Here is a 72,089-nt window from a genome sequence, read left to right as displayed (position 1 = left end):
CAAATATTTTTCTCAACTCTGTTGTGTACGTGTTTAGTGTCTCACAGTGATTCCATGTTTTGCAGAGTAAAGCACTAACACTGAATGGATAAATAAATGTATTATGGGCCCAGCACGCTTCCGCTGCGCCACTCTGCTAAATAAATGTATTATGGATTGATGTGCAAGGAGATGGATTAGAGAAGGACAATTCATGGAATGGAAGTTACAGCTGATAAACTGCAGCAATCATTTCCTAATTCACTTTGTTCAAACTTTGTTCAAATAACACAAAGTTTATTAAAAAGAATGTTCTTCTGGACATAGCTCATTATGTGCTACATCTACTTGAAAGACGAAAATTTCATTAGATACTTTTCCAAAATAGAAAAAAAAAAGCCAGGATATCTCAATACCATATTAAAATATTGTCTGTGAAGTAGTTTCTCATTCGAAATCTGCATTTGTGCCGTGTATGGTTTAAAACATACATACTTGAAGGCAATGTACAATATTAAGTTTTCTTAGTCACCAGAAAATACTGCTTGTACTTTCCCTCTCTTAAATCTTAATTATAAGTCTAATGATTATACTTTGTCTTATTCTCTTAGTGAACATGTTTGAATTACCAAAATATCCCCATTTTAGAATCTTGACACGTAACAGTTTAGTTATTATCATACTAAAAGTGCCTACTCTTTCATTTTTTAAAAATAGTACATTTATTTCTTTTTCAGTAAACATTTATTAAACACATATTCTATGTCAATTGTATTTTTGTTATATTTTATATTCCTAAATATAAATATATAAATAACATCTCATCTGACATGACAGCAATCTTATAGTTCATAGTGTCTCTGCTTACACATAAAGAAGCTATAGAACAATGGTTAAAAAACATGAATAAAAGGGATGCCTGGGTTGCTCAGTCAAGTAAGGTAGCGTCTGACTCAACTTCAGCTCAGGTCATGATCTCACAGTTGTGAGATGAAACCCCTCATTGAGTCCTGTGTCGGGCTCCATGCTGGGTGTGGAGCCTGCTTAAGATTCTCCCTCTCCCTCTGTGCCCCACCCCTCCATGCGTAAATGCGCTGTCTCTCTTAAAAACAAAAAAACAAAAAAAAAACTTGTTTCTCTAAAAAAAATGAGTAAAAGTCACAAAGCTGCTAAGGGGAGAAGCCCTGCTAAGGCAGCCTTGTTGTCCCAGGCCCTGAAATAGTCTAACCAATCTACATGAATCTGAAGTCTGCATTCTTAAAGATCAATAAATGTGTTCATTCAGACAAAAATTTAGTAGTAATTGTTGTTTACTTAACAATGACTAAAATAGAATTAATTTTGTAATCTCTTCTATTTTAAGGAAAATTATAAGAGAAGTACCATAGGTGTTCGGATATTAACTAATAAATTCTTTTCCCATTTTTTTAAAATTACACTATTTCATTTGAAACCATGTGAAATTATAAATATAAGTACTTTCATTATGATTTAGCTATCTATAAACTTTCCATGTCTTCCAATTTAAAAGTTGATTTACTTACACCAAGGGTTTATTTGTTTTGTTTTATCAACTTCTCTGTTTTAACAGATTCAGTTATTGTCTATGATCACTTGCCAACTTTTTAAAATTGTTGTTTCAAAACCTCAGGAACACTGATTGTCACAACTAATATTTGTCCTACACTTTATTTCTGCTTCTGTCCCTACTTTCCATACCACAGGAAGCAGATGTCATAAACAAAGAAAACTGGTGGCAATCAAAGTTCTACCAATGTTCTATGCTGGACATCAAATGCCTGACATCTCTAAATATGACCTTGTTGTCTGTTCAAACACTTTATTTTTACCTCACCCAGAATTATAAAAGTTATAGTAGGAGCAATTTAGCTGAACTTAGATTACTTTGTCTTTCATTGACTGGATCATATTTGGTATTAAGTATAGCTGAATAATATAAGAATAATACGTAACTATCCTCACCTCTCCGACTTTAAAATGAGCTCCCTAAAAGGCCATTTACTCTAAAATAACTAAGGTATCTTTTAAAGTGCATTATGATAGTCGATAATTTTGTTATATAGTGCTCTCCAAAATACAATGGCATTTCCAAAGAAATATAATTTGCAAATTGAAGAACATTATTAGACATAAGTCATGCACTCAAAAGCATTTAGTAATTGCCTGCTGTTTATAAAACTCTAGTAAAAGATATAATACCAGTCTTATCACTATTTATATTTACCCATTTTTTCTATTTATTGTCTGTATCCTCCACCTTATTATACACTCCTTGAAATCAGGGACACTTTGGTTTGTAATTATATCCTCAAAGCCAAGAACTGACTATGCCTACAGCATGGTTGACATTCAATTTTGTTCATTTTTAAATTTTTTTTGAAGAATAGGATTGAAAACTGCCCTGTCATCATAGCTTACCTTTCTTCACTACAATATCATAACTTAAACCTCTGCATTATAATGAGAATTTAAATCTTTGTATCAAAATCAAAACCTTTGTACACTGTGATAGAGCTGTGCACTAATACAAAATGGATTAAATGCCAGTCTTTGGGCCTTAAAAATGCCTATTATATTTACTATATAAGTAATTACTATTTCAAATAGTAACAGTGAATGGCAATGTAGAGGACTGAAAGTGTTGGGAAAAATTAAAAAGCAGTTCTTGAAATACTGAACCTAAATTAAAATGAATTAGTTAGGCTCTGAGATAATGCAACAAACTATGAAAACTATAAATTCAAATGTGGATCAATAAATATTTTGGTCTTTAAAGAAGACTGATGTTTGCTTTGAAACATTGTAACAGTAATGTGATATAATGAATTCAAATAGCCATAGGGTGTCTGAAATTTAAGGAAAAAAAATAAAAACAAAGCTTAGCTTTCATAAAGAAAACATACACACAAACACAAACAAACAAAACAACCAAAAAACAACTATTCCAGTTTTGGGGTAATGATTATATTTGTGCACCTCATTTAGTAGATAAATTTATTAACATTATACTGAAATCAGCACATTTGATTTCCAGCTTCTAGTCAAATATATATGAAGGCCGTTTGTAAATTCGTAACACCAGTAAGTGAAACTACTCTAAGTATTGGAGCATGTTCTTAATGAGTCTTTTGTTTCCAAATTTATGATTTACCCAAATCTAATAGCTACTTTCTAAATTTAAATTTCTTGTGTGAATTCTGAAAAGAGATAACACTTACGAATAAGTACATTTGATCATCATCCTCTGATTATAATTCTCAAAATTTCTCTGTACTCTGCAGATGAATGTGGACTACCTATCAATCTGCAATTCCCACTACATGATTACTTATATTCTTAATATAGATTCCAGAAATAGTACTAAACTTGCTGTATTCCGGCGCCTGTATGGCTCAGTCAGTTAAGTGTCTGCCTTCGGTTGAGATCATGATCTCAGGATCCTGGAATCTAGCCTCCCCCTCACCCCCTGAATCGGGCTCCCTGCTCAGAGGGAGCCTGCTTCTCCCTCTCCCTCTGCCTGCCACTCTGCCTCCTTGTGCTCTCTTTCTCTGTGTCAAATAAATAAATAAAAATCTTTTTTTTATTGTTATTTTCAAGTCATATCACACTATCACAGCATTTGCAATGTTCTACCCTTATTTTTGGAATTTCATCAACTACTCTGGATTTCATTTTTTTTCATATTTAAATCCTATGAGATTTATCTTTTTAAAAAAATTTATTTATTTATTTTTTAAAGATTTTATTTATTTATTTGACAGAGAGAGTCACAGCGAGAGAGGGAACACAAGCAGGGGGAGTGGCAGAGGGAGAAGCAGGCTCTCCGCCGAGCAGAGAGCCCGACGCGGGACTCGATCCCAGGACCCTGGGATCACAACCTGAGCCGAAGGCAGACGCTTAATGACTGAGCCACCCAGGCGCCCCTAAAAAAATTCTTTTATTAACGTTTAACCAAGGGGCACCTGAGTGGCTTAGTTGGTTGAGCATCCAACTCTTGATGTTGGCTCAGTTCTGATCTCGGGTCCTGAGATCAAGCCCCACATTGTACTCCACACTCAACAGGGAGTCAGCTTGATATTCTCTCCCTCTCCTCCCTCTGCCCCCATCCCCCACTCTCATTCTATCTCTTTCTCTCTCAAATAAATAAATAAATCTTTTTAAAAAAATAAAGTATAGTTGACACAAGGTTACATTGGTTTCAGGTGTACAACATAGTGACCAGACAACTCTATATGCTATGCTATGCTCACCACAAGTGTAGCTCCCTCAGGCACCATACAGCACTTTACAATACCATTGACTATATTTCCTATGCTGCACCTTTAACACCTATGATCTATGCATCCCAAAACTGAAAGCTTGTATCTACCACTCTTCTTCACTTATTTTGCCCAATCCCCCCACTCTCTTCCCCTCTGGCAACATCAGTTTGTTTTCTGTATCCTCTGAGTCCTCTGCTTTTTGTTTTTTTCTTTGTTTCGTTTTTTAGATTCTACATATAAGTTAAATCATATGGTATTTGCCTTTCTCTTTCTGACTTACTTCACTTAGCATAATACCCTGTAGGTCTATCCATGTTGTCACAAATGGCAAGTAATTATTCTTTTTTATGTCTGAGTAATATGTATGCCACTTCTTTATCCACTTATTTATTGATGAACACTTAGGTTGCTTCCATATTTTGGCTATTGTAAATAATTCTGCAAAAAACATAAATGCTTATATATAAGTTTCACTCTAGTGCTATCCAGTAGGTGAGGCTCATTTCAAATTCTAAGTTAACTGAGCTACAACCCTTCTCATGTCTCACATGGAACATTGCAGATAGCTCCATTCTGCAAGCTCTTGTAACATATATGCCCTATGAATGACTTTAATTGGACCATCCTCACATCGCAAGAGAATTGTCTACAACCATATCTTTTGAGGATTATGATTTTACTATGGAATGAGCCTAGTGGATCAGTGAACTCCATGGACCAGTGACATATAATCAGGAATATAGGTTTAGTTACTTGATTGTGAAGAGCTGAATATTAACATCATGGATGATTGAAACTAGACCTAACCAATTGCAATTAAAAGTTGTAAGGCAGCAAAGATGCCATGACTAAGTGGAGAAGTCAACCTGCAAAGATTTGAAAAAAGGGGGCGTAATTTTGGAGAGCAAAATGTAATGTATTTGTAGCTCTAAATTGTAGCACTAAACTGGTAAATTCCTCCAGACTGTATCTTCATATATTTTCATTTTTACAACTAAATATTGTTTCTGAATGAATATTAAATTTCCATTACATTTTAAATCATATCTGGACTAAAATTCAGTGATAAGGTTTTGATACAATTGATATTGACAATTTCCATTTACATATTGTATGAATTCATTTTGTAAAATTCAAAATTATATGGATCTTATTAATTTAATCTTCATTAGATAATTAGATCACACACAAAAAATCCATTTAAAGGATTTTCAAGAAAAAAACAAGCTTATAATGGATGAAATCATAGTGTCACTGTAATGAAAAATGTTAAAGTCTGAGTGCCAGTGGAAATTCCCTTTTAAGATATTCAAACTGATAGTCTTTGTTTGAATTTTTATATGCTTTGCTTTCTAAAGCAAAAAAGGAAATCTGCCAACACATTTTCCTCAGAGAGAAAGCATCAATGATCTTTTACAATATTTTTCATATTTTCATATTTTGGTTTCAGGAAGATTGTCAGGAAGCATATTACAAAAACAAAGACAAGCAACCAAAAAAACTTGCACTCAAGTAATACTTAGGCATCATAGTAGAAGAATAATTAAAGTTATAAAAATTACTAAAATTATAAAACCATGAAGGAAAAGAAATGCAGTTAAAGATATCAGCAACATGCTGAAGATGAAAAAGCATTTACTGAATCATAACTGACATAGCAGCTTAAACATTGGGGGGTGGATGTCACTAAGAATGAGTCAGTTTAAATTACAGAAGTCCAGAAAGACTCAGCAACTTTGGCACTTATTATCCTGAAGTCAAGGGTATGGGACAGACTGAAAACATGTGTATTTTTCAATAGTTAATATAAGAAAACTTTTCTTCCTCAGACTTCACAATCAAGATGTTTATTTTCCTTGCCTTTAAAAAAGATAGGAGGACCACATTTTGAGAAACAAAGGACGCTTTGTACCCAGTGGCACCAGATAAAGATGGTGGCGCAAGTGAATGTCACAGCAAAAATAGTGGAAATAGATAAAAAGCAGCATATTCATTATAACATCCAAAGCTGTTTTCTCCTGCACATATCATAGATTATTTGTCACAATTATTGTGATTTTACAAAACAGGGGGAAAATACTTGCTAAAATGGGGCTGCCCAAGAAGTGAGAAGACATGGGCTCATGAAAGCTAGTCATATGATATAAAAGACACTGTCCTGTTTACTAATCAGGGTTGGCTCTATGAGTGTACAATTAATACAGTTGCAAAGAGCCTGGAGTTCAGGAAGGCCCTGCATTTGCTCTAATGTGTTGCTGTGCTGTCTTGAAATTCTTAATTTTATTTTTGATCTTGTGATTTGTAAGTGATCTCCAAAGGGCCAATAACCCAAGTGCATGGGTAGTGGTGATATATATAATATTTGCATCCTATGTTCTTTGCCAGCCTTTTTACATATAGCTTTTGTGGTGCTCCAGGAACACCAAATTCCATAGGACTCACAATGCACAATAGTTCAGCAAAACACCAAGGGAGTACAAAGTGTGTTATGTCTATGGCTGAGTGAATGGGACACCAACAGCTCTCCAAGAGACATGTTTTCTATTAGAACCAGAATTTGTTTCAAATGCAGAAAGAAGGCAGTTGCTTTCTAGGAAACACAAACCCTTCAAGAGACTCTATCATTCTTCTCTTACTCATGTTACTTCCCACACCAACCATTTAAACTGAAAATGTTGTCTTAGAAGGAGAGGGAAAGATAGGGCAACTCATATTCTTTCTCCTCTCAGTCCTTTACTCATCAGCAAGCCAAAGTTACAGTGTGTTGGTAGAATGCACACATATCAGTAAATGAAATAAAAACTGTTGACTTCATTTCTGTGCTGTGCTTCCACTGTTTGGGTAAGAAAGAAATGCATATGCATGTACAAGCTATGAAATAAAAGTGGCATAATTTCAGTTATTGCAGATGAGTTTAATGCTCATATATTCGAATAAAAAAACTGGCATGATATAAAAATGAACAGTAAACATATGTTAATAACATAAAATTTTATTATTCTTTATTTAGAAGGGCATTAAATAGCAAATGAAAAACACCATGACAACTTAAGAGGGACTTTAGAAGAATGGAAAAGGTTTATATTACTCATACCACTTTAAAATATGGTGAAGGGGCCCAATGTTTTCATTTTTTACTGGGACCAGCAAATTATGTAGCTGACACTTGCTGGAAAGTATAAATGGATAAAGCAATGGTAGAATTCTTAGCATTTCCAATACATTCTTTGAACCAGTGATCCTTTCCTTTAGTAATTTCCCTATAATTGTTAAGATTATGCATTGGCTTGAAATACTAAGAGAGAAACAATAAAAGGGTATCTTGTGAGAAAGAGATGTTCAGTGTATCCTCCCTAAAAAAAATTACATAGTTTTATTGGTATTTTATATCATTTAGTTTTGAGGTTATGGATATAGATGCCTTCATAAAAATTCAAAAGTGCTTGCTAAAGACAAATGTGTAATTCTATTCAAGCAATATAAAGGTCAACAAAAAGAGGTGCAATTAACTAGAGAACCAGGCATGCCAATGAAGGTTGTTTGGAGATGTTATGAATACTATATTTAAAATAAATGCTCAAGATTCATAATTTTGGAGCTAATGTTCTTTTTCTATGCCACTCTTCTTTTCCCATATAACTATTCACATTCAGAGAAAGATGAGTAGTAGAATAATTTGCCTGTGTACATGCAAAATCACATATGCTTGGACACTCTTCCATCAAATATGGAAAATTACTCAGAGTTTTGCATAACTCTTTTTAAAAACTGGGTGTTTACTCATGAACAAGTCTTGTCTAGTGTTGAATTCCTTTAGGAATGAATTAAATGAATTGGAAAAAAATGACTGCAGGAAAGAATGTGAATGTATTGTAAAAATTAAAATAGGCATGTCTCCATCTTGACGAACAACAAAAGAGAGAAAGCAGTATCCTTTTTTAGGTATCCTTGTGAACCAGGCAAAAAGAAAAGCAAATTTATTTCATTAAAAAAAATCTCACTAGCAATGAGCTATCCCATTAAGGAAGAAATGTGAATGTGTCTTCTATTAGGGCTCTCCTGGAGGATCTTAGCAACAGCTTTTACTTGACTGCTGGAGCATCTTTAATTTTAAAGGGGCTTGGCTTAGAGTAAAGTTATGATCCTATAGCATAATTCAGATTGCTGATAATATTTAATAAAAAGGAGGAATATTAAAATATGTAAAATGTTCCATGGAGGTTATAAACAGATGACAATAATCTGCATACACTTCCTAAAAAAAAATTTTCCTTATTTCCAAATTTCTAAGATTTTATTCAAAGCTAAAGTAAAATATTGCCTGCCTGTTGGAACATGAAAAATGTGACTAGCCAAGATACCGAAGGAAATATTGCTAGTAAGTTTATTCAGGGTAAAGCTAGTCATATGCATATGCTTATAACAGATAAATTGTGTCTCACTTTCTTCCGCAAATATTCAGGAAATTCAAGGAAAGAAAAAATGTATATCTCTGTGTGTGTTATAAAGGTCTATTTCTATGTATTTAAAGGTAAAGTTTAAAAAAGAAGTAATTTCTGAAATATTTTTAGTCAGAATTTAAAGACAGTAAGCAAATTTGTTTTTTATCAAACTGATATATGAGAGACCTTTCTAAGCAAAGTCAACTAAACTAATATCAATGTGCTGTATCTAGTAAAGTTAATAAAGTTTGACTATCTCAATGTGCTAAACTAGATTGAGCAATTTCTAACTTAACAAAGAAATAATCTTTAAAATTTGGTTATAAATGCCTGATGAAGTTTATCTCTTGACTATTGACAATACACTTAGCAAACTTAATAGCAGATCCATCTCTTAAAAATGCATAAATTCAGATACTGCTTTCACAAACTTTTCATATAATTACTGTATATTCTGGACATTTTAGTACCATTTACAATTTTTTCATTTATAACTGTTTATAAGTGTTTCATTATTATACTTTCACGTTTTAGCTCTTTTATATTTAAAACTATAGGCTTTATAAAACAGTGGGTGTGTGGGATATAAATGGCAAAATTTATATATTTAAGGTTACAGCACTCTTGTTTTCCTAATTCACGGTCTGAGTGGAGGTCTGGCTTCTTGTCAACATGAAGGCATCCAGAATAGGGGAAGAAAAAGTGCTAACTTGGGAGATCCAAGGCAGTTTTCTAACTTTGACCTGGTTACTTCTTTGCACTGTTATTTACTTTTAAAATAATTGAAATTTTACTATTAGATATTTCAATATTAACTGCAAAAAAATGGTTCAGCACCACCTTGACAATCCCATATTATCATGGGTAACTGAGAATTAGTTCTGACTAAGTCTGAATTGGAGATTCAGAAATTTAAGACTTGTAGATAAATAAAATCAATGTTCAAACACAAATTTATGTGAAGACATTCTAGTAATAAAAAAATGATGAGGGTCTAATACTTTAGTATATCTAGAAGATAACCTGAGTAATAAAGATTATTTAGAAAGTAACCAAAGAATAAATACCTCATGGACATTCTTAGGATTGCAAACAGTTTTTCATTAACATTAAATTTAAATAAACAAAGAGAAAACTATTTTCATCTACATAGATATAGCCAATCAAAATTCCATACTCTTTGAGAGTTATAAGGGAGAGATATACAAATACCTAAACTGACTAGTGTGAAAATAGAAGTCACTACAGTTTTAGATATCTATTTAAGGCAATAAAGTAAATTCTGAAAATAATCCTAACAGTGTGTACCTTTACTGGGAAATAACCAAATGGGCTAAGAAAATGAGAAAACATTAATGAAAATATAATTTAAGTGCTGGGACCTGGAAACCTGATTTTCATACCACTTCCTTCATACTTTATGCAAAATAAGAGAACCTAGTTTGCTTTTCAAAAGCATATATAAGGTGAGATATGAAAATGAGGTTTTCCAGGTGTCTTGCGAAAAACAAAAAGAAGATTAGCAAATGCAATATCACTAGCTAGGGAGAAATGAAGACATTTACTAGACCATGAGTTTGTAACCCATTTTGTAATACGCCAGTATATTATATATATTATATATATATTGCATCACTGCAATATATTTTATATATTAGAAAATAGTACTAGTTATATATATATATATATAATGCATGTTATCTATATAAAATACGTTACACATATATATAGTGAGAGAGAGACTGATAAAGTATAAAAACTTGATAAATTGTGGTAAAGCATACATAAAAGTTTGGCATTACACTGTTATACTGTTCTACTTATTATTTTTTTGTAGAGAGAGAGAGCATGCGGGGGAGGGAGAGAGGGAGAGAGAAAGAGAGAGAGAATCTCAAGCAGTCTCCACCCCCAGCACAGAGCCTGACATGGGACTCCAATTCATGACCCTGATATCATGACCTGAGCAGAAGTCAAGAGTCCGAGGCTCAACTGACTGAGCCACCCTGGCGCCCCCCCCCTTTTTTTTTTTTTTTTATGTTTTAAACATTTTTTTGTGAGGGAAAAGGGGAAGGTGTTATATAGCAAGCAAAATAGTTGGGCTAACAAAAAAGCAAACACTTCACTTTGAACCTGGACTGGAAATTTCTTTGGAACTCAAAGTTCTTTGGTCTCCTGAGCGTCCAGTGACTTGTTATCAGACATAAGCCTTTCAAAATGGTTTGTTCTGAATGGAGTTTGCTATAGGATTCCAAAAGCTTTGTTCAATTTAGTTTATTAAAATTATTTTTAATCACCCATTAAAACCTATGATAATGATATTACTGCTGTTGTTGATAAAGTTCAGCAACATCACTGCAACATTAGGATAGGCAGTGTGGGTTAAGGAAGGTTTCAGAAAATACTTGGAGCAGATTAAATATCCACTTAGGTTGAATGTCCCTGAAATACTAAGTTCCTTCATGAAAATTCTCCTGACACAGTTATAGGACTGCAGTATTACTGACTTGTCCAAATAAAGTGTGCCAGTCAGTAATAAAATCAATGTCCATGATCTCAGGTAGCCACTCTATTTTTGAATTGAAACTAAATGTAAATTGGAAATGTTCTTCATCCCAGAATGTATGAAATAGTTCCAGCTGTACCCTCAGAGAGGTGTGTTGAAGAAGCTACTACTGATCAACATTGAGACTATTTAATATATATATATATATATCTTTAAAGATTTTATTTATTTATTTGAGAGAGAATGAGAGAGAGAGCACATGAGAGCGGGGAGGGTCAGAGGGAGAAGCAGACTCCCCGACAAGCAGGGAGCCCGATGAGGGACTCGATCCCGGGACTCCAGAATCATGACCTGAGCTGAAGGCAGTCGCTTAACCAACTGAGCCACCCAGGCGCCCGAGACTATTTATATATTAAAAACTAATGACAATAGTGAATTATAACACACTGACTTAAAAAAAAAAAAGATAGGAGTACATAGTGACTTTTAAGGGTGAGAGAAAGGGAGGAGACATAAACAAAAAAAAAAGCTTTAGAGAAAATTGCTGGTGAATAAATGTAGAAAATGTTGAATTAGAAAAGCACCATTTTGCAATCCCAGCTAATAAAATTGAATCTAGCCAGAATCATCAGTAGATGCTAAAACCATTGGAGAAAATGTAAGGGGAATAGTTACTTTCATGGTTTTAAGGGTATGATTTGAATGGTTACTTGCTAATATACAGGGGGAAAAGGCACCTTCAGAATGAAGAGAGATTTGTTACTCAACCTCTCATCTAAGTGATCGAATTTATTGTCACCAATAATGGTAAAACCTGGCATCGTGTGCCTCACAAAATACTCTCGCCTCACAAAACTCTTCAACCTGCATCTCGTCACGAAGAAACAATCTGACAAATTCTGAATACGGAATATACTTTAAACTACCTTGTCTGGCCTTTTTAATAAATTAACACTATTTATAAATAGAAGGTTTAGGGACTAATCTAGATCAAAAGGCATCAAATATAAATAAAAGCCAATTATTAAAAAAGTAGAGTGAAGAGGAAGAGAAGGAGGATAAGGAGGAGGAGCAGTGGCTGCTATAAAAGGCATTTTTAAAACCAATAGTCAGATGAGCTGATTTGAATATATAATCTAAACTATATTCTAGCATTGTTAATTTTTTATAGAATTGCAGATTATTTTCTTACATATGGTAATGCTACTATGGCTATGTAAGAAAATAGTCTTACGGTTAAAAAACTCATACCGAGGTATTTATAGTTTAAGTGTCATAAATTCTACAACTTACTTTCAAATTATATATCTATGTACATAAATTGCATATATATGTATATAATTAGACATCTAAATATAGTGTCTGAATCACCAAAAGGTTGTGCGTGTGTGTGTTTATGTGTGTCTGTGTTTGTGTAGAGACTATGAAAAAACTATTAAAATTTAGTGTATTTTGGTGAAGTATATACATATATAAGGATGTTGTCATACTACTGTTCAGTAATTTGTAAGTTTGAAATATATTCAAAATAAAGTTGAAATTTTAATAGAATATGATTAATTATTATAAAATAAAATATAAAAATAAATTATAATTAAATATAGTTATTTTAGTATATGTATTTGAAATTGAAAATAACAATTGCTTTTTAATCCTTTCAACATTGTTACATGTCAGCTACTTTGGTACCAAAATATTATTCCCTATTTCCCCTATATTTTGTGACATACTCATAAGTTAAGTCCAATAATTGAGCACTTATATGCCTTTTTAAGTACATTTGCTGTGCACAATTTCTGTAGACTTCCTAAAAAGAGAGATTTATAAGAGTTGAAACAGTATATGTTAATCAGAATTTGTACATTTTTATGGGACTCAGTTAAACAAGTAGTTATTTAATATTGTAAGTCATTGGTTTGGATTTCTTTTTTTTTTTTTTAAAGATTTTATTTATTTATTCATGAGAGACACAGAGAGAGAGAGAGACAGAGGGAGAAGCAGGCTCCCTGCCGAGCAGAGAGCCCGATGCGGGACTCGATCCCAGGACCCTGGGATCATGACCTGAGCCGAAGGCAGACGCTTAACCATCTGAGCCACCCAGGCGCCCTGGATTTCTTTTTTAATGATCATGTTTCTTTCTCTATCATTGGGAAGTAAAGAAAAAAGTTATTAAGAAACTGGAGAATGTAATAGCAAATGAAAATCAAAGAATATAGAAAAGAATCTACAAATATGATTACTTGATTATGTAAGGTAACATACATATTTTATGTATTATCATAATTGAATAGTGATCTAGTCAAACCTCCAAAGGATGTATAAACCTAGGGTATGAGTAGGCATCCAAGTTAATGGAAGTAGTTATCAGTCAAGAATGACAGATATATGTAGATATTTTATGGTTTATATACCGTATCTGTGCCAAGGAGACAAACATGTGTCTTTTGGGGATTACAAGTTTCTTATTTATTTTGACAACTCTCCTAGAAAAATTCCCCTGAAGCAATGTCTATTCTTTTTAAAATTTCTGAAACTATTTCCTTTGCGACAACCTCCCAGTATAAAATTATCAAGCCCGTGCATGAAAAAGCTAGTAGGCTTTCCCAGTGTTGATTTCCAACTTTAGTTCACTCTATATTTTCACTCATTAATCTTTTCTATTCCCCACACTGTTCATAGTCTACAGTTGTAATTCTTTGTTGTTGTAAATAGTAATATAATTTATTTCCTCAGCCACCACTCGATTAATGTTTCTAAAACTCCTTATCATGTCACATTTCTGATTTCAATCTGCACCAGCACCTTTATTACCTACTGTATAAAAAAAAAAGCAATGTTTTTTTCTTAATTCAATAGCCAACATATAGTACATCATTAGTTTTTGATGTAGTGTTCAGTAATTCATTAGTTGCGTATAAGACCCAGCTCATTACAACACATGCCCTCCTTTATACCCATCACCCAGTTACCCCATCCCCTCACCAACCTCCCTTTCCACAAGCCTCAGTTTGTTTCCCGGAGTCAAGAGTTTCTCATGGTTTGTCTCCCTCTCTGATTTCTTCCCATTCGGTTTTCCCTCCTGTCCCCTGTGATCCTCTGGGCTATTTCTTATATTCCGCATATGAGTGAAAAGTGTGCCTCTATTTCCAAATATATGTAGAAATATGCAATAGTGTTGCTATGAGTGGTGGGTTTCTTAACCTGGTATTCCAGGGTCCACACAACTGATTTCTATGTAGATACACCTCATTTTGTTATTTTAAATTTTTTATTCCATTATTTTTATTCCTCTCTGATGTCCACTCTCAACACTGTTGCATATTTCTACATATATTTGGAAATAGAGGCACATTTCTGACACATTGTCTTCTTGGTTCCAGACCACTGAAATAAAATAAATATCCCAGTAAAGCGAGTCAAATGAATTTTTTGGTTTCCAGTGCATATAAAAGTTATGCTTACATTATACTGTATCTTATTAAGTGTGCAATATCATTATGTCTAAAAAAAGTACACACCTTAACTAAAAAATACTTTATTACTAAAAAATACTAACTTGAGTCATAATCACTGAGTCATAATCGCTGATCATAGATAACCATAAAAAATGTAGTAATAATAAAAAGGTTTGAAATACTTGAAATTTATGAAAATGTAGCACAGAAAACAAAGTGAGCAAATGATGTTGGAAAAATAGTACCAATAGACTCATTTTCTAAAAAATGTAGTCTCTGTGAAGTGCAATAAAATGAAGAGCAATAAGATGAGGTATGTCTGTAACTATCCTCTTGATCTCACTTCTTACTAGAAAGACCAGCCCATTTTCCCAATTTCGTGAAAATTTCTCTAAATATCCAAAGCCCAAATTGCATATATTTTCACAACACTAATCATTTAGAACATGATTTAATTTATTAATACTGGTCTTATTCATATGCTTATTATCAGGATGCTCATAACATGATCAGGCAAATATTGTTTAGTCTAATCACACAAAATGCCCCCCTGTTTTAAACTAAATTCTCCATTGTTTATGAATTTAGGTATACTCACTCTCCTAAATCTCTCACTCCACTTCATAAATGTCTAACTTATTGTTTAAATGATAATGTATTGAACATATTCCTTCTAGATTATACATTTCCAGGAACAGTGACTGTTTCTTTCATTGAACATATTCTTTGTTGTTTGCATGACACTTGGCACAAAATACATGCTAAAGAACAACAACAACAAAAATCTGGATGATTGTTCTGTTTCCATCTCCAATAATACAATATTTTTAAATTAGAGGGAAAAATCAGTTATATGACAGTGGTATATATAATATTATAACATTTCAGATGAGTTGATTTTTTATATAATAGCATGGACAGTAAAATCATCATTACTTCAGAAAGGAGTATTTCTTTAATTATGGTGAAATTTAACCTTTCTATTCATATTCAGAAGGGCCACAAACAAAAGCGATTTCCATATGAACACTTTACAAATAAACTTGTTATTATTTATGTCCAGAATGAACAATATCCTGCCCACTAGGAATATATAAACAACTATAATCATTTTATGTCAAATAGATGAATTTTCATTGATTGGTGATACAATCAAATAATTATCTACTTCTATAAATATAAAGATGGATGGTTAACTCCATTTCAGGTATGGTCTAATTATGCTTTTATGTAAATATGTTGGTCTTATTACACAAATGTGTGGAAAGTTGTGGTTATAATCTGATCATTATTTAACTCTCCATTTTTGTATCATTACAGTCCTCTTACTGGGGTGAATTTGGAGTCATATTCTGGATTATGCTAAATCTAAGATCTTTCCTAGTTCTAAGTAAACATTATTTCCTAGAAAGAGCAGGGGATCTTTGTTTTAGTGTAACTACATTCAGTTTGTCTGTAAGAATTAATGACCTGTCTCAAAGATGTAATTTAGGTTTTTAAAATTATTTGACCTAATTCATATCCACATATTTAATCATAGACACTTTACAAACTCTTGTAGGTAATTGCATCAATATTAATTAGAGCATGTCTACTAAAATTTCTTCTTGTTACAGATAGTACTGAGTATCAAATATTTCACATAAATGGATTAGTCTGTGATTTGACTTTTACAATTTTGGACTGTACAGTTTCATCCTGTTGTAATACTTAGTTTAGAGACATCAGTGTTATATTTAGAACAAAAATAGTGATCATGAATATACCCACACAAATGATCCTAACTGTGAAAACTGAATACTATAACTAGCTTGCAATAATTACTTTAATATTTAAAATTTATTAATATTTGTTATTAATATTTTAATACCAATATTTAATATTTTAATATTTGCAAAGTATACTTTTATCACTACAGCCTTTATTATATTAATAATTTATTTTTGCCTTTTTAAATTTACATTTTCCTTGCTTTTTTTCTTTAAAGAAAGATAATTCTAGAGTTGATTGGAAATATTGGATGTGAGAATCTTTATCCTAGTTCATTTATCTTGCATCTACTACAACTATTCAGGTTATATCTATATCTATATCTATATATCTTCATTCTACCTAATGAAGTTTTTTTTTCCTGACACCAGATTTATTTTAACAAAGAGAATTTAATATAGAAAAGTGGTTAAACAGATGTAGTAGGACTAAGAGCACTGTAAAAGCAAAATGGAGATACTGAAGTATCACAGAAATAATAACTGCAGAGAGTGACTCTCATCCCTAGGACTGGGGAAACAAAGGGAGGCAGATGTGGTTAACAGACTCTAAAGCTTAGAGGTAGGGCCTCACAGGAGTTGGCCCTAGGAGGAGACACTGCCCAGCTTGGAGGTGGTACCTGAGGAGTTCAGAGGAGGAGCCTGCAGAGCTGAAACTCAAAGAACTAATGAGGGGGAACAGCCAGGCTATAGCTAGTGCCTTCAAGGATGCCAATGAGGCTGGTTCTGTGGGCATAGAAGGAACTGGAAATTGGAACCAACCACTTCTAGAACCAACTGCAGCTGCCTAGGGAAGTGCTCATTATCCAGGTGATACAGATGGGGAGATTTCCTTTCTGCCTAGATTCCAGGCAGCCCCTGGCACATTCTATTGGTAGAACCATACAAGGGAAAATATATGTAGGTTGCATGGCCCCAGTTTTAGAATCATATATCATTAATTAGGAGGGCAACTTTGGAACTTAGAGACAATAATTTTATATCAATTATTTCTCAGTGTTGAAAAGCATTGAATAGGTAGTTAATTAGGCATGATATTTTCTAGTCACTATGTTTTCTATCATGTCAACTCTCCAGTCTATAGACTCTTCATCATTTTTACTGCTATTTTTAAAAATCACTGGTCACATGGACAGTATTTTCAGTCAACTTTAGAATTATTTTTTCTATAAAAAAACTTTTAAAAAAACAAAGAAAAATAAAATTTTAAAAAAGTAAAAATATATGAATAACAATGAAAGGGCTACTGTGAAAAATGTAAAATTTTTCAAATATTATATTAAAAGTAATTATCGCACACTAGTTTTAATATTCTATTTTCACAGTTAGGATCATTTGTGTGGCTGTATTCATAATCACTATATTTACTCTAAATATAACACTTTTGTCACTAAGTATTACAATAAAGTTCATTGTGTCTGGTCGAAGAGATACATGTCTTCTGCCAGTATCCATGAAATTATGACAAACTAGTTTAATTAACCTGTAAATTGGCTTAAATCTCAAACCATTCCTAGTTCTTGAGAAAAGTGATAAACATTTTCACACACACATGTACACACACACACAAACACACATACACATCTCCTTTTAGCTAAAGGATCAGAATACAATACAGGGTCTAATTCTTAAATACAAACCATACATTTTTCTTTCTTGCATAAATATATTTTTTCCTTTTTTATTCAAATATCACTTAATAATCTTATCTTGTTTAAATTCAATTTTATTATTTTTTTTAAATCAGCCTTTTCAAATTGTGTTCTGGAACCTGTTCTTCATGCTTGTGAAAGTCAACTGAATGTATCTCTTGCCAATTCTCCATTTACTGAGGCAGCTTGAAATCAGCCATGATGATGGTAGTAAAATGGAGTGTTAACTAACACTATGGTGATAATAATTTTTCAATATATACGTGTACAAAATCAACAATATTATATCTCAATTTTTTCTCAAATAAGCTGCAAAAACAAATTCTGGCAATTGCCCAGGCCCAAAGATAACTACCTTCAAACCAGTAGGAGGAAAACCAAGAATTATTGTAACTATGGTCATATAAAAAAAAAAAAGGAGAAAGAAAAGAGAATATTTTGCTTGTCTTCACATTTGATGTAGGTGAGAAATCTTGCTGTATTTTGTTTGTAACTTTCTTATATGTAACAAAAGCTTCTTGCATTGCTTTTCTGCTTCTTTATATGTCCTTTAATACTATAAAATTTAAAAATTATTTAAATGTCATTAGTTAACAGATTATTTTTACTTTAAAAAGATCCTTTCCCTACATCTCATTTTAGTAAAGAAACTTTGAAAATTACATAAAGACATCAAAAACTAATGATGAAATATATGGTGATTAACATAACATTAAAAAAAAGAAATGAAACAGGCAAAAAAATAAAAAATAGAAATTACATAAAGAGGATGAAATGTGTAACAGAATAAGTTTTAATATTTGCCAATTAGTTTTTTCATAGATACATTTTAAGTAAAGATGTTTAACATATCTAATGCAAAGCAGAGTATGTTATTTTATATTTTAAGAAGCAGATGTATATTTTCCAAAATAATAGAAATACCAATAGAGAGCTATCCATTTAAGAAAGAATTCATTATTGTGCTTAAGACAGATAAAGGAATTTTCTTTCATGAAGTCAATGCCTTTGGAAGGAGGCCAAGAGTATGACAGAACTAGAAATGAATATTTGAACCTCTGACACCATAGTGTCTCCATTCATTATATAGAATTTCCTGCCCCAAAATGTGTAAATTAGGACAAACTGATCCACAAAGATAGCTTGTATATAGATGTTTTCTTGTTGAAATTTAAAGTAATTGACAAAATGAGAGAGATTATTTGTTCAATAGAACAGGTACTTTATTTTTTTAAAGATTTATTTATTTATTTTAGAAAGAGTGTGTGAGCAGGAACAGGGGCAGAGGGAGAGGGAAAGGGAGCAGATTACACACTGAATGGGAAGCCTGACGTGGGGCTCAGTCTCAGGACCCCATTTTCATGACCTGAGCCGAAACCAAGAGTTGGATGCTTAACTGACTGAGACATCCAGGTGCCCTGAACACAAAGTACTTTAAAATTAGGCCCAATGGATGACTATAGTTCTAAATCTGACCCCCAAAATGGGATGGACCAATATTTAAATAGCCCTTGACTTGTTAAAGGAAAGATGTCTTTGTCAAGATTAAATATAAATGAAAGGCCCCACTTTAAAGCAGTGGACATTGCTTTTAAAAAAGATGATACTAATAGTGATTCTCAAACATCCTCTTTATTATAATACTATAATAGAGTATTATGTCAATTAATATCAAATGATCTTATTAGGTCCTTTAGAAGAGATTATCCATTGCATCATTTTAAGCTTCTCTTACTAAATACATTTCCTTATTTGGAAGTATGTTAACTTATCTTTACAGAAAAAAGAACACATTTCAGCTAGTATCCATGCTTCATCACATGTATATTTTCTCACTGTGAAGTCTTTACAGAGTACGGTTTCAGTAAAGCCACCATGGATCATTACACTAAAATATCTTCACAAAAGTAGCTAATATCTAATTGAAACTGACTCCTTGTATTAGTTAAAAGCCTGAGGGTGAAAATACATGATTGCTGTGAAAGACTTCTTTATCCTGTAATCTAGAAAATGCAAGATTAGTAAACCACAGAGGGTTAATTTACACAAAGGAAAGATCACTGATTCACATCTACTCCATATACATTTGCTTTGGGTCTAATACAGTCTTCTCAATAAATTATAAAGTTGATAATTTGATAAGAACCTGCTATTTGCACCAGGAGGATATGATCCAATTCATTCCAAAGAGTGAAGCTACACTTGGGGAAAGTCTGCTCAGCAGACAGGTATAGTACTCATTCCGTGGTTCCTGTACTGAATTAGTTTGCTGTATCCAAAGCAATACGAAAAATGATCATGGGCTCCAGCTTTTCTTAATACCTCTCTATCTGTGCTAATACACTTCAACTTACATCTGTATTCTGATATATGCTATCATTGGTGCATTTCTCTTTCTCCTTTTGGAGTTGTAACCATAGGAATTGTTTGAATGTAAGTAACATGTCATAGATACATTTGCCTAGTACATTCACTTATTTCTGACATTTTTTTTATTTCTGACATTTTAAAAATACATATAAAATTCATTATTTTAAATTTTATTATAAATATACTATGTTGTAACAGTTAACATTTATTTAGTTGCAAATAACCAAAAATTACTTCAAATAGGCTAAAGTATTTTATAGAAAATTATGACTTTCTTTCTAGACATAGAAGCAGGGCATGCATCAGGGATTGGAAATCAATCGGAATACAAAGAATTCTGTCTCATTTTCTGTGTCTCTGTCACTCATTTTTTCTTTCCTTATTCCCTCCCTTTCCTTTTTTCTCCTTTTCTTCTCCTTATCAAAACTGATCCTCTAAACATAAGATTCTAATGTATTAAGAATTAGAATCAAGAGCAAACTTTTACTGAAATTAGCATGGAATTTGACACAAATTTTAAGCCAGAAATCTATAGGAATATATAATATTGGTTGATATAAACCTTAATATAAAACACAAGGTAGCTTATTAATCACAATAAAATTTTCCTTAGAAATACTTATTTTCACATATGCAGAAGTCACATTTTTTGGCTATTTTATGTAATGCAAAAAATTAATATCTAAAAGTTTTCCTTTTTTCTGATTGATTCTCTTTCATCTAAAAGTCAGAAATTGCCTAGTGTAAATCAGTTGACTGAATTAATGACAGAATGTGTGCTTCTTTTTTTTTAATAAGACATTAGCTTGATTTCAATATTATTAGGGACCTTTCAGCTCTAAATACAACACCAAAAAAATAATGATATATATTTCTTTATCATGGGGGAGATTAAGAAAGTTCTCATGGGGCCACCCTACAAAGTAAAAATCAAAATAAAAAGTATTTGTATATTAAAATTAGTACACTTTCTAGAATATACAACATATTAGAAAATCTGTTTTATATTAGCCATGTAACATATAATAGAAAACAAATTATCCAATTGTGAGCAATTAGCACTTTCATTTGGATACAGCTTGGAAAAAGCATAATCTTCTTTTCTTATAATGAGAGCTAAATCTTAGACATTATCATGAGTGCCACCAATCTGGCAAGTTTTCATGAGAAAGTCAATGATTTGAAGTGTCAATTCTCTAAAAATATAGCTGAAACAAAATAACACATTAGCCACTCATGGATTAATGTAAATCATGATGCGGAACTCAATCCCAGGACTCTGGGATCATGACCTGAGCAGAAAGGCAGATGCTTAACGACTGAGCCACCCAGGTGCCCCAGCTTCGTCTTAATTTAAATGCATCTTTTAAGGGATCTGTAAATCTTATATTTTATAGTGTAATTTGTATTTCTCATTTCTGTAATCCCCTTAAAATTGTATTAGCAATAAGTATTGCAGAGAATATGGTTTGTATGTATGAATGAAATATGACTTACTATACTACTGGAAAGCTAAAATCAACATTTTTGGAATCATTAAAATCTACTGAATTTTAAATATGATTTAAATTTCCTCAATCAAATGAATTCAAGCTGCATTTAGAAGGCAACAGGGAGACAAAAGACATACTTGTTCTGATCTGGTATGTTCACTGGGAAGCATGATTGTAAGGGTCACCTTTTGCTGGAGCTGATTAAAGCAGGTGAGGTATACTTCTGCTGCCAACAATGAGAGTGTCTTCCTCATGACATCTTTCTTTTGGTAGCAGTTACTGACTATAATAGCAGCTCTCTTGATAACCTGGTTCTGCAGCGCCGTGTTTGTTTCATATTTTGAGTCAACTCTGAAAGGTCAAAGTAACACTTATTTTCAACCTTCTAGATTATTCTGAAAGTCACTTAATTTATAGAATGCAAATGTTTTGTACTTTGATTAATTAAAACAAATCAACAAAAATGAGCACCCAGAATAATTACAGGTAGTAAGTATCAATAAAATAGGAATCTAATATTGATTTTCTGATTTGCTTGAGTATGAAGGTATTAATAATCTACTCAGGATTAAGAAATGGGGTACTAGGATCCCATGGAATGCGGTGATCCACTTTTAGGTGTGCTGCTGGAACCTATTACTGAATAATAAATAAGGCTGCCAAGAACCTTCTAGCTTTCCATCATCAAGACATAATATTATCTCTGCTTCAGGGCGAGAAGCATTGCAAACAAGAAGCATTATGAGTTCCTAGTATCACCTTTCCTCAGATCAAGATAATATACAATATACGGGGAACCAGTCAAACATCAATAAGAAAAAAGCAATTCAGACGCTTAGGCTTTTGGAGCAAATCCACGTACACTTTAAGAAATAATTCTCATGGAAATAGATCTTCATTTGCTACTGAGATCTAACAGAGGTTTAATATTTGAAGTTGGGACATCAAAAGACAATTATTACTAAAATACTGTCATAAATTGGGTGTTGTCTGATCTACCTAGTCTAATTTCTGTCAGACTGCAGCACACATCTAGTGGAAGTTGGAAAAATTAGATCCTTCAAGCAGGTTCTAAAGGCACAAAGAATTGCTTGAGCTGGTGACTCATTTCCTAGTGCTCCTTCTTTTCACAGAACTGTCACTTTTGCCTCTACTCACATTAATGGCCTGTGGGTTATTCTCAATATCCAGATCATTGAATAACAAAATATTGAACTTCATTCAAAGGTAATTCTGCATGACATGTTGACACCAGGCAGTAATGGACTCCTGTAGATTGTAGCTCAGTGCAGGGTGGTCAAGGCCCTGAGAACAATGTTCTATGCCTGATATGACATCTGTATAATAATAATGGATAGTAAATTTCATTGGACCATATCAATCACGGTATATATGACAATATGTTTTCATTGTAATAAATGTTTATACTGGGGGTGGATTTACTACTATTGTCCACCATACTTTTGACATTAGCACCACCGTGAAATACCAGAATATCTTCTTAATTACCATTGCATACCATACAATTTTCCTTCTTTTTTTTAGAGGGGGAGTGGCAGAGGGAGTAGGAGAGAAAATCTTAAGCAGGCTCCACATCCAGCACAGAGTCTGATGCGGGGCTTGATCTCACAATCTTGAGATCATGACCTGAGCCAAATTCAAGGGTCAGACACTTAACCAACTGAGCCACCCAGGTGCCACCATACAATTCTGTTTCTGAACAAAAAACTCATTTTACAGAAAAAGACATCAGACAATGGGATGATTTCATGGGAAGGTTAACTGATTTTGTCATGTTTCTCATGGAGAAGTAACAACAGGTCTCAGAGTGAATGGAATGGACTCTAGAAGACTCAGGCAGCCAGCTGGGAGATAAACCTTGCAACTTTAAGCTGCTGTACCATAAGATTTGCTATATACTTTGATGTAGTAAACATTTCTTTGTGCTGTTTCTCCCATTGTTAGAACATATGGGTCCAGAAACTACAGAGTAATAGGTAGAATTGGAGTGTTACCAGTTACTAGTGTAACTACAAACTTCTAAAATTTTTACTTCCATCCTCTATACCTTGAGCCTCGGTTGTTTAGAATCTTAATTTCTAAAGGAAAAAGATTCTACTGGGGGCTCAACAACATTTCCAATAAATTGGACATTTCAAACTGCCACCTAGCCATTTTGGACTTCCTATGACCCAGGAAAAACAAGAAAGAGAAAAAGGAATTATTGTGTGAACTAGATCACAATTTTAAAAGGGAAAAGAGCTGGTGCAAAACAACGTGGGCAAGAAGGTATATGTGTACATTGACAACTGCAAACACTTTTAGGACTGCGGTCTCAGTGATAATTCTGAAACAACACAATATAGGAAGAACATGAAGGCTCAGATATTTCAGGAAAAAGGTTGGTGTTGTACCATGGTAAAGAACCTTGTCCAGAGGAGAAGCTGTCTTTGAGAAAAGGAAATATGAAATGTATAATGAGGGACGAAAATATAGTTTTCTAAATCTTTATATACTTAATAAGATAGCTTAAAATGTGCAAGGCCATAATCAATAGAAATAAAAGGATAAATAAACAAATTATAAAGCATAGTAAATGACTTTAACACACCTCTCTCTCAAAAGGCAAAAGAACAAGTATACAAATAAATTTCTAGTTAATATAAATAACAAAATAAACAAGTTTGACATAATTAACATATATAAAATGCAGCATTCAATAACTGCAGAATACATTTTCAAGAATGCTTGCAACATTTATAAAGTTCTAGTTCATACATAAAGTCACAAACAACTTAAAAATGATCAAAATTATTAAGAGTATATTCTCTGATCATAGTAACATTATGTTAAATAATAAAATAAAACTAGAAAAATGCTAACAATTTGATAATGAAGTAACACACATCTAAATAACCCAAGGTCAAATATAAGGTCATACTAGAAACAAGAGCATATTTTGACCGAGAGATAATAAAGACATGACATATCAAGTATTGTGAAATGCAGTTAAGCAATGTTTAGAAGAAAATGTAAACCAGCTAAAATTCAATGATTTAAGCTGCATTTTTATGAGCAAAAAAAAAATACAAATCAAACCTAAGGATATTAAAAATGTATATAATAAAGATAACAGAATAATTCAATGATATGGAGAACAAAGGTGAACTAAAGAAAGCAAAAATAAATGTTGGTGTTTTAAAAGATTAATAAAGTTCATGAACTACTAGCTAGAACTTATGTAGAAAAGAGAGAGAGAGAAAACACAAGTTACTAACATTAGAAATAGAGAAGAATGAATCAACAGAGACCACAGAGGTATCAAAAATGTTAATATTACTCTAAAATGTAATTAAATCAATAAATTTGATATGTTGGGTAAAATAAACCAAAGCCTAAAAATAGCACCACTTAACACAGGTGATCAAAAAAATAAGAAAAGAAACTAATTTATAATCTTAGATGTCAGGATAGCAGTTATTCTTGCAGAAAATAGTACCTAGCTGGGACTCCCCAGGTAACGGCTCGAAATGTGGATATGTTATGTTTCTTGGTATTTTGGGTCCTTAAACCCAGTTCCAACATGTGTGGGGTGGGGGAGGAGCAGGCCACATAACACCAAACAATTCTTGGATCACCAGGGTGTTTAGGAATTCAACTCAATTCTGGCACCATCTACAGAAGGACACCATCATATTCCACAGGTTAAGAGCTCAGTCCTACAAGACTGTGCACCACCAAACTTCAGATGCCAGTCTCAAGCTCAGGCTATTACCTGTGCTTCTGTTCCTACAACCTCCTCCCAGAGTAGACTAATTTGCTAGAGTGGCTCACAGAACTGAAAGAAATGTTTTACTTACTGGATTTTCAGTTTGGTATGAAAGGACCGGTCAGGAACAGCCAGATGGAAGAGATGCATAAGGCAAAGTGTGGGGAAAGAGTGGTGGGGCTTCTGTGCCCTCTTCAGGGCACCATTCTCCCAGCACCTCCTCATGTTCACTAACCAGGAAGCTCTCCACACCCAGTTTTTTTTGGGTTTTTATGGAGGCTTCATTATATAGGCATGACTGATTAAATAATTGAGCACTGATGATTGATTCAACCTTCAACCCCTTTCCCTCCCCAGAAGACAGGGGTGAGACTAAAAATTCCTAACTTCTTGGGGCGTCTGGGTGGCTCAGTCAGTTAAGCGTCTGCCTTCAGCTCAGGTCATGATCCCAGGGTTCTGGAATCAAGCCCCACATCTGGCTTCCTGCTCGGCGGGGAGCCTGCTTCTCCCTTTTCCCCAGCTGCTCCCCCTGCTTGTACTCTGTCTCTCTCTCTCTTTCTCTCTGTCAAATAAATAAATAAAACCTTTAACAAAAATTAAAATTAAAAAAAAAGTTCCAGCCTTCTAATCACAGGGTAGGCTTCTCCAGTGTGGTTGGTTCTTCAGGTGAGGGCATTCCAAAAGTCACCTTATTACCATAACAAAAACACCAATACCACTCTCCTCACAGGAAATTCCAAGTTTTAGGAACTTTGTGCCAGAAAAGGGGACAGAGACCAAATAATGCCATTAGTTTCAGAAGTTTCTTAGCAAATTTAGAAGTTTCTTCATATTCACTGTTTCTTTCCTTGGTCGTGTCAAATCTACTGACGAACCTATTGAAAGCATTCTTCATTTTTGTCACTGTGTTTTTTATTCTGAATGGTTATTTTCTAGTCTTTCTTAAACTTCCCATCTCTCTTTGTTACTTATCTACTCTTGCATATTGTCTACTATTTCCATCAGAGCACTTTAGCATATCAATCAGTCGTTTAAACCTCTCTGATAGTTCTAACATCTGTGTCATATCTGAGTGTGTTTCTCATGATTGCTTTGTCTCCTCAAACTGTTCTTTTCACACACACACATATATATACTATATATAGTACTAGGAACTACGCGTGAGGATTTATGTTAATCTGGATAGGAGTTCAACTGTGCTTAATATTTTTGTCTCTACTTTGACTTTGTGCTTCTCTTAATTACTCTTCTTCAGGGGAAGTCTGCCTTGCAACTCAGGTATAATTCTTGTTATCCTGGAGTCCTGTTGGTGTGGTGGTAAAATCAGGGGCAAGGGGAGTATTCTATAATCCTCTGATTAAATTTATAACTGATAATATATTACAATAAATAAGCCACAGCATATCATTGTTTTGTTGGGAAAAATGCATAAAAGTTAACTATTAAAATATGGCAGCTTGCAAATCTTATGCTTCTCTAGTCAAGGTAAGCACTATTAAATTTTTGAAAAAGAAGAGCTCAGTGTACCTTGGAATAATTAAAGAAGACTTATCAGTGTTACCGAATCTGAAGGATGAATGGAAATAAAACAATCAGAGGCATTCTGTATGATCTAGAAAGGAAATGTATAAGGAATGTTGGTTGAACTGTCTTTAGTGAGTTCAGCTTGGTTTAAAAGACTCATAAAAAAGAAAATGTAAATCCTCTTTAAAAATATGACATTTGGCCAGTTACTGAGAGGTTCAAACACATGTTAGAGAAATTTTACTCTTTCAGGAAGCACTAATCTTTGAAGATATTTGAGCAAGTGAGTGCCAACATGAAAGCTGTATGTAAGGCTAAATAAACACATGTTCGCCTCCAAAGATAATTTTCTTTGAGATTTCCAGAAAAGAATACTGGCCCCAAGAAGATTTCAGAGTCCTTAATACAATAACAATCTGAAAACTTTGTTAACACATGGAATCTCCCTTGAGAATTTTTAGATTGCTATTTCTCATGAAAGCCTATTCTCCCTTTCCATAAGCTTTATCTTTTAATATTTTGTTTAAAAATACTTGACCAGCTGTTCCACATTTTCTTTCACAGACCTCTACTTCGATACCCAAATGCCTACAAGATCTTGCGCGGACTCCTGATTTTATTCTCATCATTAATTTTATCACTCAGGCCTCTTAAAACTTTCCCATTCTCCCACACAAGAACTGCCATGGTGTTATTCCTCCCTCCATTGTATTGTTCTTGCTTTCTACAGCTAACTCAGATTTCCTTCTCTACATTCATTAGGGGCTACCCCCATGAGATCTTTCTGTAATTATTGGGCATCTTAGTGGACATTTATATTTCAATTTCAAGACTGTATCCTATTGTTTATTTAGCTTATTTCTAGAACCTCACTGTGATTATGACATCTTTACAATGGTAATTTCACAAATTTTTTTTAATAAGCTTTATATTCTCTCTGGTAGATGGAAAATACAGTTGGCTGGAGGGTTTCAATCTGAAAAAATATGTGTGACTTCTAATTGGAGAAATATGTTATGTCAATTATCTATTATAATAATAATAATAATTATTATTATTATTATTACTGTATCATCAACCTAAGAGCACATAATGGAGTAAAAAGTCTTTGGTGATACACTGTTTAGTACTTTATTTTTGGCTATTAAGAGAACAGAAAAAATATACAACATAAAATTGGTATTTGAATAGATAAATTTGTTTGTGAAATGGTAGGCTTTAATTAAAGCTGCGTAATAAGTAATGTTACAGCCATAGTACAAAAAATTTGTCTTCCAAGATTAAATTATTAACATGTTTTATAAATCTTACATGGTTTATACAATGCTAATTAAAGTGTAATGAAGTAATGTATCAAAACATGACCAATGTTTCCAACTCAAAAACAACTTACAGAAGATCCATTTCATAAAATGGTATAAGTAAATTACTTGTCTGTGGTACTCACATAGTGTATGCACATTAGAATTTAATGAGAAACATTTACATGGGATTTAAATGTTGCATTTATTAAAATCATATTTAAACTCTGAATCAATTTGGACTGTAGCTCATATCTATTTTTCCCTATAAATATCTTTAATAGAAAAATTGTGTTTTGATCTTCTAGGGAATCAGTTTACATTCACTTACATAAAACACTGCATTCTTTGGAAAGATACAGTTATTACTGATCTACTATGCTTGAAGGGAAGGAATCTGTATTAAGCTAGCAGACATGAGATTCAAGAACATTAAGCCAAAACGTCAAAAGTGAAAAAAAAAAAAAAAAGACAAATGATCAATGGCTGAGGAATAGAAAATAAAGCATCTAATCCTTTCAAGTGTTACTAGCAGAGTTTGTTTCCTTTTTCTTTGTTTTTGTCCACCAAAATATTAGTTAGTTACCTAGTGCTTATTAAAAAAACACCATCCTAGATTCAGTAAATGTTGCCATTATTATTTCCTTCCAAGATATTCATAAGCTTTCCTAAAAAGCTTGTTTAATTGTATCCATCTTTTATAAAAGAAAAAAAAAAAAAAGCAGATGTTGGCTTTTTGTTGGATGAGTTTTAATATAGTTCACTCTTCTTAGACTCCTTTAAAGTATTTAATCTGGGAGAGATCAAAATTCCAAACAACATGTAAATTTAATTAAATTAAAAAAATACATCTCATTTAGGTTTTCTGTATAATTTGGAATGGAATCTTTCTGTCCTGTATGTGTACTAATTAGCTAAAGAAAAGAGGAATTAGAAACATCATTTCCTGAAGTGTGTCTCACAGATCAATCATCTTTAGAAAATTTTATGCTTCATGATCTTCTGTGAGTCACATTCGCTTTAGAAAAAGAAAAGGCTTTAGAAAATGTTAACTTTTTAACTCTGAATTTTTCAAACTTTTTTCAACATGAAATCAATTTCCATGAAATAATTTGAACATCTTAAGCATCATTGCTCCCACGAAATACTACTTTGTGGCCATGTCAAAAAATGTAGAAATATCAGTGATAACATACTCTAACCTCTTTATCATATGTGAGAGAAAAAATAATTGCCAAAAAGTAAAGGGCCTTGCTTGAGCTTAGAAGCAGAATCAGGAAAAAAGCGTTTGCTTCTCGTTCGCACTCCAGTGCGGGGGTAGGAAAATAGGTATTATATACTGGCTTAAAATAATACTGAATATCAGGCGCTTGGGTGGTTCAGACAGTTAAGCATCTGCCTTTGGCTCAGGTCATGATCCTGAGGTCCTGGGATAGAGCCCCACATGCTTCCCCCTCTCCCTCTGCCTGCCACTCCCCCTGTTTGTAAGCTCTCTCTAATAAAAAATAAAACAATCTTTAAAAAAATAATACTGAAAATCATATCTATTTGCATTCATTTGATCAATTGCTATTTTGTAGATGTATGTTATTAATGAGTACTTACTCAGACATGATCTTTATGCATTCTGTAGTTGTCGAAAATGCTTTTAAACAACAAAAAGTTAAAAAAAAATATATGTAATTTAATAAAATATTGAATAATGAAGATAACTTGATATAGGCTTTTAAAAATATTTGTTTAGCTTAGAATAAACATGATGGCATCCTCATATTAAGTATTTAATAGATGTTGACTAGGTCACTACATGGATTTTGACCTCATTCTACATTAATACTTTATCATTTTGACTCAGTAATATATACCTCGATAACCCACAAATTCTTAAAATACGGCTGATAGCTTCAAAGTCTGATTTTGTTTGGATTCTTGCTCTTACCTGGAGAGATAACTTTCTGACATTTAATTTTATGTTTTTTAATATAGGGATAATGATATCTCCCTTATAGTTTGTAATGAAGCTTAAATGAAGTAATATATGTGAAACACTTGGTTTATGCCTCAGAAATGGTGTCTATTATCATAATAATGAAATTTCAGGACTAAAATACTTTTACTACCATCTAATTCAATCCTTTCATTTTACAGATGTAGAAACTATCTTAAAAAGCTGGGGATGATTAAGATTACAAAGCGAATGCATAATTTGCTTTCCTGATTTGGGTTCCTTGTGATTTCTTAACTGTTGTACCATTTGTTTGCTCATAGTTCTTAATCCTCCTTTTAAATACCCTTTGAATTTTTAGAAACTCATAGAGATCAAGAAGACTTCATAAATAAGAGAAAAATCTCTAATTATAGAGTTGAGGGTACAAGATATATATATTTGGTTATCTCAGAACTCTCTAACACACCTTAAAATTAAAAACTGCCTAGACCATTCATAAATGCAGCTGTGCAAATACATAATACTTTCTATTAACTGGAATAATCTAATTAAGAGTTCTCCATTATCTTTACACCATAACACACCCCTAGTTACAACATCTTTCAAGGTAATGATTTGTGTGTGGGGGGTGGGGGGATAGTGGAATTTGGGGAGAGTGGAGGAAAGAGTACTTGAGCTATATCAGGTTCAGAGAATAAAAGCATGGGAGCTTTTGTCCACCTTCTTTCTTAGATATGGTTGTAGTTATTTTTTTGCTTGTTTGTTTTGTTTTTATATATAATTAGGGCAAAGGAAATCTTATATGGTTAATATGCAAGATGCTAAAAAGAAAAAAAAAACAACTTCTTTAATTTACTTAAAATTTCCTTAGGTGACACTTGTTAGTCTTTAAATAATTTTTATTTATTTTTATTTTTTAAAGATTTTATTTATTTATTTGAGAAAGAAAGAGACAGAGAAAGAGAAAAAGCATGAGCGGGGGGAGGAGGAAGAGAGAGAAGGAGAGGAAGAAGCAGACTCCCCACCCAGCAGGGAGGCCAATGTGGAGCTCCATCCCAGGACCCTGAGATCATGACCTGAGCCAAAGGCAGACGCTTAACCAACTGAGCCACCCCAGGTGTCCCTGTCTTTAAATAATTTTTAGAAATTAATTTTAATTTACCAGTAGACTTTTTACTTTACCACTTTGTATTATTTGTTTTCGTGGTTGCTCAAGAAACTACAGTATACATTCTTAACTTTTCACAATCTACTCATAATTATTTTTGTACTTCTTCACCTAAAATTCAGAAAACCTACAATTGTGTAATTTTGTTACCTCTCTACCTTTATGCTACAATTGCTATTATGAATTTTATTATTATAAATCTACAAGATGTTAGACTTTTTCTTTTAAATGGCCATATGTATTTAAGCTCTTCAATCTTTCCCTAAAATCTTAATTTTCATATGCTCTCATTCAGCATGATAACATATTTTATAGGTGTACTGGCAACAGACTTTCTTAATTTTTTTATTTAGTTTTCAGTTTTTTGATTAGCTGCAAAAGTCTTTATTTCTCTTATATTTTTAGGGATGTTTTTATTGAGGTATTTTTTCCTTTGTAGCAGTTTACTTGAAATGTTCTTAAACAAGGTTTATTTTGTAATTTTCCTGCTTGAATTTCACTGAATTTTTAAATCTTAAAATTATGTCTTATGTCTCATCTGAGGAATTTCAACTATTATTTTTTAAGTGTATCCTTTTTTATTTTGACCCCCTTTTTTTATTTGTAAATTTAGTAAAGTTGAAAAAATTGATTAAAATTACAAAATCTATATTGTGTCCCTTTACTAAGTGTACAATGAATATGAAATGATTGTTATGAAAGTGGCCTTCATTGGCAACTATATTGAAACAGTATTTTAATTGGTTGAATATCGTTTCAAAACCATATATATAGATGACATGCATGGCGACATTTTAAAAACAATGATTTTTTTTCTCCTTTTTGTCTAAATTTATATTTTTCTTCATCTAATGCCAATGGTATGAATAACTTTCAATAACCAATTATTGCATAGACAATTCAACTACATGTGGAAATGGTTCACCTATAAGAATTTTCTAGGGACTCCTGGGTGGGGTGGCTCAGTCGGTTAAGTGTCTGCCTTCAGCTCAGGTCATGATCCCAGGGTCCTGGGATCAATCCCCTCATCGAGCTCCTTGCTCAGCACGGAGCTGCTTCTCCCTCCGCCTGCCACTTCCATTGCTTGTGCTCCCTCTCTGTCTCTCTCTCTGACAAATAAATAAATAAAATCTAAAAAAAAAAAGAAAGAATTCTCTAAAATTTAATTTTAGTCTTTTCTTCCTTCAAATGTGTTCCTTATAATGTAGTTTTAATCAAAGTATACAAATGACTTTGTATCCTATTATAAAGAAATTGTTTTTGGGCTAATGGTTATAGTAAAACTTCAGCAAAATATCAGAACAAAATGGAATTTAAGAAAATTAAAAAATCCACCCAAATTGATTTCTCTGCCTCTTTTTACTATCCCAAATACTTCCAGTGACAATTGGTCATCCAAACTTGTAATTCTGAAAGTCACTCTTAAATTTTCCATTTTCTTTGCTCTCCATAGTAAGTCCTATGATTCCTCTTCACAAATGTAGTTCATATTCAAATGGGAACTATATTAACTAATTATTGTGATAGATTATCTTAGATACTATAATATATATATATATATATATATATATATATATATATATATATATATATATATGTTTATACATATACACACACCCATATAAAAATATAGCACCAAACAATGCTTGGCATAAAGATACAATGATAAACAAAGGTGAAAATGATCAATTATAAATGGAATTATGATCAAGGATGGCAGAACAAAGAGATTAATAGATGCACCTTAGATATAGAAGTTCATTCCAGGGGTCCCTGGGTGGCTCAGTCAATTGAGTGTCCAACTTTTGATTTTGGCTCAGGTAAATGATCTCAGGATCATGGGATGGAACCTCAAGTCGCTGAGCACAGGGTCTGCTAGTCCCTCTCCTTCTGCTTCTCCCCCCACTCATGCTCTCTCTCTCTCAAGTAAATAAATAAAATCTTAAAAAAAAAAAAGTTCATTCCAGTTTGAGGGGACACCAGCATGTACAAAAACCTGGAGTCATGGAATGGGATATTTCATTCAGTTAAGTCTATATAATTTGTTATGACAAGCAGAAGGGTTAATAATAGGCTCTGTGTTTAAAATTATGGGAAGGAGAAAGTCATATTGTCCTATAAAATTATGTGAGATGAAAAGTTATGAAAATGTTAAAATAATTTGGTGATATGCTTCTATAAGATTTTTTAAGTGGGGCGCCTGGGTGGCTCAGTTGGTTAAGCGACTGCCTTCGGCTCGGGTCATGATCCTGGAGTCCCTGGATCGAGTCCCTGGATCGATCCCACATCGGGCTCCCTGCTCGGCGGGGAGTCTGCTTCTCCCTCTGACCCTCCCCCCTCTCATGTGCTTGCTCTCTCTCATTCTCTCTCTCTCAGATAAATAAGTGAAATCTTAAAAAAAAAAAAGATTTTTTAAGTGTTTTGATTCAGAGAGTATAGGGCAGGTTAGAAGGGGTTTCTAATAATCTCAACAAGACAATATAGAAGAGATATTGCTTTAGTCCTAGAGTGAAAAGATGGATTTAAGCAGTAACAGTGCTGATTCAAAGAAAGCAACAAGTGTGAGAACTATAAGGAGAATACTGGAAGAATATATCAAAAATTAAATGCTACATAAAAGATAGACACAGTCCATGTTTAATGTTAGACATATTTTCATGGTATTAGGAATAAAAAATTTAAAATATAGGATAACAAGATGGTAGTGAGGAAAACGTGTATTTTTATGAGATTGAATTGAGGGCCTTTGCTCGTCAGTATAGTGTAGGTGTAAAGTACAGGGTTTGTAATAAAACAGCTATCAGATTAATTAACAAAAGCAGCAAGCCTTTCACTGTGTCACTTTTGGCAAATTACTAAATTTCTCTGAGCTAAATTTCCAACCAATGTAAAATGGGACAATGATGTTATCTACTGATTCATTGATTGTAAGGATTAAATGATACATTATAAGAAAAGTGGTGTTTAGAATAGCACCAGGTCTATGGGAAACATTGATTAATGTTGAATAATATTATCTGCCAAAGACAAATTCCAATAGCTACCTCATTGTGTGGTAGGGTAAATACACAGTAGTATGTTTTGAAGCTGTTATACTCCCCAACATGTAACATTTTATACAAATAGTATCTGTAATCACTATACATGGGAAAATATCTAGATGGAGATGTAGTTGTCTATATAAGTCTGTAAAAAGATTCATATTAGAAATATATTTTTGACATTCTATAGGTAGTTGTTTTAGAGAAACATATGCCTAGATTAAATCTCTCAGTGAGTAAGAAAACACGTTGATCAAAGGCAGAATCCTGAGTAAATACCAAAGTTTTAAGGGAAACAGAGCAAAGGTATCCGGTGGAAAAAAAAAATGGGTATTAGAAAGTTAGCATAGTGTACACCTCGATAAAAAGAAAATATTAAATACAGTACAATGTTTTTAAAAGGAACATAAGAAAGAATATCAGAGAAAAGTACCTGGCTTTCAGATGATTAGTTTTTTTTCTCTTCCTCTTTACTTTAAATCATATAATCCTAACAATGGTATAGTAAATTTGAAATATAGAACATTTTTTTTCAGAGTTACTATCAGTAAGAAATGTCAAGTTGGAAAAGTAACACTTTTATAACCTTTGATTTTGTAACACCTTAAAAATAGTTCAGTGTCTGTTTACTTTTAGAAAAAGAAGAGGAGGTGTAACTAAAATTTTACTTCATTTAATCCTTGGTTCCAAATAGTCATTTGATTGCCAAGAAAGGAGTTCATTTTTCTTCCTTGGGACTTTGTGCTTCTCCTTTTTTTCTGGGAACATTTTAACAGTAGAAACTTTTTTGCAAATAAGAACTTTTGGTCATATTTTTCCTGAGTCTAATAAAGCAAACATTAAGGGAGAAAACTTTGAAATGAGTAAGATTAGAAAATAATTTCCAAAAATTTCTAGAAGTTATCTTTGGACTATGGAAAACCCTTTGTGGGAAGTATGACAGTTTACATAAGCCACAATGTTGTTGCTGTTTTTTTTTTATTTGATATGAAAGGATTGCCTTATACAGTTGTAGTTGAAAAACAAAAGGCAAATCATTCTTTGAATACCCAAATAAGACAGATAATAGGAGTAGACAAGAATGAGTCACAGAATTTCACTCCATTTTATAGAAATGGGGGCCATTAGACAAAGACTATAGAAATTAAATTTAAATTTTGGGGAAATACTTGGGGTGTAGGTTAGAGTAAAATATGTGTGCCCAAGATTGAGGCCCATGCCATATCTCAGGGTACACAACAATAATAAAATCATTTACTTACTATTCCAGTGCATGTACACAAATACTTTACTGATAATCATAAAGATTATCTTCTAATGCACTATATTTACTATATTTGACTTCATTGTTCAATATATCTTTCATTTATGAGAGTTTATATATAATGTTATGTCTCTTTAAGCTTAACAAAGTGATAATAATTGTTAATAAATGGATAATTTGGAGAATTGTTTTATTTTTTCTTTGCTTTAAAGTTTGAAGCTATGCACATTTATAACAAGGAAGATCCCGCTGATGGCTTTTTTGAAGGATGCCGCATTGCAATAGAAATTAGGTCCCAATATCATACACTATTGAAAAAATTTTGGCTGACTATACACCTGGATTGATTGCCATGAGAAATGTTAGAAATTAAGTCATCACACTCAGGGTGGTTTGTGTTTTCAAAATTCTTCACAGTTTCCTGAATGGAGCTTTATATTCTCAAAATATGACCATCACTAGAATTAATTTTATGGAACAACAGATGTTATGTAAAGCCTAACCATCATACCATTTAAAAAGCAAACATGAAAGTGATGTCAATGTACAAAGCACAGATGGTGACTGAGTGCCAAAATTTGAACTGATCTTTTTCAGTTGATCATGCATAATTTAATGTGTCAGTCAATTGAGGCCCTGAATAGAAAAAAAAAAAAAAAAAGGAAAGAAAAAAAAAACAACTTGTGGGAGGTGATTGGAAATGAATTTCTTTGAGCCAATAGTAACAATAAGTAGACTACAACATAGCAGTTCAAAAATACTATGGAATGACTTTTCTGTCTATAGATTTAGATTTTGAAATTCTGGATATTTTTCCATCCAAAGTGCCACAGAATTCAAAGAATATTAGGTGATTTTTATTCCTTTTGATGGAAGCTGTTTTTTGAGATTAAAGTATTTTTGTAATTGTCAAATACATAGATAAAAAATTTTAAAAGTTAAAAAAAATAACTGAGGTTATTTAAAAGGATATAAAACCTTCATTGATGAAAATATTGATGGATGTGTATGAAGTGAAAATTTAGGAAATTTGTAGACATAGATAAGCATTCCTTTATGAATAACCATTATTTTTTTTGTTTCAAGTAATGCAATTCAAACAATTTTCAAATTAAATAAGTGAGATATGACATTATAGTAAACACAGTAGTCCTTTAAAATTCTAATTTGCAAAGGTGCTTTAGATTTTTAAAAATTAAATTCACCTACTCTACTTACTGCTTTGCCAAACTGGCAGTTATCTGCTGATGCAGCTTTACTCCTCTATCTAGGTTAATCCTACCATAAAGATAGTGTAATAAACTAGTGATATGTAGGTTCACATTTGTATAATTGTTTTTGAAAATTTTGAAACAAGAAAGAACAAGAGACTGCAATTGGAGCAACTGTACTTAGTAAGCCAATAAAGCAGTTATTCCATAAATACTTAAAAATATTAAATTAAAATTTAAAAACTATAGAAAATGCTTTATTAGCTCTATTAGATGAAGCAATTAGCTAAAAGCAGCACAAAGTTGCAGTGTAAGAAGTGTGCATTATAGAAGGAAAGGTCCACAAAGAAGAGACTATTGAAAGCAGAGAACATTTAAATTCTCCCCGACCCCATCCTGAGCAAATCTGGAGTTGTGTGTAGCCGGTGGCCTAGAATGGGATAGCTCTTGTCATTGATCATTAGTAACTGTGGGAAATAATGAAATTTGGGGATTTGTAGCAGAACATGCTTTGAACAATATGAAATTCAGATGCAAATATATATCACATGATATATTAAGGTTTCACTGTTACTTCAACAAAAACATAAAATAAAAATATGGTGTTTCATATTTACTGTAAATAATTACATTAAAAGATTCAAAGCTGATAAACCAGAGATTCAAACCTGGAGACAGAGTATGAGGCTTCCACAATATTATATATTTTCTTCACTTTTCTGTAACTTCAGAACTGCCTTTGAAAAATAGAAAAAATGCCAGCTAAGTGGTGGGAAAGCCTGAGGGAAGCAAAGAAGAAGCAGCCACCCTTCCTCTTCTTTCCTTCTTTCATTTTTTCCCCTGTTTTGTCATGAAGCCACAAGAAGGAAAGACAAAGTAGAAGTCTCAGGGTGGGTGGTGCTTTGGAAATTTTGATGGCAAACATATAAAGTACATGTTCTTATGAGTTTTCAGAAATATTAATCCTTTATTTTAGCCATCTAAGAGTAGCATCTAAGGGTAGTTTATTTATTAAAATAAACTGACAATATCCAGAGTCTTTCAGTGTGCATTTGAAACCATAAACAATAAATATCAACATTTAAAAAATTATTAATGTCTTTGGAATGGTATAGTACATATATTCTTATGCAGAATCAAATATACACTATGATAAAAAGTAACTTAATGGTGATATATGTTTAGTTATATATTGATATATACATATATATCAATAAATACACCCTCTTAAAGATTAAAACTAGGATATTAAAAGTAGTGAAAAAAACTTACAATTAAGAAAATTGCTTAAATTTGCTTTACTCATTGATGTACATATATTTCTGATATCATTTTTTTTTTCTTTTTCACTCAGACAGCTATTACAATATCAGGAAGATTCAGTTGTGAAGTTAAAGTAAAAATATTTCTAATTAGTTTAATTTTTAGGTGCATATTTGGTTATGACATTGTAGCACCTACAGTATATCTGCGACCCCTGGCTATCGGATGTTAAAAAATTATTATAAGAAAGCTCTGCATTCTCAACAGTTTTTTCTGCTCCCTAATATTAAGGATAATCAAAATTTGAATATAATAATTTCTGTTGAATAAAAAGTACCGTATGTTACTAATTGGGAATATTTTCTCTATGACCTTGATTCTCTTTGTTCAGTGTACAATCTACATATCCTTTTTATATTACAGGGTATTTATCTCATACCTGCCATGATTATATATATTTTCTCAAACTAAGAATGCCTCATTAAAGGGAGCTTGCTATTATAGCATCAGAGCCATAGAAAAATCTGGCTTTTCTCTGATGTGCAGCTACCTAATATTTTTACCACAGTTTCCATGGCTACCTTGTTTGTCCACTCTGTGAGCCACACCTATAAGGAAAAGCAAGTCCTAACCATAGGTCACATTGCATGTATGACATATTATCACAGGCTCCCTAAAGGCTCCAAAAATCTACTGTACAAACTGCCAACTTTGCATGTCTCTGTGCATCATTTTAAAAAAGAAAATTAATATTATTAGTAGTAGGCTACAAGCACATTACACACCTACTATTGTGCAGAGCATCTGCATGTTTAATCTACCTTTTAAGAAGTTACTAAAATTATTGCCATTTTTCAGATGGGGAAATTGAGGCTAAGAAGTTAAATACTTGATCAGATGACACACCACTAGCAAGGAGTTGACATGGAATTTGAACCAGGTTTCTAAATTCAGAAGTTTTTATCAATCTTAATATATTGTCCCATTATATCATATCTTATTAAACTATATTGTTAGTCAGAAAATGTTACTGAGTTTCAATTAAATGAGAAAAACCTAATAGAAAACAGAGTTTCTACTTTAGTAAGGAAAAAAAAAAAACTAATAGAAATGATAAAGCATGAGGACAGCTGAGAATTTTTTTAGCTGAGGAGAATTTTGAGATAATCAGATCCAATTTCTTTAAGAAAAGATACTTATAAAGAGAGATTATGAGTCTCTCATAATCACACAATAGCAAATATATTAGAACTGATACATAAATTAGAACTGATATTAAACTGACGTGTATCAGCTGTGGAACAAACAGGAACTATATTCTCTGTTCTTAGATTTATAATCACTCAGTATTTTACTTTATTGGAGCAGTGGTAACTCTTGTGCAAATGCTCTAAGCATTGCCTTGCATTTGGCTTCTAACACACATCATGAGGAAATTTAATAAAAGTGAAAGGGTAAAAAACTATAAGAATCAAGAGTGAAAAAAATGTATGCAGAGGAAGGAGAACTAAAGGCCATATTCTTTTCCTACATAATTTTATGGCAAACTTGGCCTTGGCCTTGGTTTGTTGACAAAAGCAGCATATATAATAGAATATGGTCACACTGCCTGATGGTTTAGTAGATTTGTTTGTATTTACTTCTAAATGTGACTGGTTTTCCTGCTGGAAACTGAAAGTAGAGTGGATGCTCCTTTCCTAATGAAGCCCTTTCTGTATCCTTAATAAGTAGAGCAGTACATTATAAAATGGATTGTGCATATTTCACAAAATAGGAATTGGACACAACAAATAATCAAATGAAAAATAAAGCCTTGAAAATGTGAGAAAATAGTTTAGGACAGATCCTAATAAGTGTTACCAGCAGAAATGCATTATTTTTAAGATCTTGTAGAGGAAGGAATCCACAGACTCTGACTGAGCACCAATCAAAAAAGAATATAGCAGAGGACAAGATTAGCAAGTGCATGGATTTACATTAAACTTACACGTTCTCTGTTTTCCCTCAGGAGACTTGAAGAATGGTATCAGAAGAGGCAGTGTAAATACCCACTACATTCCTCATGCTTTCTCTTCCCCTTCAGTAACCAACATTGAGGCCTCAGGGTGGCATGGTAGAACAGTATGGAATCACTGATGTGCCACGTGGATTAAATAGCTCTTAAATGTTGCAGAGTTCATGGTTAGATACACATAAGCAGGAAACAGACTTCTGTGGTTTAAGTGAGTAAGAGTAGGATTGTTTGTTACCACATCATAGCTTACCACATCCGAATACAGTGAACTTGCCCAAACCCTTTAATCGACTAACAAAAGTAAATAAAAATCGATAAGAAGTCATCCTAGACATGGACAAACAGTCTCTCTCAGAGGGGCTTGCTTCTATGGTTGAAAGTCGTGGGCACCTGGGTGGCTCAGATGGTTAAGCGTCTGCCTTTGGCTCAGGTCATGATCCCGGGGTCCTGGGATCGAGTCCCGCATCAGGCTCCCTGCTCGGCGGGGAGTCTGCTTCTCCCTCTGCCTCTCTCTCTGTCTCTCACGAATAAATAAAAAAAAAGAAAGTCGTGTATTTGAAACTCAAACACTGAATAGGATTATAGCAGCCCTACCTTGTATTAGACTTGTAGGCCAAAGCAGAAACTTACTGGAAACACTCTTCTCAAACAGAGAAACAAAAAACAGAATTGTGAGTCCAACTCTTAATACCCAGAAGGAGCTGATTTTAAGCTGATCCTGTATCTTCCAATGAAAATTATAATCATTGCCTAGTTTAAGGAGGAGACCCAGAGGATCTAGTTAATTGCTTAAGGCAGGATTTTACGAAAACAGCCCAAAGAAAAAATATTCTGCAAGATGCCTCCAATAAGACATCCATGGGCAAATACATCTGGGAAATCCTGCATATTATCACAGAAATTCAGAAAGCGTGTTAGCACATTAAAGTCTCTTAGAAGTCCCAAGTTAAAGAAATCTATGTAACTTTCCCGAATATGATTTCTTTTTTTTTTAAATGTATTTGTTCATTAAATTCTTTGTTCCTGTAACCCTAGTTAATATCATGAGTTTCTGGCATTTCCAGAACACCTTTTAAGAATAAAACTAGGGCGCCTGGGTGGCTCCGTTGGTTAAGCGACTGCCTTTGGCTCAGGTCATGATCCCGGAGTGCCGAGATCGAGTCCCACGTCGGGCTCCCTGCTCAGCGGGGAGTCTGCTTCTCCCTCTGACCCTCCTCCCTCTCATGCTCTCTGTCTCTCATTCTCTCTGTCTCAAATAAATAAAATCTTAAAAAAAAAAATTTAAAAAAAGAATAAAACTAATATAGAGAACTCACAGAATAATGCCGTTGTAACCATGTCTGGAGAAAAACATTGTGAAAAAGGAAATATGTTACATCAAAAAGAACAGAAACCAGGACAGCAGAGTCATTCCATAGCAGTTACACGTTGTATGAGTCCCACCACACCGAAGAAGAAATAAAGCAATTAGCCCAACCATGATCGCAGTGGTCAATGTTTGGTTCCATCATGACCTGAATACCAACATTCTACCTTCAGTTACACCAAATAATATGAAATCTCTGGACCATGGGTCACTTTTAGAGTTTAAATTATTTATTTTGTCTGTAATGAATATCTCATGTTGATTTCTTTGTCCTTTATTAAAACTTCCATTTGGGGACACCTGGGTGGCTCAGTCGGTTAAGTGTCTGCCTTCAGCTCAGGTCACGATCTCAGGGTCCTACATGGGGCTCCTTGTTCAGCCGGAGCCTGCTTCTCCCTCTGCTTGCCGCCTCCCCACCACTTGTGCTATCTCTCTCTCTCCCTAACAAATAAATAAATAAAATCTTTAAAAATAAGTAAATAAATCAAACATCCATTTGAAATATCGAGGTCAACTTACTTTCAACTAGGAAATTGGAATGAACCATTTTGATGACGTATACTTTTTCGGGGTCTTGAGACAATAGCAAGGTACATTTCCTGAATGATAATTTTGATGCTTAGTGATATAGGTAGTCCTTAAGAAAAGATTAAATTATGCCAAGAAAGGGAGAAAAACAATGCAGTAGAGAATTAACAGCAAGTACCACTAGTTTAGATACTGATTTTGTTTCCAAAATGTTGCTTTAAGAGGACAACATGAATCTAACCTTCAAGTGCTGCTAGATCTTTTCATTTTTTTTTCTTTTTTGTTTTTTGAGCTAATTATAGACAATGAGATGCTTTCTCGAAAAGGAGTGGCATACAGCTCTAACCGTATATTTGGGAAGGCTCACAGGAAAATGATGACATGGTCTTTCTGCCAATAATAATAATAGCAATGGCTTCTTTTCTATTTTAATCACATGAATAAATAGTAATAAAGAGTCTGGAATAAAATGCCAAAATATAAATAATGATTGTCCTTGTGTGAAGAAAATTTTGAGTAATTTATTTTCTATATATTTGCACTTTTTATTATTCCTTTTTTTCAAGGTAAGTATTTATTATTTTACCAGTCATACAAAGTAGAAAACATGTTTTTATAAAATTAAAGAAAAAAAAAGACTTTACAATAGGACTACAAAAATACAGAGTGTTTTGACAACATTAGATACCAATAATGTCAGACCAGATGGATTTAGACAGTTAATGTCATCATGTTATTTATTGTTTGGGAATAAACACATGTTATTTATCATTTGGGAATAAACAGTGAGAGATCCAGCTATGCCTGTGGAATCAGACCTTGACAATCTGCCTTCATTTACCTTCCCAAACATAAGTCTGTTTTTTCTCAAGTTACCACATAATCAATTTCAAACTTAGTCACCACTAATGACTGGGCCACCTGCTATTTCCTTGACTGGTTTATAATGTTTTCAGTCTTTATAAACTTTTTTTCCCTTAACAGCCTGTGCTCTTGCCAAATTCCTTAAGGCATTTCCTCAAGAATTAATTGTGCAGTGATATGCAATAATAAATGCACAATTTTAGGAATGCTTTAGGTTAACTGTCTGCCTTGAAGATATTCTAGGTCGTGTATTACCCACTATCAGGTAGCCCCAATACTAGTCAAGATAGGGAGCTGAACATTCTCAGTCAAAATTGATTATGGAAGAGTATTAGTTGAGCAAAATACCAATCAAATGATGTACACAGAGATGATCTAGAGAAGTTAATGAAAACAAATGAGTGCATCTTTGGCACACTAACAGATAGCATATTGTCCTGCGGCTCTCAGCTCATACTTTCTATTTAAAATCAAATTCTCAAACAATTCCTCAGTTGTGATACACTGTGAACCCAGTGCAATGGAGTCACACTCATTATAATTCGGCTTTATGGGGCTTGTCTGCGAGATTGGGTGAGTGACAAGCAGCCAAACCACATACTGACTGATGATTTGAAGCAGGGTGATCACAAACAAGTCAGGCAGAGAAAACATCACAAAACCCCCTTATTTGGCAAGTTGAAGCACTGTGAAATTGCTGATGGCTGAGCAATGACAGCAGGGAAAGAGGAAAAAAAAACCACGAAAGTATAGTAGCATGTAAGTTACTGAATATGGAAAGCTCCGTTTGTGCAAAAATGTCATGTAGTCCTTGGGGTGGAGGCAAAACCCTGCACAATGACAGGTCCTGCAAGCATGGTCATAGCTGGTGACTAACTGAGTTTACAGATATTCTCCATGGGCTGCATTGCAACTAAGAAGTTTATTTTCAACCGAACTCATAGAAAAACATTGACATGGAATCTTTTGAAAGATAGCCCTCCAAAAATGTTATTATCTTTTGCTGAGTCACATAGCTTGGTAATGAAATACAGAGTAATCACTTAAATTGTAAATTATAGTTTGCTTAGTATAATCACTAAATTGTAATTATGCACAGTGAGATTTAGAGCTTTTAATTGTTGAAATATGCAAATGAAATCCATTCATTTTCCATCCAGGTGTGCTGCTATGAGACATTTCAGAACAGCTATCAAATTTACAGAGAGTAAAATGAAAGAAGGGAGAAAAAAAAGTTACTCGTCTCTTTTTCTTTCACTGAGATCCACACATAGATTCAGAGACATCTCTGTCCCTGGAAACATTTTTTTTTTAAAGATTTTATTTATTTATTTGACAGAGAGAGAGAGATAGCGAGAGCAGGAACACAAGCAGGGGGAGAGGCAGAGGGAGAAGCAGACTCCCTGCTGAGCATGGAGCCTAATGCGGGACTCGATCCCAGGACCCTGGGATCATGACCTGAGCCGAAGGCAGACGCTTAACGACTGAGCCACCCATGTGCCCCCTGAAAACATTTTTTAATAACTTCCCAGAACTGACCTTTGCTGAGATCTGTCTCCGAGAGGTTTCTCTCCCAGGGCTGCTGTAATGGCCAAGGAGACATCCTTGAGCCATCGACACATTTAGAAAGCAGAATGGACAGGGCTTACTAAGTAATGGGAACTGGGGCAGAGGGAAAAACAAAATTTTAGAAAAACTCCAAGATTTGGTGCTTAAGCAAATGTTTAGATGGTGAATCCAAATATAGGTGCAGGATGACTGTATTATATCAATTATTGTGAAAAACCAGATTATACAAATTTAAGCACTTTATATAAGATGTCTCAAAGACTTCTATGTTAATGTGTGTTGTGTATCTCTAAGGAATGGATATGAAATGCAACATCTTGATATGGCTAAAATTTATTTGATTGCAGAACTTTTCCATGATTTATTTAAGAACTAAAATTTAAGTGAAATAGGCTTTAGTCAATTGTTTTCTGTTTTATAATTTGGAATTCTCACTTATCTGAATGTATGTGTCTCTGGTTTTCTAGACCACAGTTTATTTTAGGGGATGAGTGGGATGTTGCTCATCTTTATATTGCTGGAGCAAAGCAGTTATTCCTTATGGTGGGAACTCAATCAATGATTATAGAATTAATAAGCAAATGATGATGATTGTGTTACAGTAATTCTAAAACTATTGGTTAATCTCTCACAACAGATGTGATGCTAATTTTTAGCAATTTTTGTTGAGTTGGGTATAATTTGATAAATCATGGAAATACCAGCAACATAGAGGTAGGTGGTAGAAAGCTCTAAACCATATTATTCCCATAAATCCTTGATTCTTGTGTTATCTTCTGTATATACCACTTAAAAAATAATTTGTCTATATTTACCATCTCTAAGTATGATTGATCATGTATTATCAAACCATACGTTCTCTTGATAGGGTTGCTAAATATAGAATGTTCAGTATAGTAGACACCCTTATGTTGACCTCAAATGAGACACACTTTTGTGTAATCTCCTCACCTTGAATGTGGGCAGAACCTGTGACCTGTTTCTACCCAGTAGAATATGGTAAAGGTTATGGGATATTCTGTTAGATTATACAACAAAGGTGAAGAGATTTTTCCAATGTAATTGAGATCCCTAATCAGTTGACATTGAATTAATCAAAAGAGAGATTATGGCAGGTAGGCCTGATCAAATCATCCAAGCCATGTTTGTTTGTTTGTTTTAATTTATTTATTTCAGGGGGAGGGAGCAGGGGGACAGAGGGAGAGGGAATCTTAAGCAGACTCCCTGCTGAGTGCGGAGCCTGACACAGGGGGCTGGATCTCAGGACGCTAAGATCATGACCTGAGCTGAAATTAAGAGTTGGATGCTCAACTGACTGAGCCACCCACGCGCCCCTCATCCGAGCCTTTTAAAAAAGGAATGAGTTCTTCTCTGAAGGCAATGAATCAAAGCAATAGAGACTTTATCTCCGTTTCTGATTTTGAAGAAGCAAGCTACCACAAATCATACAATCAAAAGAAATTTATGTATTTAGTAACCTCCAGGAATTCAGAAGTGGATCCTTCCCTAATTGAGCTTCTAGATGAGCATACAGCCCAGCTGACCCCTTGATTTCAAGCTATGTGACTCTGAGCAAAGAACTCAGCCATAGGTCAGAAGTACCCTGACATGTAACCAACATAAATTGTAGGATAATAAGTGGGTAATTTTTTAAGATGCTAAATGTGTAATAATTTATTATGCAGCATAGAAAATGTATACACTCATTTAAATTTAAGTTTCAGAAAAAATAAATATGATTTCTAATATAAGTATACCCCACATAATATTTGAGGGATACTTATATTTTTTTAAATGTTTTATTTATTTATTTATTCATGAGAGTCAGAGAGAGAGAGAGAGAGGCAGAGGCAGAGGGAGAAGCAGGCTCCCCGCCTACCAGGGAGCCCGATGTGGGGCTCGATCCCAGGACCCCGGGATCATGACCTGAGCCGAAGGCAGACGCTTAACCATCTGAGCCACCCAGGCGCCCTGGGGGTACTTATATTAAAACAATTACTTGGGGCGCCTGGGTGGCTCAGTCGTTAAGTGTCTGCCTTCGGCTCAGGTCATGATCCCGGGGTCCTGGGATGGAGCCCCGCATTGGGCTCCCTGCTCTGCGGGAGGCCTCCTTCTCCCTCTCCCACGCCCCCTGCTTGTGTTCCCTCTCTCTCTGTGTCTCTCTCTGTCAAATAAATAAAATCTTTAAAAAAAAAACAAAAACAATTACTTGTTTGTCATCTAAAATTTGAATTTACTCAATCTATGTATGTATGTACATACATAGTATACTCAACCTATATTTATTATTTATTTATATTTATTGCTAAATCTGGCAATCCTACTCCTGGGAAATCCTCACTACCTTTACCTGTTCCCTAACCCCCTAGGTGAGTCACTAGCACTTTATGTAAAACATAATCTTGAAACCACATGCTTTTCAATAACTTTGTTTTACTTAAAGGATGCTTTATTGAATTTTCTTTTTAATGAAAACCAGAACAATCAAAAAATTTCAAAGTTTGTTTATGGTTACTTTCCAGATTTCTCTTTATATCACAAGAATTCAGGTGAAGTAGTTATGAAGAAATCAATACCAGATTTTTGTATTCCAATCTTAACTTCTTTAAGCACGCCATCTGCCATTAAATTCTTTAGAAGTTGTGAGAATTTCCTTATAATGAGGCTATTGTGTTAGAATTTAGATGGCTTTGAATACAAAAGCATTTTAAAAGGAAAGAGCCCGGATTTTGATGTAAATGATTCTGGTTTTCATCTCTATTTGAACACTTATTAATTCTTTGCCCTTGGATAAGATATCTAACATTTCAAGGTCTCAAATTTTTCATCTGTGTAATAGGCAATGTGATATGTACTGGCAGAGTTGAATGAAGGGACACTCAGTGATAATTATAATTTAATGACAAGCATTTTAGATATCTATTTAATTGTCATATCAACTGCTTTTTACTAATGAAGGAATTGAGACTCCAGGATATTAATTTGTCGAAAATCATGCAATAAAATGTGCCTCAATCAGGGTTCAAATGCAGACTTGCTCTTCCATCTCATGTTCTACAGCTTCTTCTAAATAAAACTCACTTTGTATATATTCACTTGAGTTGTTTATGTCACTTATCTGTCAGTAGAACTCTCACTGTTAGAAAAAGAAATGGACCATAAGACATGTGTATGCTCTTGTACTTTCTGTCAAATACTTTCATCTGTACCATTTCTTTTTATTTTTCCCAAAATGCTATGAGTCAAGTAGGGAAGATGTCATTATCTTTATTTTCAGAAGAAGAAATGGAAACTTGGAAAGGTTAACTAACTTTTGAGTTCAATTGGTACTTGAACCTATAGCTTCATATAAGTTCTTTTTATTCTGCTTTACTTCATCTCAGTTACATATGCTGATAGCATCTCCATTGAGATTATAACGTCCCTTTCCTTGTGTGAGGTAACTGGATAGGAAGAAAGTACAAGACAAAGATTGCACATTCACAAATTCTGGCCCATAAAGTTTCACTGATGAATAGGAATTCACGGTTAGGTTGGAAAGGGCTAGTTTGGCTCTTCTGCATTCTTACCCCAAATAACACAGCAACTATCCTTTTTTCCTCTTCTTGTCTGCATTCAAGTGTTGAGAAGGGAAGAAATTTAGCTAATCTGTACTTCACCAGGGAATGAGCTCTGATCTTGGTTTGTTTTGTTCATTCCTTCTTTGCAGCATGGCTGGGAGATCTTAGATATCTGGCTGTCACAGAGGAAGTGAAAAGGGAGCCAGGGAAGGACTTTTCATTCTGAGCATCAAGTCATCTTTTCCACGGGAGGGTTCGATAAATGCCAACTGAGCAGCGCTTGGTTTTCTTCAGGTACGTGAGAATAGATCATTACACATATTCCCACTCATATGCATTCCCATCTAAATCCCACTCTTAATGTTTTCAAAGATTATGATAAAATTACTTTATCCTTATAGACAGATTTTGCTTATTTTCAAGATCAGACTATAGTCCACATTGGTTTGGAGGATTAGATCACATGTTCTTTAATAAGGGTTTATTGAAAAGCTCTAATCTCTTTGGGTAGCTCACTCTTTGATGTGTAAATTGTTCCTCAGTTACTAAGACTGCAAAGAGGTTTGTTTTACCAAATATAACCTTTCCATTCATATACAGTAATGAATGCACATGGACTCTCATTTAAATGTCATTGTCACCTGGATGTTCACATGAGATAGGCAAAAGTAGTTCCCAATAAGTGAAACCACTTCAGTCAGTAGATAACTCATGCCTTGTTATTTTGGAAACTAAGGTTTTTGTTCTTTTTTTTTTTTTTAGATTTTTGTTTGTTTGTTTGTTTTTACATTTTGGAATTTTTCTGTTTGTATTTTATCCCTTAATCACATGCATTTGGAAAAAAACGTGGTATGGATTAGAAATACATTACAAATTAATTTTAAGTGAAAAGCAATAAAACTTCAGCCCAAATCATCATTGTGATTAATTTAAACTTAGAAATTGCTTCATTTATATTCTGGTTAATTCTGTACACTAATTTAGCAGATGTGTCTTAATTTTGGACTCAAAGATAATTTTAAAAAGATTTTTAAAAATTGAACAGAACTGAATATAAATTTATAAATATATTTTTCATTTTAAAGCATTGCTTTCCAACATTCAACTTTTTAAAATGTCACTAATAATCATTAGTTTCTTGAAGTGTAGGTTTCTTGAGAGATGACCTAATTTGGACAATGTGAAATTCTTTAGCTTTTAGTTCACATGAGTTTCAATGACTTTTTTTATTTTTATAATTCATCTGAATTGAGGTTTAAGTTATATCTCCTTTAGTTCTTAAGATTTCATTCAAACTTTAAATATAACTAAATTACCTCCTGGCAAAGGGTTATGATAATACATTCCCACAGGGGAATAAAAGATATGTTTAAATATTATTTATACTTTTACATGAAGCTAGGATACTATAGAATGAGAGTTTATTATTACCATCATTGCCTGAGTAAAATATTCCTGAGGATCAAGTTATCCTGTTTTACTTATAGAATGTACATTTTCATGATGACCTTGTATTTTACCAATGCGGGAGTCAGAGTCATCTTCTGATCAATGGCTATGAATTTTTGTTTTTGTTTTTCTTTTTTTCTAATATTGTGAAGTGTTAATATTGGTAGTTGAACTCTTTTATTTCTGGCCTAATTAAAAATATGGTTTAAAAAAGTCTACCAAAATTTTAAATCAGGCATAATTCAGATCATTTACCTGGGAAATGAACAAGAGACTCTAAATCTTCTGAGAAAAGCTATCTATTCAATTTCTTTTAGTTTTAGTTTTTTTTTTTCCTAAAGAGTTACATAGTGTTTATTATGAGATAGCCACTTCAGAGATATTAACAGGTCAATTCTATGTTAACAATTCTAGGAATAAGTACTATTAGTAACGGATTTTGCAACTAAGGAAATTGCATCACAAAGGGATCGGATCACTTGCCCTCAAGAGATGTATATACAACTTTAAGATAAAGTTCAATGGGGCTTTAATGGGGAAGAGAGATTAAAGAATTTATTTCTCTAAAATTCTCTATACCAGCTTTTCTGAAATTTCATTTTACATTTATCACCAAGAATCTTGAATATGCACATACATGCATTCAAGTACACACACACTCAGAGACACACATTCATTTGAAAAACACTATTTCAGTATGTCCCTATTATTTGACCAAGGCCCTATTTCCTCACTCAGCAGCAAGTAACTCCTAATGAGACTCTGATACTCATGTTAGTGGAGCCTGGCTGAGGCGCTGCTGCTCAGCACCGTAGTCTGAGCTTCCCTGTACCAAACGATAGTCTTGGCACCGAAGTTGACATCCAGTTTGTAAACTGGGGCATAGATTTCAGGCTACATCTGGACATACGGATAGCAAGCTTACACTTAGGGGGATTAAAAATGGTTCTCTCCCTCCCTCTAAAACAACCTGTTAGCACTCTTCTGAGCAGCGAATTAAACTGATTATCACTCAAAATATTATCTCAACAATTTGCAATAGCTGTACCATCAGATTTTCATTGTTGGCCCAAGTAAACAGAATCCAAAGATGTCGTTTTGAAATTTAATTTGTTTTTCAATCAGCAAAGATACAGAAATTTCCAAAGAAGTCATTTAAGTGTTTAAAAAAAATGTTTATTGTGGAACACAGCTGCAGGACACAAATCCCACACCATCAGGGATGGGTGGGCCTCCATTGTACGTGGGCAGTCAGTTCGTATGGCACATAAATGAGTGTTCTGAATTCTATCTACAATTGGGCTACTTTCCTTCTTCATATTTGAAATGTGCCAAAAATTCTCTTAATTAAGTCACATATATTCTACTATGTATAAAATATTCCTTACCTTTCAAAAGTAAATGAGGTTTTAATATTTCTTTCCTATAATGGAGATGAGTTTGTTTCAGAATTTATTATGTGATATTCACATATAAGAGATGACTTTGCAAGACTGGCAACACTTGTAGTTTTACTTGTAGTAAAAACTATCACAACCATCAAAACAACAATAGTGCAGAATTTCATTCTTGTAACTCATAAGCGGGAATGTGTGTAGCACCCTGCATTTTATTAGTAATGACACTCCTTAATAGTCATTTTACCTAATGAGATCATCTGCCAGTTTCTTACTAAGCATTCACTACTGCTCTAAGTGTTAAAAAAAATAATACTTAAAATGTCATTTCCTTTCTGCTGTGCACAGCTTATTCTAATAAAGCTAGGGAATTTCGGAGGTTTGACCTATTTCAGAAAACTATTCTTTATCCTCAACTCTTTGACTGTATCCCCCTAGATTTACACCAGACTAATTCTGGATAGAGTTCAGTGATCTTTGACATCAACAGAATAATCTTTGGTGTGATGAAATATAGTCCTATTGACTAAATTACAGCCAATTATATTTAGACCTTTGACCTAAATAGTGACCTTGAGATCAAGCAAGGCAATCAGGGCAGTAGAATTTCCTCTTGTTCATGGCATTCATTTCTCTATGAATTGAAAATTTTACAGTGGGCAAATTGGTGACATATTGACTTATTCCCCAAATTGAGAAATAAAAATACATTAAAATAGTTTACAAAAAAATTATCATTTAGAAAATACAGAACTTAAAAAGTACAAGATTTAATTGTACAATATATATCTTGTATGAAACCAATAAAATAGCCACATAACCTTGTTATTAGGAGATAAGAGATTATTAAAATGTTAGAAGATTAGAATATGTGTTAGGAGATAAGATTAGGATAAAATTTAATTTGTTGTTTTCATATTGGTTAAGTTTCATATTCTTTCTCTCCTGACTAATTTATGACCTATAACTGGACAAAAAATTTAAATGTGTATCATAGAGGTCACACTTTTTTTAAAGTATCATTATTTTAGAATAAATTTTATGTAATTTGCAAAAGGTTTAGAGCAAAACTTTTTTCCTCAATGCTATTCTTTTTTTTTTACCAACTCAAGACAAGAGAACAAAATTAGAATATATATCAAGTAACAGATAGCCAAATTAAAAAAAAAAAATTTCTTTATGCACTATATGAGAAAAACCAAGATAAGACAAAACAGAACAATCATTTGAAATAGAGGGATCATTTTGGATGTAAAGATTTTAGCACAATCATAATGTACATTTTTAAATGTTCAGATTTTGGTGCAAAATCTTTTCTATACCAGAATAGAAATTTTGTCCAACTCTTTATGGAACTTGCTGTTCCATTCATGGTAATTACTACTGAAAAGTATTTCATTCATTCAAGCAACTGTATCTGTAAGCGGCGAGCAATAAATGTTGCCAAGGATTTTAGGCTAAGATCCAATATATATTTAGCTGAAATTTTGAGAAACTCCTGGAAACTAGGTCATTCTCATGTTATGTATATTAACAATTATTTCCCATAGAGAATCCTAGAATAAGATCATTCCCAAGAGTTACACTTAAAAATGTTTCCCACATGCAAGGTTTAGATTACTTATCAAACAAAAAATGAAAATAAATACAAATACCATCATTCTGAAAGTCACTTTGATAAATCTGTAGATGTGTTGATGATAATACTAATTTTATTAAGTTTAGTTGAAAGTTAATTTGCCAATAGCAGCTTATATAAAATTTTGGAGTATTAGCAGTCAGATTTTAGAATCAGATATGGGTAATTATTTTACTGTAAGAACTTATGCAAATAATCACAATTGTATAATATCTCATACACTACCTGTACAGGGCTTCAGAAGTGGTCTTTGCTTATTTAGCTTCACTGTCGATTTATCTAAATCATTTTTTACTATTTTACAACATAAAATTGGTTGGTATAATTCTAGTGTTATATTATTTTATATTTTAGCTATTTTTTGTTTATATTTATGTAGTTATTTTATATTCTTACAATTTTATTTTTATAGCCTCTGTACTTTTATGCAATTTAAATCACCTTCTTAAAATGTTCTTTCTTTTTTGTGTGTGTTTATGATTCTGCTTCCCAAGGTACAGCTATAGTTTAACCCCTTCAATTTCTGTATCACATAGATCTATATCAATATCTATAATTATCTAGAGACTACTGTTCAATTTATTTATTTTACTAGTTAAATAAAGCACCATGTTTTTATCTTTCATATATAGAGCTTTTGAATCCAAAGTATTAACATCACAAGTCCAAGTTCAATTACAGAATTAATTAATTAATTAGTTAACTAATAAGGGCACCTGGTGGTTCAGTTGGTAAAGTGGCCTACTCGGATTTTTGCTCAGGTCATGATTTCAGGGCCCAGGGATCGAGCCTTCAGGCTTCTTCTCCTTCTCTTTCTCTCTCTAAAATAAATAAATAAATCCTTAAAAAATAAAAATAAATAAATAAATAAATAAATAAATAAATAAGATCCCAGATTTGTGAGAAAGGGAATTTGTGAAAACATTAATGTTTATAAATACGTAAATATGTGCTGGCCACTATGTAATATTATTATTTATTGTTAATTTTTTAAAAAGAAGTACACATATTTCTTACTAAGTGAAATTAACAGTGCACAAATATACAAAACCTATGGGCTTATAGGATTGACATTCAAAAGGGGAAAGCAGAAAATCACTTAAATTCATTAAACTTGAGTTTCTCCTTCTTTATGACAGCAATGTAAATCAATTCACTGGGTTGTACTATCAGGACTAAGTAAAATATATAAGTGCAATTTTTACTAATGTTTAGGTTTTTTCAACAAACATTTATTGCACAAATACAATGCTTCTGGCACTCTTGTAGGTGTTAAAGATAGAAAAGAGAGACACAGTGATAGGTGTTATGATAAAAGGAAAAATTAATAGGGATCAAACAGCAGAAGCAACTACTTTGATCTGTGGAAAGAAGTTGGAAGGCAATGCCATGGGATTTTTTCCACAAGACTTGATTTCTAAACTGGCAGCTGAATTATGACTAGCTGGAGTTAACCAGATACATGAGGTGAAGTAAACAAGGAAGAATGTTCTAGGTAGTTACCTCATTTACAATGAAAAATAGCATCAAGACTTTTAGATTAATTTCCCTGTTGATTATCAGAACTACATTTCTTCACATGAGAAATCTGAAGCTTACAGAATTTAAAATCTGTATTGGCCTAGGTTTACCTCACTAATGAGAGAACCTGCATTGAACCTGTCTGTCTGACTCTAGAGTGGAAAATATTCTTTCCAATATGCTACCATGAGAGAACATATAATAGATACTGAATAAATATTTGATGCTCTACTTGAAAAACCTGGAATAATTAAGTAACTCTAGAAAATTGGAACTTCTTATAAATATTTAATTTAAAAAGTTGCATATGTCAATCAAATTAATATCTCTATATATGAAGTGATAGACATGACTTATTTAAAGCCTTATGTATTTTACAAATATTCACCCAGAAATAGCACATCTCTTAACTCTGTCTGAATAACACAATTCCAGAAACATGAGGTCCATGCAAGCATATAGCTGGCTATCTAACTAAGCAATTTCATATATATTTCTCTAAAAACAGATCATTTTTGTTGCTATTGTTTCTGCCCTAGAGGAACCCTGGGGTTTCTTGGCTCTGAAAAGTTAAGATAATAGAAAAATTTCTATATGAGCACAGAACATGAAAGCCTCCAATATTCACAGAAGTATATCAATACAAATAATATACCAATGTAATTTTCAAAGAAGAATTTTTGCTTTCCCTTAAGCTGTCATTCTATAGTAATAAAAAAGTAATAAATATGTTGATAAAATATCAAGTAATAAAACCTTATTCTGAATATAATAATGCTGAACTTTTTTATTGGAAGTTCAGCTTTAGTCTTCCAAATTATTTTTTTAAATGTTTGTCATTAAAATGTATGATTATAATCCATAGTGTATTAAGCTTCAAGATTACATGGGACATTTTTCATATAATTAAATTAATGGTTAAATCAAATATTGCTGGAGGCCTGAAATAAACTCTTCACTGAACCACCTACCAAAAAAAAAAAAAAAAAAAAGGGAGAGAGAGAAGAAAACAAGAAAATAATCACTCCTTTTTTTCCAAGAGCATTTGTTTTTGCTCTCTTTGCCATAAAGGAAAATAGTTTTCTTATCAGTATGATAAATTTTAACAAGTCTCCTCTATTTCCTCTGTAGCATCAAAATCACGACTTTCCACTGTTCTACAATTATAATCCCTTGCAGAGAATGTCTGCTTTAGTTCACAAAATATGGCTATGCAGAATAAAAGCAAAAAAGACTTTACAGTCTTTAGAGTCTTTATGACTCCAATTCTTATTAATATCAAAAACCATATATACATTTTTCATGAACTTATTTGTATGCATGTAGATTAGAGTCCTTGAACATATTATTCTAGATGGAAAGATTGATTTCATTAAATAGTCATTGACTTATAACTTGGGGGAGGAATAAGTAATTTTCAGCAATCATGTTTATAAAATGATACTAATTTCTGGATAACCCAAACACCGTTGTAATGGGTAGAATTCTCAGGTGGACCTAAAGATTCTTGCTCTTTGGTGTACTATTTACCTTGTGTAATCCCCACCCCTTGAATATGAGCAGAACATGTGGGCGTGATAGAATACCACTCTAATGTTAACATTACATAGCAAACATGAAGGAATTTTACAGATATAGTTCATGTCCCTAATCAACTGACTTTGAAGTAATAAAATGGGGGGTTAGCTTAAGTAAGCCCAGTCTAACCAGGTGAGCAGTTAAAAGAATTCAGAGAGGTTTCAAATTAGGGAATTCTCCTTTTAGTCTTGAATATGCAAATACTTTGTAAACTGCCCATGGAGATGGCTGCATGACAGGGGCAGGAAAGTGGCCCCTAGGATTAAAAATGATCTCCTGCTGGCAACCAGCTAGGAAACAGGCTCCTACAATACAATGAACTGAATTCTATCAAGAAGTGTTGTGATTGGAAGATGAGCTGGGGCCTCAGGTAAGATTGCAACCCAACTTAACACCTCAATTTTAGACTAGCCATACCCTGACTAGTGGAAGCAGTTAACCTGGGCCTGGAATCTTTACCTAGGGAAAATGTGAGCTAATAAATCTTTGTTGTTTTAAGCAGCCACACCACATTTGTGGTAATTTGTTAAGCAGCAGTAAGAAACTGAAACATTCATTAGAGAATATCAGCTGCATTATAATGTGTTTCCCATCAAACAAATGAATGCTAAACTTAAAAACAATTGCTTAAAAATTTAATTATCAATATTAGCTTTTTATAGGAACAGACCTGAACTTTTATAAGAAAAAAATTTGCTTGATTTTAACCATATAATAATATAATTAAATATATCCTTGTTCTGATCAAACACACTTATTTATTCTAAGAAGGCTTCTGTGTCAGTCAGGGTGTAGTATAAAAAACCCAGAAACCTTTCTAGGCTTTTCAAGCCGAAAGGTATTTATTTATTTATCTATTCATTCATTCATTCATTCATTCATTCATTCACTTATTTATTTATTTTTAAAGATTTATTTATTTATTTGAGAGAGCAAGAGAGACAGCCATGGAGGGGAGGGGCAGAGATAATCTTAGGCAGACTCTAAACTCAGCACGGAGCCTTACCTGGGGCTAGATCTCTCAACCCTGAGATCAGGACCTGAGCAGAAACCAAGTGTCAGAGGCTCAACCCGCTGCACCACCCAGGCACCCCATCAAGCAGAAAGGTATTTATTGAAAGGGGTTTGATGCTTACAAAATCACCAAGAGGACTGAGGGAAGAAAGTGAGGAGGCCTCTCTATGCTTCAAAATTAGGCTGCCAGATTCTGTTGGCAACAAGATCTGTTTATGTGTATTTCTGTAAACAAAAGAGGGAGGTGTAGAAGAAGAAAATAGCCAGATCAGTTTTTCTGATGCTCTCAAGCCTAAGTTTGTATTTCTATTATATGCAGCTATTCATCTCTCTGTTTTCCCTAACATAATATTTATAATACAATATTGTAATGACTCATTACAGTCTAAAAATATTTTATGTATTTTTCTCTCAGCATTTCCATGTATATATTTCTTATTAATAAAATTGGTAAATATGCATACAATTTGTTTCAGTAATAAGCAATTAAAAAATCTTCAGATTCTTCATATATATAAATATATACATCTTCATATACATGTACATATATATACACATATGTGTATATATATATGTATATGTACATATATACAAAATTTGATTATCCTTTCTAGATTTTCTATTAAGGAATTGACAAGTACAGGAATATTTCTACAGGAATGTCAAATGTATTAAAACCCAAGTATTGAGTATTATTAGTATGGCTCATGATTTAAATGTGCTTGTATGTGTATGGGCTCATAGAATTCAGGTTGTACGTTTTATTGTTTGATTTTGGTAACCGTATGTACCACTATTTAAACACAGTGCCACTTCAAAACATGTTCCCCTACTATACTGTATTGTTTCTTATCTGTGTATAAACAACAGAAAAGAAAATAGGCATTACACTTCATAAACTACCAAATTAATGACCTAAGAAATTGTCACAAACTTAACGGAATTTATTTTGGGAGTGTAGTCTATGTGCATCTTATTTCAGTTACTGCAACTTCTTCAGGAATATTATTTGTGGCCATGTCTCCATCAACCCACATTTTTAGAAGGAAATATTTGTCTTGTAATCTGTTCTAATCAACTGGATGCCGTCTAAATATGCTGTAGAACACTTTGCAGAGACTTTGCAGAGAGCGAAACCCCCAATATTTGTTTTCTAATATATCTTTCAGGGTTCTAAGATCGAATTGTAATATTTTGGGTATATGGATCTAAAATAGTTTTTTTTTTTTTTTTGAGAATTTATATGCCTAGTGCTATCTAAAGCATTCTTTTATTAACTTACCCTTGCTCACAGAAAAAGGCCAATATTTAGTCAGTATGCTTCAGTGTCCTTGCACCTGATGATAAAGTCTTGAAATAGTTTATTCTGATACCTCTTCCTTTCCACCCTGGCCATACCAACCTCTTAGAAACTCACTCTATCTCTCCACATTCTAGCAACTAAAGAGTTCATAGCTGCCCCACTGGGAAGCCACCAAAATCCTGCTAAAAATGGCACAGATACTACTTGCCATATTGGCTATTAAGTGGCTCATTTTGTAGTTGTGTAACCTGAGGTACAGCGTGATTAAGCAACTTGCCCAATGATAGCTGGAATTTACACCCAAACAATCTGACTCAGAAGTAAACTCTGTAAACAATACTGTGTAGTCCTAGGTATTGTCATAGTTAAAAAGGAAGATGTTACATTTACACTCATATTTTGATAAAATTCTAGGGAACCATAATGGAATGATCAGACCAATTTTACACTTAGGCAGGCATATCTATATATGTATACATACGATATATGTACTAAGTTTAGATTATATCTTGAAATTAGTTCTCTTTTTACCTTGTATGTTTTTATTGACTTATTGAAGTGACAAAAAGTGCAGAGTTAAATACTGTAAATAAAAAAGACATCAAGAAATTATTTAATTTCCACATGTACAACTAAGTCAGTTTCAGCAGCAAGAGTGCTTCAGGAGAAAACTCAGGTGGGCTCAAGGCAACAGCCTACTGCCTCAGCAAGATGGTCACTTGTGTGTTCCAGGCCTGAAATTCTTTGTGTCGCTGCAGGTTAGTGATCACTGAGCTCATTTAAGTAGGATTGTTGCAGAGGTGACCTTTTCAGTCTCCTACAATTTATGTCATTTACTGGCAATTGGGAAAGCAGCTACAATTTCATCAGTTACCCGAGAGGCTAGTCCTTCTGCGGGACCTCCTGCCCAGACAACAGACATCTCAGTAGATCTTATGCCAAGAAAAAGCACGCAAGTAGATATGTAAAACCAGAATGTCCCGCAAAAATTGTTACCTGTATAATCAAAAGTAGAAAGGACTCTTTAAATCTGTTGGCATAAGGCATTATTACATAAGGCAATATATTTACATGAGGCCCAGCCAAAAGCAGAGAACTAGGAAAAAAAAAAAAAAATTGGAATAGGGATCCCCTTTTTTTTTCCTTTATTTCAAAACCTGTGTAAATAATGCTAGCAAGCTTTTGTTCCTGTGCCAGAAAAACAAGGGCATGAATGATTCAGTTGGTCAGTATCACCTTGTACAAAATAGGGTGGCTTCCTCCTAACACAATCAAAACCTGTTCTAAATGCATTGGTTTTGTGATTGAACTCTTCCTTCTGAGAGTAAAATTGAAAAACTTATCCATTTTAATAAAATGGTGCTTTAAATGAAGTTCTCTTTAACAATGAAGTAAGTGTTTGTCGTTTCATTTAGTGATTTTGTATTAGGCTCAAACATGTTGTTAAACGGAGACATTTTAACATGTATCTATCATGAAATATATAAGGCTACTGTGAATATAAGACCTCTCATGTCCCTAAGGAGACAAACTTGAAGTAGGTGGTCAAATCACTACTTGCATTTAATTTACTAATTTAATAATACAGGCTTAAAATTACATATTACATGGAACAATATGTTTTATTTTTAGAAACAGAGCTGTTTTCTATTGTTAACATTTTATGAAAAAAAGACATTCAAGTTATCGTGATACATATTGTTTCAGAATCTTCATCATGAATGAGGCCACTTTTTGAATTATTTAACGATTTTCCAAAGTACATCATCGCATGTTTATCTAAGTTGTCTGAAGTAAAACTCCTGTTTATAATCCATGTTAGGTGCTGTCACTGGAAATTTTATCCCGTGTTACAAGCATCCATTGGCATAACTAGAACTGTCTCTTGTGCATATGTGAATACCACTTGCCGCAGTGCTTTATAAAGCGATCCTTTGGAGTTTTACCGTGACATCTAACACAACCATGAAGCCATAACCTCCGGAATCACTAACACTGTGTCAACTATCTTTGCTTCCTGTTTTCTCTGTTTATTCAGTGACCTCTATTAGTGTCCAAAACTAGCATTGACTGAGATTCATTCCTGTCCTCCAGAGACAGTACTATTTGGCTCAAAATAAAGGAAGGGAATGGGCACCACATTGTATGACAGCAATAGGCTCACCTAATTAGGGTTTCTAACTTAATCCTGGCTAAACTGTAAATTGTTGGAAAGTCTATTTTATAAATCTAGCCCATACTGATACTCGTGAGATGTATCATTTACATAAAGAATAAGAATCAGTATGTGTGTGTGCACACATATGCATGGATGTACATGATTACACATTACTAATTACATTATTTAATAATATTAATTTCACGCTTTTCACACAGCCATTAAATTAGGATGAAGGCCTAAACACAGAAAAATCTTTAAGATCAGCAATCTGAAATCAGTTATTGGCCTCCAAACTTTGCTCTGCTTTCTAAATGTGTTGTCTTAGACGAGCTGCTTACATACCCTACATCTTACTTCACTCCTCTCTAAATTAGGGCTAATAAAGGTACTGACAAGAGAGGACTGATATAAGGGACTTAAGAATTTAGAAGAATTCTTATTAGTGGTATGACAGAAAGACATTTAACACCAATTGTCAAAGCACGTGACCATAATATTTTTATTCTTAAAATTCTGTCTGTAAAAAAAATAGAATTTAGGGAGCCTGGATGGCTCAGTTGGTTAAGCGACTGCCTTCGGCTCAGGTCATGATCCTGGAGTCCCGGGATCGAGTCCCGCATCGGGCTCCCTGCTCGGCAGGGAGTCTGCTTCTCCCTCTGACCCTCCCCCCTCTCATGTGCTCTCTCTCTCTCTCATTCTCTCTGTCTCAAATAAATAAATAAATCTTAAAAAAAAAATAGAATTTGAATTTTACACAGTGAAAAATGAACAGAATAAACCAGTAGGATAATTTACATAAGAATTTAAAAATCCGGAAGAGAATATATGTATGTATACATATATATAATATTTCCTATTTATATACTTACAAATATTTCCCATTTATATACAAACATTTGTTTATAAATTTACACATCATGTATATATAAATATGTACATATGATCTTCCATTGTCCTTTCCCTTCCTTTACGATGATAAATAAGAAATCTTTACATTTTTAGATACTTCCTGTGCAAAGAATTACTTTTTCTATAAATGAAAGAAAAGGGCAACACCATAATATGTACAGATAATAGGATGAGCTGACTTTTGCTATTATTGATCTTGAAAGCTGACTGTAATTTCCCATACAGTCGAACTGAAAATGTCAGGTAAAAATTACTTGGTCTATCGATGTCCTTAATGCCATGGCACGTCTGAATAGCATGGTCCACATTGGAGATCTTACAGCGTAATTTGTTTATTTTAGACATGCTTATACAGATTTCTATCACCCATATCTTACATCTAATAGTATGCTTTTCCACATAGGAAGCTGCTATGATGCTCAAGGAATTCTCTGCCTTTTCCTTCAGTAGAAAATTATTAGTAATGCATGAATAATAAAGGACTTCACTTTTTCAAGATTAGCAAACACTAGCAACATTTCTTACCCACCCTCTGCTTTCGCCCGCAGAGACATTTTTTAACACCATGAATAACTCTACAAGTCTGTGTTATCTTTTAACAGTGAATAGCACTGGAGAGGAGTCCGGCCCCAGGCCAAAGCCCTGTGTGGTCTCTCAGGCAGGACCAGTGGCAATTACAAAGGCTCTACCTTGGCAGGTCACACACCAAGTCTGGTTCGGGCCAGGACACTGCACTCTGTGAAGGGAGCTCAAGGACCCAGACCCTGCTGACTGGCTAAGCATACCTGCATTCTAGGCCTAGACCGCTCTACCCATAGGCCTCTCTTAAGCACCTCTGCCAAGACCCTTCTGTACAGGAGTGCCTTAAAGACACTGTTTTCCACTCTGACTCAGTTAGTACTTTTCCACTCCTAACACTTTCCCCCTCCCTTCTTTGGCCCCCGAGTCAATGAAATGGCAGGAGCCTTTTGTTAAGGGCTCCCCCAGCACTGAGGAAATCCCTACATCTGCACTGTTCCACCAGACCTTGCTCAGTGCTGTTCCACCTGGGGGGTGGGGGTGGGGGGTGGGAAAGAACACTGAGTTCTCCTGAACGCGATTTCTCCTGCTTATGCTGCTTACACTGTCACAATAAGTGATTAAAGGCTTGACTGCTACTTTCATTTTGACTTGTCTTAATTGACCACTTGACATCTGGCAGCTCCGCGCTCTCCAGCTCAGTTCAGCTGTTGACAATTGGTAGGGAGAGAGGATGATAAAGTTATACTATTGAAAGGTGACAAGTCAGAGAATGAGAGACATAGTGAATGAAATTCATTAAAACAAATAAGGCAAAAGTAATAAAATAGAAAGTATTTCTGACACCCAATAATATTTTCTTAATTTAACTCTATAGATATAAGAAAGAATTGTAAGCCAGGAACTTTGGAGATATTTCTGATATTTGGTTACCATGGAACTGTGCAAAGAGATGGGTTTGGTTCCGATATGCATGTGATTTAATTAAACAGGGGGCGGTGCAAAGCAAAGACTGCTTCTATCGTCTGTGCCATTCCAGGAAAATATTCATGGGAAATATAACAACGAAAAAATCAAAGACTCAGGCAGTACTATGATTAGTGTTTCTTTTTCTGTAACTGACTTTATGTCATAGCGTTTAAACATAGTGCACTCTATACGTGACAGTATCATAATTTGCAGCACTTGATAAGATAACATCTCCAGTGAGTAGAGACATAATTTTGGCACAATCCTACAGAATAGGTGAAGTAGACGATAGAAAGCAGAAGATGGGCATTATTCGCATTTTAATTCCTTGGTTACATTCACGGAAGCTGATGGCATTAGACATAGTAAATAGGGAGTAAGAGATTTGACCCCCTCAAGGTTCTTTTAAATCCTGAAGGCATTCCACACTTTTGATGGGCTTGGATTCACAGCAATTTGACAACATGTTCCCTCTCTGATTAAAACTGCTGTAGTTAGCTTGAGAGAATCAGAGAAAGCTGTCAAATTAATAAGCAAGAAAATGCTGCTTAAAGCAAGATTTTAGAGGCTGTTTCTCACCTCGTTTGCCAACTTTACCTCAGAGACTTATTTAAACAGTTCTTACATTGAAATACTGTACATTCCTGTGTTCATTTTAATTATGAACAGCCCTTACGCTACAGTGAATTCCCAATATTCATCATGATATCTACCACAGATTCCAGTTGTTTCTGCTAACTCAAATAGAAGGACAAACCTTCTTCCGCTATGATAGACTAAGATATTTTAAAACCAAAACATTCTTCCCCACCCCATCCCTTCCCCCAAGAAATAATAGCTATTTCCTCACTATTGCAGGACTTGTGATTTTTTGGAAATAAATGTATCTTGTATCCACTTTGAAGTATTAAACTAAATAAACCCACCCAATATTGTAAATGAGAAAACCAGAAAGCCTAATATCTTTACCCAAATGGAATTATTACAGTATTGATAGAAGAAACATATTAAATTATGGTAAGGTTCAATGGTCATATAAAATGTTCAAAGTCCAGTAACAAATAAATGCTTGAAGTAAATGATTTGGAGAGTATGAATTCGTATTTGTTGAGAAGTTCCTGAATGCCAGCCACCACCTTCAATGATAGATAATATGTTACCTCAAAACCAACTAATATAATTTAATGAATGCAGAAGCATGAACTAAAGTCCTAAGATGTTTAACAACTTTATGCAGTCCACACATTTCGCATTTCTTCCGTTGGAACTCAACTTGCTTCCATAGGCCACACTCTATTACCCACATGCACAGCCTTCTCAAGTGTGCTGAGCATGGGTATGATTACACTTGATACTTCCAAACAAGTCAAGATAGGTTTTTATATTTGTGAAAATTACCAAATCCAGTTAGAGTAATACAAAACTACAAGGCATTATGTTAAAAAAGAGAAGAAGGAAGGAAGGAAGACAGGGAGGGAGAAAAGAAATAGCAAGATGTGAGTGGCTCTTGGTAAATTACTTAAACTTGCTGCCCTTCAATTTATTTATCTGAAAATGAGATTGTGAATGAAACCTACTTTGTACATTGTTATAAAACTTTAGAAAAAGGATTCTTACAATTCATGTAGAACAGATATTCATAGAGTATAAACTTAAAATATACTATTATCATTATTAGGTAAAGAAACATAAATCTTACCTGCTAAGAAGCCTGGTAACAACCATAGTAACAATAGAAAGAACACTAGCAGTAAAACTAAGCACTCTAGGTTATATGAATTAATGTAATTAATCATCTCAAGTATCTTGGCATATTATTATCCACATTTAACAGTGAAGGAAATTACAGTACAGCAGCATTAAATAACTTGTTTAACAGCTCCCCACTACTAAGTGACAGAGAACAGAAGACTCTAGGCTGGCTCTTCAGGGTCATTTGACACCATGCATGGACTATGCACATCCTGACCATGGTCAGACAGCTGTCCTATGAGTAATCATGTGCTGCCCGCTCACTGTGCACTTCCCATAGTCAGGATGACATGATGATTCTAGTGTGGCAATAAAAAATGTAACCAGAATACAGATGTTAAATCCAGGTGAAGTGGCTTGTTAAAAAACTACCTTCATATCGATATAAAGTAGTTGGAATTTCACCATGATAGGTTTGGGAGTTCTCAGGGATATGTTAGGTGCTCCTGTAGCCTGGCAGGATCTTCCCCGGACTAAAGGGAAGGCCTAAAGCCATCAGTACCCAGCACGACTGCATCCAGCCTAAGAGACCTGGAGCATGCTGACTGACCTCCCTCAGCCTGGTACATCCTGCCCTGACATTGCTTCCTTTAAGTTTATTGCAAAAATTTTCCCACCTGAGAGTGCTCAGTTTTCACCAGCATCCAACCCTGTGTTCTACTTTTTTGGGCACAAAAATACATGCTTTAGTAAAAATGACCTGGTTTAAGTCTTAAAATGCTAATGAGGGAATAGACTCGTCTCTACAGGGTTGGCCAGCAATCTGTTGTAACTGTTACAGCTCAGTATGGGGTCCTGTGACAGATCCCCCTGCAGTATGACAGGAAGTAAGATCCAGGGGAGACACTGCACCAGTCAAGAAGCACAAGACATAGGAAGGGACAAGGCTTCTTGGAAGACAGATGCTACCTTTTCTCTCAATTCACTGGACAGGTGGGGGTAGAGATAACTTAATTGAAAGCAGAAGGGGAGAAGCTGCTTCAGGCAGCTTACACATTCTGAAAGCACTTGGAATCATAGCAGAGGAAAGCTTTGATTGATTTAATTACTACTCAAGTGTAGAGAGGTTGGAGCCCACGGGCATACTCCAAGCATGCACAAGTTTCTTCTGTTAGTTAAATTTATGCTACTGAGAAAGAATAAGGCTGGATGGATGAATGAGAATATGGTGAGGAGTGTCCCCTGAAGAAGAAATCCCTATTTTTCTAGTCCTAACTATCTACAAAAAAAAAAAAAAAAAAAAAAAAACCTGAATGCTCTGGTGGTCCAGCTTTATTTTCTCCCTTTTCACCATGAGAAGATGGGACAAGGCATTTCCTCAGGCAGGAGATGCCTGGTGACTGTGTCTGCCCAGTTAATCTTAATTAATGGGGTACTTATTTTGTCAAACACTGTTCTAAAATGCATGTTGCATTTATTAACTTCCAACACTTACTACAACCCTGTGTTTAAGATGGGTACTATTTTGATCCATTATTTTTGAGGATTCCATACATCTGGAAAACAGTAGAGCCAAGACTGGCACCCAGATAGCCTGATTTTAGAGCCCATGTTCTTAAGTACTAAGAAGAGATAAGTAATAATGACCACAGGTAGTACATCTTCAGAAACCTCTATTTCATCATATATATCCCTTGAATGGAGCATAGCAACTAAGGACAATATGTTGTTGTTTGTTTTTTTAAGATTTTATTTATTTATTTGAGAGAGAGAATGAGAGAGAGCATATGAGACGGGGGAGGGTCAGAGGGAGAAGCAGACTCCCTGCCGAGCAGGGAGCCCGATGCGGGACTAGATCCAGGGACTCCAGGATCATGACCTGAGCCGAAGGCAGTCGCTTAACCAACTGAGCCACCCAGGCGCCCAAGGACAATATGTTAATACCTAAGGAACAGTGGGTCAAAACTGATTTGACAAAATAAAGTTGAATTCCACCAGATTGTATCTCTAGCAGGGTAAAGGCTCATCCTGACAGCAGTGAGATGGGGAAATCAATACTGAGAAAATTCATGGACTTTCCACAATAGTAAAATTTATTAATAAAGTTTACCAAAAGTTGTTGAAATCACCCCTTCCAGCATGAAGCAAGAGGATTGACATTTCTTCAGTCCATAGCAGAGCCTATATTCTTCATATTGGGAACTCTCTGGTGAACCTATATAAAGTTATTTTAAATGCAGCAAAGGAACAATAAGCCCAGATCCTAAAGTGAATTAAGGAAGCCTGAGCTATATAATGCTCAAGAACTTATAATGTTATTGTCTTAGTCCCATCCAAATTGAATAGAGCCTGTGCACACTCTAATTAGCCTCTTTTTGGTCTAATCCACGTTCCCTTATACTCACCAATGATATAGAATAATTGAGGAAGAAATCCCAAACTGTTTACATGGTATTGTGTCCTGGAGGCCACTGAAATGCCCATGATGGGACGTGCTATCATCTAGAATCCAGAAATTCACATACCAGGATTGACACTGTAGGATAGGTCACCTAACAGAATCATTCTAGCAAGGCACATCAATCATCAAACCTCAAGTGAAAGTGGTTTATCCAGAAATAGGTCTAGCTGCCCTACTGGGTTGGTACACTACCTGAAAAGATAGAGAATTTGCCATGGTGAGAGAGTCTATAAAAATCTGGGCCTCCTTTTCAAAGGCTCTTGCTCCTGGACACCCAAGTTGAATGTATCTTCCATATATGTTTACCCTGGGTTTACTGACTCAGATGGTTGATATCACTTGTTCAGAAATTGGAGGACAGATGCTGTAACACCACTGATAGCTGATCTGGTCCATTTGCTCAATGTAAGCAGCGCTGGATACAGCCTGGATGATGTTCAACAACAATTTACCATAACCATGTACCTTGGACAGTTCTATACAAAGGCTTATGAAATTGTAATGGGCTTGGTAGAATGATCCATCAAAAACCGATTCATTTTGGATCTATATTGTGAAGCCAGGGGCTTTGAGTAGAAATAGAACAAACCTTTCAACATAGTAAATACAAGTACCCACCAAAGAGGCAGTTCCTCACCTGTCTTTTAGAATTCCACAATAGACTTTCTTATGCACCTGGGCTCAAGCTAAAGATGGCTGGGTGCTCTCTTTTGGGCTGGAAAACACTTGGTGCTACTAACCAAAAATGAAGCAAGCACTCAGACAACCTGCTCAGCCAGCAAGGAAACTCCATAACAATAGCTTTGAAACTGTTCCCCATAGGACACAGGAAGCACAAATTTGGTGAGTGGAGTAGCTAGATCTTTATTATCTTTACCATTGTTCAAGGTAAACAATATGTCTTAACCTGACTGCACCAAAGTACTTCTCTGGGTATGGAGAGACTATGGCTATAGCAACCATAACTCTTACCATCCTCATTAATTACATTGAACAACCATGAGTATAATGATTTATAAATAAATAATAAGTAAGATGATTCATAACAAAAATGATTACCAGTAACCAAGAAAATAAGTTTACAGCCATAGCTATTAGGGACCAGGCAGAAATTAGTAGTAAGCCTTGGGCTTACCATTTACCTAACCAGAACTAAAATATGAAATAACGCCCTTGCCAGTCTTAACTGCGTATCTAGCTAAAAGAGTCATCATAGCCAACCAATCTAAAACAATCTGGAAAGGCAAAAATGTATATTTAATGTTTCTGTAATGGTGGCTATGAGGATGCAGGAGTAAGCATGGTGTTAGTTATGCAAGTTCCCTGGAGTACAAGCAGTATGTCCTCATTCCAGGAGCCACCCCAATGGGGGGAAAGTATTGGAAGTTGTCTCAGTTTATAGATGGCCACAGTCTATGCGAATACTACAATACAATTTAAATGCCAGTAATTTCTCCTACTAAAGTGATATTACTGACTGGATGACCCATAAAATATCCCCTTTTATTAGAGAAGGGATGCCAGAAATAAGAGAATGGAAATTGAAATATATGGTCTCTAATATTTTCATCACCACAAAAATTATTGGTAACATCATTACAAGAAATCAAATGGCTTTTCAACAGAAAGTTAGTTGACAGAATTTATGAAATTGTAATAATAAATCACTTGCTCCTCAACTTCTTGTTTGAAGTTTAAAGGATTTATGCACTCTGTGAAATATATTATGTTCTGTGTACATAAATCAGTCAGGGATTTTGGAAAAAATACCAAGTACAAGGCTTTTTTAGTCTCTGTGCCTTATAAAAGGGCAACTGGAATTGAAATTGGCTCAAAATTAGTTCCAGTGGTGTCTGAGGATGAGAGCGGTACACTGTTCACTTACTGAATATGGGATATTGTACCTTGCAATATTTATTAAGTTAGCAATAACATGCTTCGTAACTAGGTAGACGGAACTACTACCTGCACCATCTTGTTCTTGGTTATTAAGTTTGGTCAGGGAACAAGAGACCACCACTAAAGTCCACAACCAGTGGTTGGAATGTGGCAAGCTTTGGACAGCCTTGCTATGTTTGTCCTAGTTCTTGTAACCTCATACCCACATACAGATTATAATTTTATAGTTGAATTGTATCTATGCATGCATGATACTTAGTTATCACCATAAAACATGAGAACGATGCAGCAAATTGACCCTGATAAGACAAAAGAAAGTATTTTACCCCAGCCTGGATTGAGGAGGTGAGGCTTGCTAAAGATAGATGCACTTGTGATATAAAAGGGGTGGAAGAGATTCTGTAATACCCACTCAGCATGTGCCTGCAGAATACCAATGCCACCCATCTGAGGATCTCCTGAGATAATATAGGGATACTCAGGGTAATCCTCTTGCTAATAACCCTGGCCACGTATACTCTGCATCCCTTTGCTAATAATGTAGCTTTCCAGCTATTGAAGTAAAATTATACTTTTACAAGATTTATGTGTCAGGGTACTCTTTTTCTCCAAGCCTGCAGAGAGATTTGTGTATCTACTTTAAGAAGTTAAAAAGCTGTCACATTTATATTGTAGACTCCAATAGTATTGTAATGCACATATTTCTTTCTTTAAAGACTACTTTGGCCACTATATTTTATTGCCACAGGCACATCAAATTAAATAGGTCATGATTACATTATTTAAATTGCCACAAAAAAAATGTTTCTTCCATTGCATTTCTTATAATTTTAAATGATGCCACTATTCACCAAAGCCAAGAATAACCTGAATTAATTTCAGTGTTGATTGTGTCCTCCATCTCCCTACCATATTCAATTGAAGATTATATCTCATTAATTATACCTCCTAAATAATTCTTGACTCTGTCTTTCTCAGACTCTACCTATAGTACTAATTTAATCATACCTTACTTCAACTAGGAACCTTATATAAATAAATTTCCTGGCTCTAGCATTTCTAAAATTAATCTTTGATGTTGCAACCATAAAGTATTTCTAGCACAGTATCATGATCATGTTAATCTCTGTTGGAGTGGTTTCCCACATCTTAAATAGTAATTGACAAATCCTTTTAACTAGTACAAAAGATCCTTTATCAATTCTTTCTACTTTTCAAAATCCTGTCTAATGACTATCTATTTCATCCTCTTTCCCAGGTAGTGCCAACTATTTACAATTGCCAACATTAACCATGCCATTTCATTCATCCATGACTTTGCTATTATTTCCTCAACCTGGACTTTTCCACCTTAGTATCATATACTCATCTTTTAAAATGTTCTATGCTTTAAGCCTTTATTGGCTTCTAGTCATTCTTTTTTGTTTAAGCATTGCAACCTCAGCAGCAAGTGTAATGACTGGTTCTTAGTAGCAGCTCAGTAAGTATTTATGGAGTAAATAGATAACAAAAGGATGATGATGAAATTTAATTGTCCAACTTTTCCTCAAGCACCATGTATAGCTGTAGGTGATAGGAAGCCTCTGAGATGGCTCCAATGACCTGCATCTCCTGGTATTCACAAGTAGAATATGCCAGAAATTACTGAATGTCATCTCTAAGATTATGTTACAAAATGACTGTGGCTTCTGCCTTGGGTGCCTTCTTTTGCTCTCCTTTGGATCACATAATCTGAAAGAAGCCAGTTGGCATGTCCTGAGGTAGCCCTACACAGAGGTAGTTCACACAGCAAGGCATGCCAATGACCACACAAGCTGAACCTTTCTTTAGATGAGCCCCATAGGTCCAGCTGATGTTGTGATACAATTTAATGAGATATCTTGAACCAAAGCCATCCAGCTAAACTGCAGATGGATCGCTCATCCACAGAAAATGAGAAATAATTTCATTGGTTTAAGATGCTGCCTTTTGGGATAATTTATTATACAGCCATAGATAACTAACATGTTATACTTTACATGTATATGCTAAATATACTTTAGATATTAAAATAATGGGGAAACAAACTCATTTAAGAATATACATGAACTAGTATTTTTGTTGTTAGTTTTTTAAACAAATTATTCGCAAATTAAAACCATGATGATTTGTGGTTTAATTTTTTAACCTAAAAAAGTTTTAATATTAGAAAAGAATGGGAAAATAACATAGGTCAATAACCTAAATATGTGAGGGTTGTGAAGAAGCAGATAATGCCATTTTTCAAATGCTGTTGGGCAGCAGACATTTTGACATGGCTGCACAGATTGGTTGGAATCCTAAGTAGCCTGACAGGACAACTGAAAATCCTTCATGTTTCAGTCAACAAAACTGTCCAAGCTTACTTGAAGAAATAATGGAAGCCTGGTTGTTGTATGAAAACTTGCTTAGAATTTCTAGAAAGATCAAGGATGTGATGGCATCAAGATTTGCAGAATAGGAGACAGTGGCTTGGATGGGTAGACTAGTGTAGAGCACCATTTTAAGATAAGCTCTATTACCAATATTCTTAATATACAGCTGATGATATTGTGCAATAAACTACGGACATGGGTGACTCCAAGCTGAGAAAAGGTTGAGACCCTAGGGCGCTTGGGTGGCTCAGTCCATTAAGCGACTGCCTTCAGCTCAGGTCATGATCCCAGGGTCCTGGGATCGAGCCCCACATCGGGCTCCCTGCACCGTGGGGAAGCCTGCTTCTCCCTCTCCTACTCCCCCTGCTTGTGTTCCCTCTCTTGCTGTGTCTCTCTCTGTCAAATAAATAAATAAAATCTTAAAAAAAAAAAAAAAAAGATTGAGACCCTAAGTGGGAAGATTTAGGAATCTGTATCTATCTATTATTTATTAATATTTTATTTTTATATATGAACAAGGTATTTGATAGAAATATGTTTAAATTTGGCTTAATAGATTTTGAAAAAAAATAAATATAAGGTAAGTATTCTAAATAATATGTATATTATTGTTTTAAGATTTTATTTCTTTATTTGAGAGAGAGAGACAAAGATAGTAAGAGAGAGGACAAGCAGGGAGGAGAGGGAGAAGCAGACTCCATCTCAGGGCTCCATCTCAGGCCTCCATCTCAGGACCCTGGGATCATGACCTGAGCTGAAGGCAGACGCTTAATCGACTGAGCCACCGAGGCACCCCAATGTGTAAGTATTTTATTATAGTTTAATCAGCAGCATGTCTTTCCCTTAATA

This window comes from Mirounga angustirostris, unplaced genomic scaffold, assembly GCF_029215605.1.
Source record: "Mirounga angustirostris isolate CCGP_5_RB_7025 unplaced genomic scaffold, mMirAng1.0.hap1 SCAF_3, whole genome shotgun sequence".
Lineage (NCBI taxonomy): Eukaryota > Metazoa > Chordata > Mammalia > Carnivora > Phocidae > Mirounga > Mirounga angustirostris.
Note: the sequence above shows the minus strand (reverse complement) of the source record.